Source organism: Aythya fuligula, chromosome 1 (genome assembly GCF_009819795.1).
Source record: "Aythya fuligula isolate bAytFul2 chromosome 1, bAytFul2.pri, whole genome shotgun sequence".
Lineage (NCBI taxonomy): Eukaryota > Metazoa > Chordata > Aves > Anseriformes > Anatidae > Aythya > Aythya fuligula.
This window is the reverse complement of record NC_045559.1, coordinates 14,526,864-14,598,952: the sequence shown is the minus strand read 5'-3', so window position 1 is coordinate 14,598,952 and position 72,089 is coordinate 14,526,864. Positions and strand designations below refer to the sequence as shown.

Here is a 72,089-nt window from a genome sequence, read left to right as displayed (position 1 = left end):
CAAAAAACTTGGCAAGAGATTGCCAGCTATAGGGCTGCCCTTTTTATGGGGTGGGTGCCAGCATACACTGAGGTGGCATCTGAGCAGGTGGCAGCTGACATCACAGGAGGCCCCTTCATGGCAGAGGAGGCAGATACTGAGTACGCCCAGCATCATTTTGCTCATCCTTACCACAGATCTTAGAAACAGTCTTCTCCATTTCATCTCTTTCATTTGCTCCTTACATTGCTCTTGAAGGAACTGAGCAGATTCCGAGCTGAATTTGGTTGTGCTGCTGTTGTATTTGATCTATTCTGCTCACGCCTTTCACCTTGCCTGATGGCTGCAGATGGGTCCCTCCTGTTTCAAGGGGGGGAACAGATCCTAGCCCAGGAGCTGGCAGGACTCATTGAGAGGGCTTTAAACTAGGTGTGAAGGGGGATGGGGATGAAATGAGGCTCAATAGAGATGATCCTGGAGTACGTGGAAAACAGCTTCCTGACTCAGCTGGCTTGTGAACCTACCAGAGAAGGACTGGTGGGAGATGTGGTGGTCAGGAGTCATCGTGGTCAGTGACCAGAAAATGGCCGAGTTCTCTGTTCTTGGTGAAGTCAGGAGGGGCGTCAGTTAAACTGCTACCCTGGACTTCTAGAGGGCAGACTCTGAGCTGCTCAGGACACTGGTAGGAAGGGTCCCTTGGGAGTCAGTCCTGAAGGGCAGAGGGGTCCAGAAAGGCTAGACGCTCCTCAAGAAGGAAGTCTTAAAAGCACAGGAGCAGCCTGCTCCTGTGTGCTGTAAATGAGCTGGTGGGGAAGAAGACCAGCGTGGCTGAACAGGGAACTTTTGCTGAGTGTCCAGGAGTAAAAGAGAGTTTATGTCTGGTGGAAGAAGAGACAGGCAATTCAGGGAGAGTACAAGGAATTTGCCAGCATATGCAGAGAAAAAAATCAGGAAGGCTAAAGCCTAGCATGAGCTCAACCTGGCCCATGGCTTGGATAGGTACACCCTTTTCTGGGTTAAAAACTGGCTGGATGGCCGGGCCCAGTGAGAAGTGGTGAATGGAGTGAAATCCAGCTGGCCACTGGTCATGAGTGGTGTTCCCCAGGGGTTGGTGTTGCGGCCTATCCTCTTTTATATCTTTGTTGGTGGTTTGGATGAGGGTATGTATGTTTGCAGATGACACCAATCTGGGGGGAAGTATTGATCTGCTGGAAGGGATGAAGGCCCTGAAGAGGGACCTGGACAGGTTGGATTGATGGGCAGAGGCCAGTGGGATGGGATTCAACATGGCTAAGTGCCAGGTCCTGCACTTTGGTCACAACAACCACATGCAATGCTACAGGCTTGGGGCAGAGTGGCTGGGAAGCTGTGCAGAGGAAAAGGATCTGGGGGTGTTGGTCAATGCACACCTGAACATGTGTCCAGGTGGCCAAGAAAGCCAACGACATCCTGGGTTGTGTCAGGAATAGTGTAGCCAGCAGGAGCAGTGAGGTGATCATCCCCCTGTGCTCTGCTCTGGTGAGGCCACACCTCAAGTACTGTGTTCAGTTTTGGGCCCCTCACTGCAAGAAAGACATCGAGGCCCTGGAGTGTGTCCAGAGAAGGGCCACAAAGCTGGTGAAGGGTCTGAAGCACAAGTCCTGTGAGGAGCAGCTGAGGGAACTGGGGTTGTTGTGTCTGGAGAATTGGAGGCTCAGGGCAGACCTTACTGCTCTCTACAGCTACCTGAAAGGAAGGTGTGGGGAGCTGGGGGTCAGCCTCTTCTCACAGATAACTAGTGATAGGACTAGAGGGAATGGCCTTAAGCCAGGGGAAGTTTAGGTTAGAAATTAGGAGACATTTATTCTCAGAAAGAGCAGTCAGTCATTGGAACGGGTTGCCCAAGGAGATGGTGAAATCACCATCCCTGGGGGTGTTCAAGGAGAGGCTGGACATGGTGCTTGGGGACATGGTTTACTGGGTGACACAGTGGTGGTGGGGAGGTAGTTGGACCAGGTGATCTGAATGTCTTTTCCAACCTTAATGATTCTGCGATTCTAAGCATATCTAAACCACCCCTAAAGCTGGGGGATGAAGGTCCAGGCAGAGAGCTCTGGCCCTGAGCTCCTAGAGGTCTGATGCTGGGCTAAGCGACATATTTGCAGGAGATGGAGCTTTCTCAAGGCTCCATGTGTTCAAAACCACACCAGAGCACACACAGGTGGTACAGACCATCTCCTTGTCACCTTGTCACCTTCATTTGGAAATGCAAGGTGCAGTTCTGCAGACTGGTAGTTTTGGTCCCTGCTGTCCTGGGTGCTCCCCCTCCTGTGATACCTCGCTGTCATTTTTAATTGTACAGAGTGTTTTAGTAGCCTGCTCCACAGAGCAGCTGATCACTTGTGTGCTTTCAAGGCATACACACAGACAGAAAAAGACAATACCACATTTCAAAAATGAATTCTAGCATGTGCTTGATGATGCTTGCACGCTGCTGGAGTGCTGAGAGGTTTGGCACCCTGTCCCATCTGAGTGCTTGCAGAACAGCCTCACTCCTCCAAGGAAAGCTCCGCAAGTGGCATCTGCTATGCACATGCTCTCACCCTTCAGTGCACTCCACACCATTTGTGTTTTGTACCCACAGATGCATATTCTTGGAGATTTCCAATACAAAAGCCAACTAGTCATTACTTGTAACTAATTTGTAAGTTGATCTTAACAGCAAGGTCACACATTAGTAACCACGTTAATATTAAGGCTGGCAAGCGTAGAGCTACATCAGATTTAAAAGCAGTTTACAGATAGTGGTATAAATAGAATCAGTGACACTAATTCATTGAATTTTGAGGCATCAACAACGTCATTTTCCTGTAATAAAGGAGCCTATTCTATTCATTTTAAGAGTTTATATAACCCTCAGGGACGGGCACATCAAAATTTGACAGCTGGGGATTGACTGTATTTCATCTGTGCAGTTCATCTAATGCTCACAAGCACAAATGAGAACAAAGCAGAAGCCACCAGCCAGGGAGGAGGCTGCCAGGCTGGGCAGCAGCTGTATTTGTAATGCAGCAGTGAAAGAAAAGAAGGAACCATCCTTTTCACAGCTTTAAATTTGGACTGCCTCCAGGAGCCCAAAGCAGCAGGCTGATCTCAGTACCTCTCCTGCTTGCCACACAGGAAACTGGGGTAGAAAATTCTCCTTGAACGAAGAAGCAAACTGTGTGAGAATGTCATACCCTGCTGCCAATGCCTCGCAGCAGAGCAACCCCAGGCTAGTTGAAAGCCTGACTCTTTGCTACCGTTCTCAGAAGTATTACCCAGCCTGGCAGCTTCCTATGAATTACCACCCTTGGCCAGCTTCCCACAACTTATTCACAGTAGTAACATCTGTCGCAGATTTAATTCAGGAAAGTCTAATTATTACAGTTGCTCAGCACTGGGGATCACCAAAGGTCTGTGGCATGTAGCGAGGAGGCTGTGAAGGCTAACCAGAACTGCAGGTAAAATTCTGACTGGGATTTGCAGTGCCCACTTGTCCCACAAGCTGAGACCAGCTTTCTCAGGGCATGGTACCTGCACAGCACCGCTCTACTTTTGTGTGATCCTGACAATAATTTGACTGGCAAGCCCATGGTGGAGTTTTGCCTGCTCTTCTTCCCAGGGAACTGGCAGTGCAGCAGTTCTGACTCACAGGGCACACATGTGGGAGCTCCTCTTCCTTTCACCGGAGGTTGAGGTAGCTCTGATCACCTCACATTTTCTGGAGGGTGACAGCATGCATAGTTCATGGTGAGCAGGCTGCTCAGTCTCTCATCTCTGCATATTCTTACTGGGTAGGAAGAGAAACGAACCACATTGCCTAAGACTCAGTGTGTGATGGTCTGTTCTGAGACATTAATGACTGTAATGCAAATGCAGAGCCGTACAACTAACACAGGAATATTTTTTAAGGACTCAGTGAGGAAAAGAGAGGGTTTTATTCTTTATGGTAAACAATTAAAAAGAAACAACAGCTGTTCCTATTCGGGCATGTGAAAGACCATTCAGGAGGGCACTTGGCACACAGCTACACCTATCTGAGCCTGCATATGTGCAGGCCAGGGCTGGTTCAGTAGCACCTCTCTCCAGGTGCCTCTGCAGCCCTGCTCAGCCACTGGCAGGGAAGTGTAACAGCCATGTCATATTCTGTATAGCAACCCCCAGCTGCATTTCCCTGCTGCTCCTGGTTTGCTTTGCTGCCATTTCTTTTCTACTTCATTGGATCAACAACTTCTGTGTTTGACACTTTATTTCATGAGGGAAGAAGGGTGTGTGGCACTGCAAGGATAGAAAGCAGCACAGGTGAGAAGGGGAGGGAATACAGAAACCAGGAAAGTCCATGAGAAGATTCACCACTGATGTCTGGGCTTCTGTGCATTTGTAAGGAATCAGTGGCATTTTGCTGCAATTATTATTCATAACTGAAAACTTCCTGCGCAACAAAAGCTGATGTTTTCAATATTTCTTGTCAAGATACTCAAAATGCCTGCCATCTCCTGGTGCTCGCAAAAGGGATAGAAAATGCAGGGAACAATTGAGTGAAATGGGAAAAAAAAAGAAAAAAAAAAAAACTTCCCAGCACCCAGCATCTGCAGTGGACAGTATTTTATCTATGGACAGTATTTTATGTGTTTGACTTCTCTTGCATGGGGTGAGCTGTGATGGAGGACAGTGCAGGTCAGGCCTGCCTGACTTGGAGAATCAGAGTCACTCTGGTTGGCAGGGACCTCTGGAGATCACCTCACCCAGTCCCCGGCCCTAAGCATGGCTGACTACTCTAGTAAGGTCTAATAAGATCAGTAAGTCCCAAATCCAGGTATGGCACACAGCCATGCTTGTCCTCTGGCCACCACCCATTGTTCCTAATGCATGGCTTGGCCACGAGGACGCACAGCCCCAACACCACAGCACTCAGGGCCTCACTGTGGTTTCACCAAACTTCAGCTGAGCACCCCCTCTGCCAGGATCACTGCTGTCCTATCTCACAAAATGGCCGAAACTGTTCCTTCCTGTGACTCTTCCTGCACTGCTTCCCCAAGCAGGATGCCCCACCTGGAGACAAAGGCCTCCATGGCAGCAGCAACCACCCCACACAGCTGAACTTTCCCTCTAATTCGAGGCTGATGGACCCCAGTGTGACATAACAAGGGGCAGGGCTATCCCAGTATGAGGTAATAGGGGCAGGGCCATCCCAGTATGAGGTAACTGGATGGGGCTGCCTCCAGCGTGACATAATTGGTGGGGAGGGGTGGGGTGGAGCAGGGCCACTGGCTCTAAAAGGGGGAGCCTTGGGGCAGGTGGTCCTGGTGTGGGTGTCTGTGGTTGTTGCAGGCTGCTCTGGTGTCTTCCAGGATGTTTGGCTTGCGGGTGGACATTGGCATGCTGCTGGAGCCCCTGGGCTTCATAAAGGTCCTTCAGTGGGTGAGTAGGGCTGGGAAGGCTCTGGGGGAGGCTGTGTTTCCTTCATTGGGCTGTTTCTCCTCCTGGCCTGGGCCTTGCTTTGTTCCTATGCCTCATCAGGGCAGGCCTGATTAGGAGCATGCCAACAGGCTGCTGGCTCCATGCTTTGTCTTGCTGCTGGTGGCTGATCAACGAAGCTGCTCTTCAGCCAGCTCTTTGGCTGGGAGGGGAGAAAGCAGTTCTGTAGATTAATGGGATTATGTATTAATTACAAATGTTATAGCTACTTGTGCTGCTCAGTATTTGTATCTTGTGTCCTGGGCACTGTGGGGTTGAGGTTTCCCTAGTGAACAAAGGGAAAGTAAGAGCTACAGATACTGAGTGTGGAGCAACTAACTGCTTTAATGTACAGTTATGGGTGTCTGAGACTCCTAAAAATGCTTATTAACTGAGAGCTGCTGTGCTGGCTCTTCCTGCAAGCATTCAAATTAAAAAAGGTACCTCCGCTATAAAGCTGAGAAAAATGCAAACAAAACTTTCAAATTGCCTTACTAGTTATGTTGCTCTCTTCTTGGTTATAGAAACTCAACACTTCCATTCCCTCTTGACATAAGTTTCCCATCACTAACTTCATCCTTTGCTTACTTTTTCACTAGCTATTTTTGCCAGAAGTTTAGATTTGTTTCCTTTGAGCTCTAGTGATGTATACTAATATGGCTATGTGTGAACTTCTGTAGATTTTTTCCATTTTTGCTTTTGCAACCTGTGGAGGCTTTTATGGTGAAACTACCCTTTTAGTTTCCTGCAAGGGTGTGGTGAACAAAACTGTAACAGCTGCTTTTGCATATCCATTCAGGTGAGTGTTATCTCTTCAGTTATTACTCATTATATGCTGATTATATTTTCTTTGCTTTCATCTTTTTCTTCATGATTGCTTATGCTGTTAATTCTTTTACATAAAGTAAACCACCTGACTTTCTCTGTGGTAGTTTAAAAAGTGAATATTATAACTGCTCAAAGCATTGTGATTGTAAGTGCCCTACAAAAACAAGTAGTTAGAGGGGACAATTCATTCTGTTACTGCTTTGAATTGCTCTACCTTAAACTACCTAGCAGTGTGTAAAAGCTGCAAAATTGATTTAATCAGCAAAACAGTACAATCTTAACGGCCTATTTCTCCATCAGTTTGTAGTTGTTCTGGAGGCATGACTGTGTGATGTTTCTGCTGTACAGCGAGCTCTAACCACATGAAGTATATCATCTTTTCTAGGCTGAATACTGTTGTATTTAGTGAACCAGATCCGGAACGCTGTGGTGGTACTTGGACTGACAGCTATCTTGTGGGCAACTTCTCCTCTTCTGCACAGTTTTTTGTTACGCTTGCAGTGTTGGTATTAATCTACTGCATTGCTGCCCTTGTTGTATATGTCGGATATAAGCATGTGTATCAACACAATAGCAAGTTTCCACTAACTGTAAGTAATACTAAGATTTTTAATGCCTTGCCTTTTAAAAACATAAAGATAGGAAACACTGCTAACACAACACCTGAATTTATGAAGCTTCAGTAGCTCCAAAAGATAAGTGGAGCTTGTATCAAATGTCTTGCATTAATGTCTACAGCACTTCAGCAGAAAATAGAAATCTATGCCCTTTAATATCTATGGCATGCTACCCTGTTACTGAGTCAAAGACTGGAGTGAAGTTCATTCTTATGTGAACAGTGTCTTCACACCTTCTTTATCATGTATTTGAATATAGATTTGTTCTGTAGGGGGAGCCTCTTCTGTTAGTCACTAGGAATCTCTCCTCTGTAGAGCACCTGCTGTGCAGATGTGAGTAGCAGAGGGGAAATTGCTATCTTGTGAATTCTATTCACCTTAAGTACTAAATCCATGATCCTCAGAATGAGATAATCCAGAGCATACCCAAAAAATGGATCTAGTGACCTTTCAAGCAAAGTCTTAGCATAACAGCAGTGTAGTCTTAAATCCTCTGCTTTCTTCTCCCTGCTGGTACACTAGCTTTGTGAAACTTAAATTTTTATAACAAGTGTCAGGCATCTGATCTAGATCCTAATTTCTTCCAAAGGATCAGATTGTATGCATTTTGTATCTATCAAGCATAACTACAGTTCTGTAGTTGATAATCAAAGATAATCAACTGTTGTAACTACAATATTGTTAATGTCTACATATGCTTGTGCTTATTAGTACTGATGCGGTTATTTTGATATAGCTGATGTAGTTTCTGCCTTATTTTCTTGTGTACATCCATGCAATTTTTTGAAAACCTTATAATGAATGCTCTTCTTCTGTAGGACTTAATTCTCACTGTCATAATAACCTTTCTGTGGCTAGTCAGTACTTCTGCGTGGGGAAAGGCACTTGCTGACATCAAAATATCCACGGGTGCCAATATTATTTCACAAATTGACTCTTGCAAAGCACCAGGAACAACTTGTCACTTTCTTTCTGTGACCAGAATGGGAACTCTGAATGTGTCTGTGGTATGTATTTCTTGCACCACATGGTGTACAATAAATGTGTTACAGAATTAGTCAGTAGTACCTGAGATTCCCATTCTACTGATCACACATGTTGCTTCAACTTAAGATTGCTTTATGGGATATCAGTTGTCCAGGCCTATTAATACAGTGGTAACCATTGATTAGCATTCCTTTCTTTAAAAGGAAACTTCTTCCTTCAAGGAAATGAACAGAAATGACTTGTAGGGTCTGTCTCAGAATTATTGATATGGTAGTTCCATACACTTAAGTTGCCATACTATTTCTATCTCTAGTCTAGAGCACCTTAATATGTTGCTCAGCCACCCAAATGGCTTGCTGACTTCTGTAAGTATGGAGGAAACACTATGCTTCCTGCTCTCCATTTGGTGCTGAGCCTAGCTGTTTTTAAGTGCATGAACTTTTGTGAACTTCTGCACATCAGAGGTTCCTTATAAAACAAAGATTAGTATGGGGTGCTCATATTTATAGACAGAACTCTTCCTCACAGCAGGGCAAATGAGTCTCATTGTATGATCATCCTAGTAAATTCCTCTTTTTAGAGCTCTGGTTGTTATAATTTGGCCCGATAATCAGTCATGCACTCTGCATATGCAGAGGTACTGAGGGACTGAAAAAACTTGTAGAACTCTGTCCTTTGTATGGAATAAGTTGACTATCTGATTTTTTTCAAAATCTAGTTAAAATACCCTGTAATATTTGAAAGCATGCGCCAGTTTCTCCTCCCAATTAGAGGTTCCAGAGATAGCTAGTGTTTCTGGCTTGCCTTGAAGTCATAATCTGTGTTCTTGATGTCAGTTCTTTCAAGCCTAAACTCACTTTTTTCTCTTACAGGTATTTGGCTTGCTTAATATGGTTTTGTGGGGAGGAAATATTTGGTTTGTATACAAGGACACCAACTTGCACAACCAGTCAAACAAAATTTCTCAAGTTGTAGGAATATATCCAGCTCAAAGGATATGAAAATGAGATGATAACTTGAAGTGCTTCTGCTTTCACATCACATTGCCAAGAGCATGGAACTATTAGGATTTCTTTTACTAATAACTGATAGTACAAAATGGAAGTCTATACAGAGTATTAGCTTGACATAAGGTCTTTGAAATTTCAATTGAAATATTATCTTGAAATATATTATGCCTTAACAAAAACCTGCACAACTTTGTACAATCTTTAAAGAGCAAAATGTTGAGGTTATATAAATGCTGATGCTGTGGGGAGAGTTCTTATGTTACCTTCATAGGAGGTATGGGTAAGGAGCAACTGCATTGGGGTTATTACTGCAACCTATTTAGTTCTAATAAGCCTTTAACAAAAATGAAATGTAAATGCAACTATGATGCGTGAAATTCCAATGAAAATGTAGTTCATCTGCCTCCTATGATCACTCACTTGCAGAAGCTGTATCAGTAAAACTTGAAGCTTTGACATAGTTGTAGGCATCATCCAGTGACTTGCAGATGATCCAGATTACTGTATCAAATCTGTTAACAGGTCTGACTGGAAGGGTGTTATTTCTGTGTTTAATGTGTTACTACTAAATGCCTTGGGACAAGAAGACTGAGTTTCAATAAAAGATCATTTCTCAAAGATATGATTATCTATGTGCAATAGCTGACTTAAATGTTAAAACAAAAAAAGTATGGCTTAACACTTTCACAAATACTTTGGGACACTCAAGCTAATGTATTCTAATAGCTAATGTCAGGGTTTCTATGACTTCCTTTGCTTTGTGTGGACGGTCCTCGTAGCTGGAAGGACAGGAATACAATTAGCTGAATATGACCCACTCCTTAATATCCCAGTCTTTAGTATTGTTGAGTTTATTTCCACTTATTTGGAGCACTATGAGTCATCTTCTTATAGACAGCCATGGTGTGATGGTTTTACATGGGTGGGCAGCTGAGCACCACCACAGCTCTCTATTGTCCCCCTTCTTCAGAAGGAAAGGGGGAGAAAATGCAAAGGGCTCAAGGGTTGAGATAAGGTTGGGGGACTCACCCCTCAATCCTTCTTGAGGGCAAGAGGATGGGATGATCGCCCAACAATTACCATGATGGGCAAACTAGACTCAAATTAGGGAGATTGCTTGGTAGTAATAGGCAATAAATTTTACTAAAGAAATGAGAAACAAAGGGAAGAAACCAAAATCACCTTCCCCTCCCCATCCACCCTCTTTCATCTCCTGGTGCTGCACAGAAGAATGGGGTTTGTGGTCAGTGTATAGCACTTCATCTCCGCTGCTATCTCCACTGCTCCTTCTCAGTCCCTCCCATGGGATGCCATCCTTCCTGAACCAGTCTTGCAGGGGCTACCCACAGGCAGCAGCTCTTCAAGAACTGCTCCCACATGGCTCTGTACCAGAGGGTCCATCCCCCAGGAGCAAACTGCTCCAGCATGGGTCTCCCACGGGTGGCAGCTCCCCCCAGACCCCTGCTCCTGTGTGGGCTCCTCTCCACGAGCTGCAGCTCCAGCCTGGGGCCTGCTCCTGCGGGGGCTCTCCATGGGCCGCAGCCTCCTCCAGGCCACATCCACCTGCTCCACCGGGGGCTCCTCTACGGGCTGAAGTGTGGAGATCTGCTCCATGTGGGACCCATGGGCTGCAGGGGGACAGCCTGCTCCACCAGGGGCCTCTCCACAGGCTGCAGGGGAACTGCTGCTGCCTGCCTGGAGCACTTTCTGCCCTCCTGCTGCACTCACATTGGGGTCCACAGGGCTGCTTCTCACTCCTCTCTCTCCCAGCTGCTGTTCTACAGCAGTCTTTTTTTTTTCCTTTTTTAAATCTGCTCTCACAGAGGCGCAAAAAATATCACTTATTGGCCTGGCTCTGGCCAGCAGCAGGGCCCTTATCTGACATGGGGCAGCTTCTGGATTCTTCTCATAGAAGCCACCCCTATGGCCCCCTGCTACCAAAACCTTGCCATGTAAACTACACATATGAAGATGCTTGACTTTGTGAATTGCACAGAAACAATGTTTGTTTTGATTAATAAACAGACTCCTGTCCCATCTCTCTGATTCCTTTAAACTGTATCATCAAATAAACATATGCAAGCTACGGTGTGTGTAACACAAATCTTAATTGTTCAGTGTGCTAGAGCTACAGCATTTCTGATAATGCACTTTCACGCTGAAGAGTATAGTAAAAGTAGTATGACAAAGGTACCTTCAATCCTTACTGCTGTGATAGATGCAAATGCAGTATCTTTTGGGACATGGCTTTAGCTGTTGCTGATCACGTGGAGGAGTTCTTATGCTGGTGCCTTCAGTTGTTTTTTTGGTGGGTGTGTTGTTTTGTAGACTATCTGTTAGTCCTGCAGACTAGAGCTGCCTGCTGCTGCCCGTTTTGTTACTTACTGTGGGTATTCCTTGGAACCATCCAGCACAAACTGTGCTCTGCAGACGCTTTCATCTAAAGGGCAGATGAAACCACCAAAGCCTCATTCTTTGGCAGTGATGCTTGTGTTAACTTCACACTCAAAGGTCTTCGAGCAGTTGGTGATTGGTGTTAACACACTGATTGACCAAGCTATCTCCACAGCCTTCCTTGGGCCTATTTCAGATGCAATTAGCCAGGATGTGTATGCTCTGCTTGTAGTCCTATGTTCTTGGCACTTCCTTTGCATTAAATGATCAGAAGATGACTCCTGGCTGGGTTAGTGTTCTGTCATTTTAGTAATTTTAATTGGGTCTTGAAGCTTCGCTGGAATTATTGATATTAAAAGATGAGCCTGATCGTCTCTTTAATCTCTGCTACTAGGTCATACCCAGCAGAATTGCAGTGAGCTATAAATATAGTGTGAATCTTCTGGAAAGGCTGCATATACAGTAATTACAATGCTTAGGTGTTAACTAATGCAGAACATGAAGCTTTTATCAAGATTTAAAGTACTGAGCCAGACAATTGTTTATATATACAAGGAAGCACTGTCTTGAAGTGGTCTTATATTAGCTGCTGTCCTGCCTTTCAATAACTCCTGACAAAAAATGACTTGTGATGTCCTTTCTGACCTCTTCTCTTGTATCAATTCTATGTTCCAAGTACTAACTTTAAGCCTCAAATCCTCATTCCTCCTTGAAGAGATGTCGTTTATCATCTAGCACTGCCCTGAGCTGACAGTTGTCACTGATGGCTTCTTTCGTAATAGTATGTTTATATCGCCATGTACAGCTGGGAGGAGAGAAACAAAAAAGAGCTGGTAAAAAAATAATAATAATACTTTGTTGTTGCTGTACATAGGGCTTTTATATATATATATATATATATTTGTATTTTTTTGTTTGTTTATTCTTTCTCTTTTTCTTTTTTTGTTTTTGGTTTTGTTTGTTTGTTTGTTTGTTTTTTGTGGTTAAGTCAAACCAATTGAGCCTTATCAACTGTTGTTTTCCTATCAGAATTGTAGACACCTGAGATACAAAAGCCATGTGCTGTTTCATCATGATGAACTAAGACAGCCTTATACAAGTGGCTCAATCAGGAAGATAGATAATATTTAGAAGTTTTAGTAATTCCATTGCTGTATTTTTAATTCCAAAGCTAAATCTGGAGCCCATTAGTGTTTGTCGCCTGATCAAAGTTAGCACTGCTTTGACCAAGGTTGAACCAAGTTTTTTTTCCAGAGGTCTCCTCTTTGTAACGTTCTTTTATTTTCTAACATCTGATGCATTGTTGTTTGCCTTTGTCCCTTGTTTGTTTGTTTTGTGGTGTTTGTTTTTTAAATTTTTAACCAGAGGCTCCCTGCTTGCATTATGCTTGTTTAAAGTATGAATTTCATCCTAAAGTCTAAAACTTCTATGAATTTTCTTATTGTCCAAGGAAAAAAAACACGGCTACTTATAGACTAATCAAGCTTTTCAATCTCATAATTCTTTGATATAAAATACCAAGTATATCAAATATAAATTGTTGAATGTATATAATTCATCATATGTAATTCTCCACATGATACGTATAAAACTGTTTTTTAACATTTAATATTATTTTTAACAAAAGCACGTTCCCGTCTATTTATCTACCACCTGCAGCTTCAGTGCTGTGACAAGCTGACTGTGTCCCAAACAGCGCTGCTGGAGACATTCGAGCAGCTTAGTTATAAACTGGTAATTGTGTGTACTTCTGCACATGAGAGCAGGGATGGATTAGATCGGTGTATGCCTTGTTGGCTAGGGTCAAGCCAGCAGCTGAAGCCAAACCAGAGCTGGAATGCTTTTGTTTCAACCAAAACTTAAATTTAATGCGGTCTGCTTTTACGAAGGTGTTTTATGAAGAGGCATTTCTGTCCTCAGCAGGGCTCAAACTTTCTGCTGCATTTTTTGTAGATGAAACAAGTGGGTCCCATCTCAGGAGTGCTTCCTTTAGAAGGCAGAGAGATAAAATATGGCAGGACTACAACTGGTAAAATACACACTAACAGATTCAGCGCTGTGTTGTGAAGAAATTCAAGCCGATGACTGCACGCGTGGCGTGCTCTGCACAGATAAACGTTAGCAGTGCTGAGGTGGATGTGCTGTGTAGTCCTCAGCCAGCAAGATTTCCAAAAGAAAGAACAGGCACGTGTCCCCTTCTGGTTCATTAGGATAAGGCTTGTTTTCCTTTGCACAGGGGGGGGACTGGAGCAGAACACGGCCTGCTTTGATGTCTGCTCGAGTCCTGCCGCTGGGATGAGATGGAAAGCGTCATGCAGCAGGAGCAAGCAGCTGCTCGCATTTACACCGGACACCCACAAAGGGCTGAGAAGCCTTTGCCTTTGAATTGACATCACGTTCACGCTGGCAGCGCCGAGATGCTTGGTGCCTTATTTACTCATGAGAGCGGGGAAGGAAAAAAAAAAAAAAAAAAGACTGCTGAGTGATTTACCAGCTTTATCTCGGCTGCACAAGAATCACTGCTGCTAACAGGAGCTGCAGTGTGCTTGATCCCTCTGTACCGAGGGAACAAAGGGCCTGGAAATCTGCCAGATCTCGAAAGGTGTCCTCAGCTGGCAGCAATCTCTCTTGCAGCCATCAATGGAGCAAGCTCATAAAAATCCTCTCAGACTGCCTAAATCCTTCTGGTAGCAAGCTATGGTTATGCAGCTCCGGCAGGTGAACTGAGGGGCGATACACAGTGAGACTGTGAAGCACCATGATCTGAAACCTGTGGCAGGAAGAAAGGCTGGAGGGTGGCAGTGCAGGAAAATGGAGCTGGGGGGTCAATGTGGGATACCAGAGGGAACTTCTTGGCCAAGAACAGAATCCTGCCGGCATTTGGGGATGTCTGAGGGTGGGTTCCCTCTCCTCCTGTGACATTGGTGTTCATTGCAAATAGTGGAGGTGTGTTTGGGTTGCCACTTCTCATAATTCATCCTCCGGTGAAGGAACCTAGCTCAGTGTTGCTGCTGCCAGGAGAACTGCAGCTACCTGTGCCTCATCAGCAGCGAGTGGTTTGTACTCGATGCTACATCCTGCCAAAATCTAAGCGATTCCTCATTTATTCATAAAATGCACTCTTATCTTTTCTTGGCTTATGAATTTATGTTGGTGCTGCCAGCTGCATTTTCTTCTTACCTGTCTGCTGGGCAATTTGACTTAATGCACTCATCAAGGAGGCTCTGTACTGATGCCTTCAGGCCTGATTCACAGGCTAAGTAAAAGCTGGTGCAGCACAAGCACTAACAAATTTACACATTTCATTTCAATTTGATTCAAAATTTGATGTAGTTTTATCTAGAAGTAGCACTCGCCAGTCCTCGGCTTTGCTTTCTCCCTGCGGCTCACAATCCTCAGCTGTCTGTCCCAAAGCCCCAGGGTCATTTCTTGCATTGTGAAGCAACCACAGTTCTACCTGCTGCACCTCCCCGCCTCGGCATGGTGTGCAATCAGTTGTTACACATGCCGCTGTTCCCAGCTCCTTTTTCATTTACCATGTATGCATATCATCCCCTAAATCATTTTCCTCTGCTGACTTCAAATCTAATTCTCCGCCACTTTCTGCAGATACAGCAGCTATTTTTAATTTTTGCATCCTGATCTGCTTTTGCAAGCATCTAATTTTAGCTTCGCATTTAATATGATCAGGTTCCCTTGGAGCTCTCCGTTGCTCTAGGGCGAGTCGCTGCACTACGCATGTTAATCCTTCTGCTGGAATCTGTCATTTTCTGCTTCTGCAGGTTTATTTTTCCCCTTTTCAGCACTGAAAATACCATATTTCACTATTACCTTTTCGAGCCGCTAGACGGTACTCGTTTTCAGGTTTCTTAGGATTTTCTTTTAAAACACATTTTTCAGATCAAAGCAGTCATTTTCTGCTTTTACACTGGCTCTCTCAGCACAAAATGTTGTAGTTGCTTCCCACAGCAGCCACAGCAATATGGGAATTGTGCTCTCAAGTTTCACTTCATGGTTTCCACAATAACTGGAGAACACTTACTCTGTGTCACCCCTTGTCCTAGGGGCTGAGATGGCACACACCTTTTTCCACAGAGGGGTCCCCATGGCCTGGAAGGTCTTGGGGTTTTGTTTGTTTGATTGTTTGTGTATTCTCTTACATCACTCTGATCTTCAGGTGGATCAGTTGGCATCAGTTGGGTGGCATTAGTGGCCTGCTGAGGTCTCTGCCTGCAGGGGAGGACCTAATGGTCCAGCAAAGGAAAAAAAGACTGGGCAAACCATGATGGGCACACACTGGCTAGCTGGAGAAACACATTTTTTTTTCTGGTGCTGTGCAATGCCCTATTCTGAGCACAGCACGAGGAGTCTGTAACGCCATCAGATCCAAACAGTGCTACTCTTTAACAAGACACCACAGAACAGTGCACCTCAGAAGCTGCCCCCCATTCAAGGACCCAGCGCTGCCCCCAAGCTCCTCACTGACACAGTGTGCTTGTAGCATGAACGAGCCATGTTTACACCTCAGAAACAGCCTGCAATTAAACTGAGCTTTTCACGTTGATGCTTGGTGAACTGGCCAGCAAAGAAGAGATCCCAAGTTGGAAACAGAAGAAGGAAAAAGGAAGTAATATGCTAATAATGGGTCCAAAGCAGAAAAGGAAAAAGAAAAAAAGAAAGAAAAAAAAAAAGGAGGGGGGTGGAGGGGGGGAAGTGGTGTAGTCCATTGAGCTGTAAAAGCTCAGGGCTGAACTCCTGGCTTTCAGAGGTTCCCAGCAGTGGCCCAGAAGGCATCTTCAATACAGAGTACTAGCAATGACCCCAGGCACAGCACCAGCAGTATGGGAGGTGCTGGTGCTGGGGAAGACTCAGCAGCTGCAGAAATAAGCATGGGACTGGTAGGGTCTCTTGCCAGAACATCACAAGTGCAGGTAGATCAAGCAGTTATGGTTAGAGAAGAGTATCATGCATGCCAGTGGAGGAGATAAGGGTGATTATTTTTAGCTTTAGTTTCCACAGAGACTGTGCATCAAAAGTCATGAGGAAGGACTGGCAGGCACTGGCGCCTGTGAGGCTTGCACTCACCTCCATGAAGATCCAGGATGAAGCTAGACCAGGATGTAAATCTGAGAAATGCATTGCTAAATCAAAGAAGCCAAAGGGCACATATTCTAATCTTGCCCTGAGGCCCTGAAAGCTCTTAATCAAGGAAATAATAATTTCATTTTGATCTTTCTTGACTGACTATTTTTACATGTGGCCAACGTGTGCTCTGTACAACCCTGCTAGAAATAGAGGAGGGCTGCTGGAAACCCCCCAAATTTCTGCTTTCATCTTCAAGAGACCATGAACCTGTTCTTCCAGGTGCAGCACAGTTATTCGTATGGATCTACAGCAAGTGCAGCAGGTCTTCAGCCTGGAGTGACAGAGCTTGTATCTGCCATGCATCAGTGCTGGTGCCCCCAAACGGGCAGGACTTTGAAGGATTGGGGCTTTCTGCTGCTTTATTTTGCTAAGAGGTAAGCTCAGGCTGCTTTCACTCAGTGATAAAGCTTCCAGGTCAGTGATGGGGCAGGATCTCTGCAGGAACACCTAACAGCATGACACTGATTTGGCCCTAGCTGAATTTCCATGAGGAAATCCCTGGGACCATCCACCTTTGTCCTGACTTACCTGTCAGAGCAGCACCAAAATACTGGCATGAAACATCTGTCACCTCAGTTCGTCATCGATCTTCTAAGATGTATGATACCTCACACGAAGCACAGCAGTGATGGGGAGGAGGGATGAGAAGGAACAAGGTACCAGCAGCCTTGCAGCTCCTGTGTTGTACGGGCTGAAGCAGGATTGTTCCAGAAATTATCCAGCCTGCTCCACCACAACATGATCCTGTAATGGGATCATTCCTTACTTGATAAATCTACATTGCTATGGTGTCCTACAACCCTTTTCCTCACTCCTTCCAATGTTTTTAATATTCATTTTTCTCAAATTTACTTGTGCTTTCTGCCTTTCTTCTGCAACCTCTTTCCTTTCTCCTCTCTCTTGGCTGGCAGCCCTTTGGCATCGACGCTGCACCGCACACACCTGCTATGTGTGTATATGTCTCTGTGTGGATATATTCGGAAATATATACGCAGATAAATACATTAAAGGGACAATTCCCCGCGTCGTGGCCCTGTTGCCAGCCCCGCAGGCTGCCGAGCCGCTTGGGGTCAGTGTTGCTCCGCTCAAGCTGCGCTCCCCGGCCCTGGGTCAGGGTCGGGCCCGGGCTCCAGGCAGCAGCCCCTGGGCAAAAAGCCACGGGGAGGAGGGTCCTGGGGGATCAGGAGTCGTGCCAGGCTGCAGCAGGAAGAAATATTGGGGAAAGCCTAAGGGGAAGGGGAGGGATGGAGCCAGCTCTCCGGCGGTGTGTTTCGGGGTGTTGTAGGTGCTCGGGGCCTGGTCCCGCACCGGTCACAGCGATGCTGTGGGAGCACGAAAATCAGGCTGGCACTGGGAGTACTGGGGGTACTGGGACCTCCCCAGCTCCCTGGAGCAGCCTTCATAAGCTGGGGTGTTGGTGTGTCAGCTCATTTTCACCTGGGTACGCACGGTCCCTCTGGCAAGGCCATCGGATATCATGGGGTGCCGCAGGGTGCTGCGAGGTGCCATGGGGTGCTTTGGGGTGCTGGACGCCCAGGCAGGGCTGAGCCAGGCAGATCCTGCACAAACACAGCCCTGCTGTCCTGTTGGAATATCCCCCACCAGTAACCATGGGGTGGAACTGGAGATCAGACACGACTGCAAGACTGGGCTGAGTTTGGTACCAGAGAGCTGCAACACGATGGCATCCTTGAATAACACCCAGACACTCACTGAGGCTCATGTTTGTCATCTTTGATCTCCTGGCCAGGCCCGTGCTCTTCTACCTGGCTGCACATCTCACATCTTCCAGACGCAGAATGACCCCAAAGGCAGGTCCCAGGAAGCAGCCTGCAGACCACAGAGGTGCCTGTTCTCCTCCTGGGATCTGAGCAAGCAGCAGCAGGGCTGAGCTGGCCTCCACGCGCTGCTTGCTGCTGATCTGCAGCTTCCTCAGGCCCGGGTGCAGCAGCACAGACCCGCCCCGTCTGAGCACCCTGGGCTGAGGCTCTGCTGATCTGCTGGCATTGGTATCTGATCGAGGCAGCCAGAGAGAGCTGCTCTTAGGGTGCAGCTCATCTGATCGATTCCAGACAGACGACTGATTTGCAATGAGATAAATAACCCCGAAGTGCCTTTGTCTCCCCGGTGACTACACGGGGAGCTTGCAGCAGCTAGCTCAGACCAAGCACGTCCCAGATGCTGGCACCTCTCAGCTGGAGCCTTGCAAAGGGCCTGCTCTGCTTGCAGATCTCAGGCTAGCAATAAACACAGCAGACCTGGGACACGTGCAGTGTGCAGTTGTGGTCGCTTGCGTATTTCCATTATGGTGTTGCAATCTGGGTCTCATCAGCAGCTAGATACTTTGCTCAAGAGGAGGATTGTCCCCCCTGCCTGACCACTACCTTGTCTGAGGGGGTCCCAGCCCCATCTGCTCCTAGCGAGCAGTCACGAAGTGGCAGCTGCCTGGGCAGACATTCTCCATCTCTGCAGCTGAAACTGTTCTCCTGTGTAGGTCCCTGAACAAATACAGTATCAGCACTTTTTCATTCCTTGATAAAAATGAAGTTACATGGTCAGAAGCTGAGACTTATGATGTTTACTGCAGGTGCTAATTGGTACTGCTAGCAACATGAAAGCAGAGCATTTATTCAGTAGAAGTGTATTTGCTTTGGAGAAAAGAACCAAAACCACAGCAATATGTTCACACAAACTGCGGGGGGGAACTAGGCCTAGTGAGGAAGAGTGACCTGTGCTCTTTCGTAATCCCTCTTGAAACTTCCGTAGCAACTTTAATACAAAGCTACCGTGTGGAGACACAACAATCAAACACTGCCACAGAACTCACGCTGCTTTGTGTAAACTTTGGATAAAATTAATGTGTGATGTGTGACAAGCAGCTGGAGGTCAGGAACTGGTGCCCTCAGCCACCCTGCTTGAACCATCAGACACTTTTCTCTTAAGAGTCTCAGCTCATCAGTGCCATCACTATAAAATACATGGCACCGAAATTCACACCTTGTAAACTATATGCACAGAGACTAGTAGAGCTATTGAAGACTAGAGAAATTGTTCACATCATCTAGTCTGGCCTTCTCCAGCACACAGAAGCTGGTTTTGACTTCTGAAGTCTTCAAATGATGGAAAAGTCCCACAATCTTAGCTAATTGTTCCAATAATTAAATGCTTTTATTGTTTAGAGCCTACTGTAATCCTTGCTCCCAGTCCATCTAGTGGCAGTTTTCAACACTGAATCTGTGTTCTCAAAGACACTTCTGAATGAAAAAAGAACAAAAGCTGGTTTAACAATAAGATGAGGTTTCTAATATTTAAAGCTGTACTGCAGAGCTCAGTATCTTTCACATATTCATACAAATAATAAGTGTACATCTAGGCCAGTCAGTACTATCTTCTCTGCTTTTGCTCTACAAAAGAGACTAAAATGAATTGCTGGGCTTCAGCTTGGTGAGACGTGAGGCTGTTCTTGATTCTTTCAGTGGGAGAAAAGTCAATAGCACTAGGGGCAGCTGATGGGAAAATTGTGCTGCTTTTCCATCAAGCTGATGCTCAAATAAAGCCATGTTCTTTGATTTCGTAGATTCTGAACAAGGAGTACCTGGAAGTAGTTTTGGCATGGCCAAAATGAGGTGAAGATCAGGATGAAGAATTAGACAAAGCTGGAGGTCAGCACTGCACCTATTGAACTAATTGTGAGTCAGGAAGCACGTAACAGGGTTGGCACATTGTTGCCCCATGCAGCAAATTGCATGGAATTTGCAAGGGGACGTATTTTTAAGGAACCTGTTGCCCAAAAGGCGGAATGCACCAGCTAGGCTCACCTCTGCTGGATGGAGGCATCCTGGGCAGTTCTAGCTCTTAGGTCTGGCAGCTCACAGATCAGCGCTGCCTCTTCATCGAGCTGGCTGTTGCTCAGAAGCTAGAGTATGCGAGCACCCCTTCCAGGGTATCTGCTTCTCACCCAGATGTTGGCCAGCTGTGGGAGACTGCGGCACCAGCAGTGTTGGCCGTGACCATGAGTTTGCTTACACGAATGTTCACAGCATGCTGTGGCACCATGTTACGCTGTTGTTGGCTTTTTTTTTTTTTTTTTTTCCTGAGAAGGAAGGAAGGAAGTTTGCGTAGTTCAGCAGCAGGAACAGCAGTAAACAAAGATGAGTTTTTGTCCATCTCCTTCCAAGTTTCCTGGCTGAAACTACAGCCTGTTTCTGCCTCCTCTTTGAAAAGGGGTAATTATCTCCTAATCACAAAAGTGGAATGAGAGAAATTGAGGGGGATTTCATCTAGCTTCCGTAGAGAAAAGCCAGGAAAATAAACTTTAAAAAAATTATGAAAACAATGCAGTTAACTTCTTCAGGTAACGAAGATCTAGGTGCCAGCTGTGCCTGTGGGTACCTTTATGTCGCAGTGACAAAGAGATCAGAGTTACAGCAGAGCTACCAGCTACTGCAGAACTGAGGACAAAGACTTTTGTCCTTACCAGCATGGTGAGGAGAGCTTGAAACCAGGCGAGATGGAGGAAGGGGAGAGTTGTAGTGACCTGAGATGCTTCATGGAAATTCCTCCAGCAAGTGCATGCAGCCAAGGAAATGCCTACAGCTGTGAAGAAGGACCTGGGGATCCTGGGGGACAACAAGTTGACCATGAGCCAGAAAATGCAGAATCACAGAATCAGTAAGGTTGGGAAAGACCTCCAAGATTGCCTGGTGCAACCATAACGTGCCCTTGTGGCCAAGAATGCCAATGGTGTCCTGGGGTGCATTAGGAAGAGCACTGCCAGAAGGTCTAGGAAGGTGATCCTTCCCCTCTCCTCAGCCCTGGTGAGGCCTCACCTAGATCATTGTGTCCAGCTCTGGGCTCCCCAGTACAAGAGGGACATGGAGCTCCTGGAGGGAGTCCAGAGAAGGGCTACCAAAGCGGTGAATGGACTGGAGCATCCCTCATATGAGGAAAGGCTGAGGGAGCTGGGCCTCTTCAGCCCCGAGAAGAGAAGGCTCAGGGGGATTCTGACCAATCTGTATAAGTATGTGAAGGGAGGGGGTCAAAAGGATGGGGCCAGACTCTTCTCAGTGGTGCCTAGAAATAGGATGAGAGGCAACAAGCACAAACACGGGAAGTTCTGTCTGAACATGAGGAGAAACTTCCTTACTGTGAGGGCAACTGAGCACTGGCACAGGTTTCCCAGAGAGGTTGGGGAGTCTCCTTCCCCAGAGTTGTTCAAAAGCCATCTGGACACAGCCCTGGGTAATATGCTCCGGGGGAGGCTGGACCAGATGATCTCCAGAGGTCCCTTCCCACCTCAGCCATTCCACAATTCTGCGATTCTGTGGCTTACAGCAAATGAACACAAACAATGGTGGGTTGGAGCTCTGAAAATGTGACAAGCCCTGTTGGTGCTGGAAGGTCAAACAGCGCTATAACAACCACCACAGCCACAGCAAACTGATAACGTGTTCAGAGACCATAAATCACTCTTTCCTATCTCTATCATTGTGCTCATGACACGCTGGGTTTCTGATTGCGCAATGAAATGTCATTTGACTCAAGATGTTTGGTGTTTGTAAGGAAAGCTGTTCCCGAGCCAAACCACTCCTTCAGGGTGCAGACAAGGGTTGCAGCACTGTGAAGGGTGGTTTTGTGAAGTGTAGGATCCTCAGTGAAATTACCCTGGGCCTCCCCACCCAGGTCCTCTGTTGTATGACAAAAAACAATATGCGTGACAGAATCTTAACTTACTGTCCCTGCTAAATTTAAACCAAAATTTTTCTTTTACCACCTAGCTGAGATCAGTCCCTTGTTGCCAAAACACCTTTTTCTCATCAGAAAAGAAAAGAATCCAAGACACTGAGTATTAAGTCATCATTTATAATTAATTTTCTTACAATTAAAATAATTTTCTGAAATCTTGCAGAGTTTGCTTGTTTTATATCAGGTTTTTAGACAGCACTTACATTATACATGATCACACTTGGAAAAGATTATTTCACCACATGTGTTTGCTGTAATTATTCTTTTGAGTGTGTTCCACTTGATTCTGTAAAACTCTGAATATGCCAGAGGAAATACCAAAGGTGAAGATATTGAATGCCACTAGTGTTACAAAAGATAAATAAGCTAAAAATGTTGACATGACAGCCTGAGATACCATGACAGGTTGTGGGTTGTCTCCACTCCAAAACTGCTTTCAAGCTCTGTTCTTTCCTACAGCAAGACAGGATGGGGAGGAAGGGATGAAATAAAATACTGAATGAAAAGAAAATATTTTTAGCTCTTACCAGCAAACTTTTCAACTCTAATCTGCTTTTCACCCCTTCTGCTGTTCAGACTCAGCAGGGACAGGAGAAGCAATCCAGCCTCACACTCGATGCAGCTGTGCTCCTGGCCCCCTTCAGCAGGTCCGTGTGTGTGCTGCCTGCCCTGAGAAGCACCTGGCCATGGTGGCCTGGGGACAGAGAGTTCTTCCAGGAGGGAGCTGTCAGCAGCTACAGCCCAGGGAGCAGCAGATGCTTCTGTCCATGACAGTGCTTTCGTTTTTTCTTCTTGCCCTTTCATGTCCACCCCTTCACAAGAAGTGAGCAACTCCTCTGCAACATCCAGGGTCTGCTTTTGCACTTGGAGAAGCAAGGTTTGCATTTACCCTAGCTCCTAGACCATGATCATTGCCCTGATTGTCACTGCACCTTCCCATCTCTCCCAGTCTTACCAGCACATGCCAAAATAAGTCCAGCTCATCCTGCCTTTAAGTCCACAGCAGTGGCCACCCGATGTTTTGCAGCTGAGATAGATAGAGAGCTTTCAGGCTGGTGTAACAAAAATGCAGCATTCATTGTGGAGAAGAGGTCAGCATCTGCCTTTGGGGGCTGGTGTGGGTAACCCCCTGTCTGCAGATTCCTATTTCTGCTTTTGTACTTTCACCCCATCCTGCCCTGGTGTTTGTGATGGCCCTGCTGAAGGCTTGGCAGCTGTGGTTGGTTCTTTCTTTGTCTCTGTGGTTGGCTCTTTCCTCTTCTCTGAAGTCTCTTTTTTGCTTGGTGCCTCTGCTCTGCCTGTGTCTTGGCCACCGCTGTTGCTTGGCCACCACTGCTTGGCACCTGACGTTACCTGCATGGCCGGAGTGGGCTGAAGGGGCTCACTGCTCTTCTTCCACCTCCGGGCCCCCGACCATGTATTGAATTCATAGATTTTGCCGGTGACTTGCAAGGGAGAAAAGACAAGGAATTAAAATCATGACTACTTTAGCAGATTACAACATGACAACTCTCCTCATGATGAGGCTGAAAAGGAAAACATGAAACACCTGGAAAAGCAAGCGAGTTTGGGAAGGCAGCCCTGAAATCTGCATTTCTGCAAGTGTGGTGCCCCGGAAGTCGTGGAGGCCGCTCAGTGGGGATGCTTTTCCATTAATACAAAAACTGGCTCTGCGCTTCAGAGAATAGGAATATTCAAAACAGGACCTTGTTATCATCCTAACCCTCCATCCGAATTACTGTGGGTTATTGTGGTCAGTGTAACAAACCCATACATAGCCCTTAGTTGTTATGACTTACTCTCCCCAAATTTATGCCTGTGGCTATGCTGGGAAAGGCCACCGTGTATGTGTGTGCCTATTTTTTTAAGAGGAGTTGCTTACTTGGTATAGCAAAACCTGCTAGGATCACAATACGCTGTGTATGTCTTCCAGACCACATCAGGTCATCTAGGGTGACATGAGGTTCAGAGATCTGGGATTCCCCATGGGTTTGAGCTGTACGCATTGTGTCACTGTTTTAACAAACTGATTTCCTCCTGGCCTGCTGTGAGTACAGTGAAATGAAATGCACTTTCTGTTTGTGCATGGGTATGCCTCCCTCAGATATACAAAATATTGTTAAGTTTGGTTTGTTTAGCACACGTTGCTACCTCTCCTTACTACAAAGATTTTTGGCCCTCTTCAGATTTTATGAGTAATTTCTACTTGGACACTAAAAGCAGATCTCTCCTCCCTCAGTTCATTCACTATCCAGAGAGAGGTGGAAAAATGCCCATCCATCCGGTGTGATTGCCTCATGGTCTGAATTACTGTCTCTTGCTAAACAGAGAGAATCAGGATCTGCAGTGGCACTGCTTGTAATTAAACACCATTAATATGAGACAAACAAGACTATTGAGGCCTGGAAAGAAACGGTGGTTACGTGTTACTACACGTTACAGTTTGTATCAGAATTAATGGTTTCTGACATATGAACACAATTTGAGCAATTAGAGATGAAACTGGATCCCTTCACGTGGTATTTTTTCTGAGTGCTTACCAGGCAGGCATGTTAAAGCAGCCCAGATCGGGCAGCAGTCCCTGACCAGCCCTCCTGACCGTATTCAACAGATGATATGCTGGGAATTATCAGATTTCATCTCTGAACTGCCAGCACTCAATCCTCTATGGTTTGGGACAAGTCATGGAGGGGAGAGGGAGGAGTGAGGAGCCCACAATTCTCTCCTGACCCCACAAAGCCGTGTTACATCTTAGTGCCTGTGGCATGTACAACGCAGGTGCTGTGGCTCTGGGGGGCAGTTTGGGTGGGCTCAGCTGGCCATAAGCCTGGTGTGGTTGGGTCTGCTGAGGAAGGGAACCGCCAGGTGCCCAGCTCTTGCACTGGCCTAGAGAATATCCACATTTAACATCTAAGAAACCCCGTTACACAGGCAAAAAGCAGGGACTTCTGGACGTCCCTCCAGAACCTCTTTATAAATAGCAGGTGGGCTTGGACTTGGCCCAAACCATCCTCAGGCAGCCTTGTGGATGAACTTCATTGCACAGTAGGGGCCCGTTTGTTCACCCAAATTCTACTGAAGTCCCTGCGCCTAGTGTTTCCTATTAGCTCTCAGCCTCTAAGAGCCCAGAGACAGCTAATAAGAAACACGAGGTACAAACACTTGGGTGGAAATTTGGCTAGATGAATCTAAGCCTCGAAACAAGGCCAACTTTTTTTTTTTTTTTTTTTTTTTTTTTTTTTTTTTTTTCTGGATAATTTGAGATCTATTGTTTCAGACCTATTTTCAGACATATTTGTTGAAGACCTATTTTGACCGGGTGTTTTCCACATTCTACCAACCCTTCCTCTCCATGTGGGCCCTCAGTCACCACAGCTGTATCTGAAAGCAGAATGGTCTTCTCTGTCCTTCCCAGCAAGAGATGCTCAAGCCTCAGATAAATAGCAGCGATGTGCTGTTCCTGCCTGGAGGAGGTTTGTGCAGGTGCCAGTAGCTCACCCACCCACCCTGCATCCAGGGAGAGGTTTTGGAGACAGACTCAGCACCCCTGCGGCTACATTAACCTGCTGGCCATTTCCCATGCATGGGGAGGTAAAACCACATAGCCCCAACAGCAGCAGGGCAGGAGGCTGGGAGCAAATTCCTCCTCGTCTCTCACCTCCTAATACCAGCTCCTCACACTCAGGGTTAGCAGAGCAGCAGTGAATAATCTGACCGGTGGATGTGAGTGTATTCTACCATTAGAAATGTTACTAGGGCACTGTCTTGATTTTCACTATCTGTGAAATATAGCTCCTGCTCTCCTTGGAAACAGCAAATCTGAAATACGAAAAGCAAATGTCAAGCCATATTTAAGTCAACTAATCCAGTTTGTTTCCGGCCAAATATTCATATTCACTGTTAATTGCTTTTTATTACCTGGGTCTCTGGCTTCTCCATCAAAGACAGTGTTTAGCCTTGTCATTTTCTGTGAAGGGAGACAAAACGTGGAACAAATCCTGTGAATTAGTTAAGCAAGAAGGAGGAGCAGTGACTTGGAAATGCTGACCTACATGGATGGAGGCGTATATATGACCTGTATAGTGCATTCCTGTAGGCTGAGTTTAATCAAAACTGGCAACAAAGGCCATTTGTGGTGTAGGGTGTTGCTGCTAGATGTTCAAAGGAGAATTAATAAGGTCTAACATGCAAAATACCCCCACGTGTGTAAACCACAAGAGCTTCGCCTCCACCCAGAGGAGGCTTGGGAATCCCCTCTCCAAAGAACTTGGGGAGGGAGAGAGCACACTGCAGCCTTTATGCCATTACGGCTGTGAAAAAGGAAGGAGCCCCTAGATGTGGTATCTGGAGAAAAATTACAATAATAATAATAATAATAATAGTAATAATAATAATAATAATAATAATAATAATCTATTACAATGGAAATAACTATGATCATACCACATGATGGGGGTCAAAACTAAACTTTTGTTTTGCTCTGAGGCTGGCAGTACTCACCAAAACCACTTCTTTCTTAGGTTTCCTCTTTCCTACAAGAAAGAAAATGCACATTGTAAAGAATCAGATTTTTTTGGACATTGATTATAGATATTAAAGTCAAGATTCCCCCCCAAAAATAGAGATTCTTAGTTCTCAGCTTCTCAGACATCTTAAGTGAGTCTTAATTCTTTTCAAAGGGTGATCCCTAACACTATTTGAAAGGCAAACATCTTCATAATGGTTTGGAGTGGCGATTCACAGTTGCCAATGACAAATTAAAAGTTGAGCCTTTAAAAGTCTTATTCCTTCAGTCATGAATAAATAACAATGGTTTCTTAAAACATCCTTCATAAATGATATGAACAGATGTAGAAATTCAAGTGTGTTCATTATTGAAACTTATTCACACATTTGCTCAGTGAATAATTCCTTTTATGCATGCCACTGCACTGCACACTGACACAACCAGAGTCTTCTTCAGGGGTGAGATGCCCCCACCCAGGCACCCAGCCAGCACAGGTCTGTGCACCACGTACCACTTCTTCAAGGTGTATGTTGAGGACTTGGGTGTTGTAGGGGCCTTGGACTGGCTATCTACTAGCAAACAAGTTTCACTTTGGGGGATATTTGAATTACAAATGTAGATTTTTCCCAAGAACGTTTGTACTTACTAAGCTTGTGCACTCAAACATGCATTTGGAGACAAAACAGGGAAGTGCTGCAGATCCAGTCAAGTCATATTCAGATTGAAGAACAGTTTGGTTATGTGTGAATTTACCACACTATTAACTCATCCCACATGCAAACAAACACAGCGGCAGTGCCACAGGCATCTCGACAGCATGGATTTGTGGATGATACCCAACTAGTTGCTATGATTTCTTCTTGTGCACTCCTTGCTGGTTTGTTTAATGTCCTTCCTTCAGAGGAAGCCACCAATGGGCTTTATGGCCAGACCTGCAATGCTCTGAAATGTTGCAGATGGGCCTGAACCTGAGCATCAGTGGGAACCTATTCTGTCTGACCTTTCCTGCCCATCATTTGGGAACCAGTTTTTCAGAAAGCACCAAGCAACCATTTTTTGGAAGCCGGCCAATGCTGAAAAGTCTCAGATTGGGCAACCAAGAGAACAGCTAGTTTTGTTGGGGTTTGTTAGTCACGTGTTGTTGTGGTGTTTTTTTTTTCAAGCTGGGCAATACTGATTGAGAAAAGGCACGCCATGCTTGTCAGGGGAATGTTAATGGGATTAGAAGGAAGACTGCTTAAAGAACACCTGGTTTTGTGTATGTAATTTACGCCTCTGCTAAGTTATACAAACACCTTTACAAGCACCAATACTCGAATATAAATCTTCAGGAGTGTGTGATGAAATCAGGGGAGCAAATGAAAGGGATCGGAGAACAGGGAATTACAGTGGAGAGGACTCTCGAAGGTACTTTGGAGCAGTAAGATTTTTTTTAACAGATAGCATATGAAATGCATGTGAAAAATACTGCAATTCTTTAGCATCCACACCAGAATAGTAGGCTACTCTAAACTTGGGTTTACCTAGTAGTTAATAGATCTGAGGACCAAAAGGACCATCTCATGGGCTGGCATCCCATTATCAGCCAGGGTGTTTGATCAGAGTACGTCTGTACTGGGCCAAATGTATTTGTCTAGAAATGGATTTACAAATTTTACACAGAACAGCAAACACAGTGTTGTTGAGAGGTATTAAAATATAGAAAAGAGGCACGCACCTGGATCATTTATCCTGTAATGAAAAAAAAAGAAAAAAAAAAAAAAAAAGATTAAGAAATGCACTTAGAAAACGTCATGCTTATGCCTACATAAAAGTATCATGCTTCATGCTCTTCCACTTGGCAAGAAGGATGAGTTTCCTTGAGTTCTGAGATTTGCTTGATTTGTTTGTTTTATGCTTTCCTTTCACTAAATGCCTGCATCATTTAACACTGCTCCCAAACAGGAAAACAGCCCTGAGCATTGTGCTAGCACATCTCCAGGAAGGGATGATAGTAAAAAGATACAGACTTATTGATGATAGCATTATGGATTTATGTAATCTGGAAAAATGTATTTTCAGACATTCTCATCTTGTTCCATCCTTGGAGGAAGGTCAATTTTTTTGATCTGCGGTGCTCAGATAATACTTTTTAAAACATTTGAAAGATTGTAAAGGTATTTGAAAATATAAAAATTGCTTTTTAATGGAAGAGCCTGCTCCCAATGAATCACTTGCCCTATTAATAAATAATAACAATGGCCGAGCTATATGCTTCTAGATTCATTTGTCATTTTTATCATGAATTGCTAAACTCCTTGCACACACCATTTGAATTATAATCACAGTCATATATTACTTCTTTACATTTTCTACAATTTCTAAATTTAACTTCAAATCCTGAGAATATTTACAGAAATCCTTTTTAAAGCCCAGCCCGCTGACAGAGCTGCTTATCTTTGCTTTTGTGACAATGCCAGTTTATAGGCACTTGGACTCCCAGCAGTGATCTCTCCCCACACTGAACCAGAACTGTTCCCAGGTGCTTCCATGGCTTTTGCCAAAAAAGAGTACTTAGAGGTGCCATGAGGCTTTATGGGCCAGAGCCTTGCAGCAGGCCTGGGTAACACTGCAGGGAATCTGCAGAATCTTTGCCAGAACACAGAATTTGGCATTCGCGCCAATGTTTGGAAAGATCTCAGAGCTCCTAGGCTGAGAGGGAGGAATATGCAAGTGGTACCTGCCTGGATGGCAGCGCCCTTGCAGTGGGCAGCGGGGACATTTGTGTTTTTGCTCAGCACAGTCAGGCACGGATTCCAACAGGGCCTTACAAGCTTAGCTGCTGTTAGAGGTCATGACTGTTAATTCCACTGTGACCTTTAGCTAATGCTGAAGTATTAGCAAATCCGTGAAAAAAAAAAAAAAATCCATGGACATTTTTCCTTCATTTCTTAACACCAAATATTGCTGTAGCCAGTAATTGCATTTACTACAGCAGAGGGCATACCGCCATAAAGCATTCAAAGCACAGATTTTGTTACGGCTGAAAAGGCTGAGCTCTCCCTGCCTGTGCCAGGGGCTCCCTGGCATGACACCCGGGAGGACTCACAGAGGAGCGCCGTCTGCCTTGTGCGCTGGAGGGCAGTGGGTGCGGAGCCAGGTGGCCAGCAGGAGCCCCAGGTACCCCAGCAGTCCCAGGAGCAGCAGACCGCCGAGGGTGATGATGAAGGGCACGTACCACGCCGAGTCAGAGTAGAGATTTTCCTTCCTCGTCACCAGAGTAAAGCCAGGCTTTTAAAACAAGATAGGAAACATTTCTCAACGCTGCATTCTTGTAAGGTTACCGACACCGACGGCACCGTTCATCTGGCTGAACTTCTGCACCCAGGCACCTGGCCCAAGCTTGCCCCAGGGCTCTGCAGATGATCGGCAGAGGAAGATAGCGTCTGCTGGAGAAGTGATTCACCCCACGTACCTCTCTGCTGGCTGCCGAAGCAGCTCAGATGGCTGAGATAGGCCACCGAGATCCTGGGCAACCAAAGGCAGGTGAAACGGAGCCCACCCACAATGCAAAAGCTGGTTCCAGATGGTGTTTCAATGTCTGATATTAAAATAGGCGTACCATGGTGGGGTTGAAAAGCCTCAGATTGCCTGAGAAGCTGTGAGTGCACTGTTGGAGGGTTTGGAAGTTCAGGGAATACTGCCATTACCAAGATAATGGCTTCTTGTTACCTAAGGCAAAACTGGAAGTAGGTCATCTGCACTGCAGCGATCATTCGGCCCCCTTCATAAAAGCAGTTGAACCCTGAGGAATTAGGTTATTGTATAAAATAAATGAAACTTATTTTTTTGCCCTGTGATTTTCTCCAGAAGGGAAAACCACACTTCCTGAGCAGTCGTGATCTCCCACATCTTCTGTGTGCCATGAGACACAGCTCTGAGCTGGCAGGTCACTAGCAGCTCATTCATTAGGGTCCCGTCATGAAACTGTCTTTATATGAATTAGAAATTACTTGATTGCTCTACCTGGGTCAATACATGGTGTGGTTCTATTCATTTCAATCTTCTACCAACGTTCTTATTAAATTTTCTGTAAGACATTTATCATCACATTGTGTATGAAGTTCAGTAAGGGTATCTATTTGTTTTCCACCTAGGGACACCTTTGAAGTAACTTATTTAGCCTTGCAAAAATTGACAGGTAGCTGAAGTGGGTAATATCAGTCACTATTAAAAGGAGACGTTTAAAGTGAAGAGCTGTCAGTGTCCATTGCCAGTCAGTTGTGCTGGGCACATCAAATCCTTACACAAAGGCTAAAATAATCTTAAGATCACCACCACCACTCCATCCTCATTGGGACTGAAGTCACGAGTGGCTTTTTGGAATGGGGCTTCCTGTCAGTGCACTACCAGCATGACAGCATCCCAGTCGTCAGGTTGCTACACTGAACCCAAGTAATGAGCAGCGATGGGAGAAGGTGCTGAAATGGAAGTGCTCTTCTGGAAAACAGTCTGAAAATGGGAGGCTGATATCTCTGGGCAGGCCGATTGAACACTGAGGTATGTGGTCTGTACTGTCTGTGGTTGTAGTAAAGCATGGGAAAAGAAACATGGAATAAGTCTCGTTATTCAGCTTAACTTTTCATTCCTTCATCAAGCAGGGGGGAGGAGAAGGCTGCGAAAAAGCCATTTATTCCTTCCAAACAGAGCATTAGATGATAATTGGGTTATTAATCAGTCTGCAAGTCTGGATTTAAGCACTTTCATAGCAAAGCTTCTGGACTTGCACGTGCTGTTTGGAAGATCCCCTGACTCTGGCTCAGTTACTAGCCTACCCTGGCACATTTGGGCAGTTTTACAATAAACAACTATTTTACCCCTTGAATATCCTAATATTTTCCTTCCTGCATGCAATGGAAAAAAGCTAATGCCATCTGCAGGCAGGAAGAAAATGCATGGACTCTGGATGATGAAGATATGATGAGACAAGGGATGAAGGCAGCGATCAGCACAAGGATGGAGGCAGGCTGCTCTGCACCCACCAGGCTGTGCTGCTCCAGCAGGGAGGAGGAAAGCAAGCTCTGCTTGTGTCCTGCAGCACCCTGAGGGAAATTGGCTCCAGAGCAAAACCATTGAGCCAGAGCTTGCCTGGGATGGATGTGCCAAGGAGCTGGCTATGTCAGTGGGATGCAGGTGCACAGCTCCACAGGCTGATCAGGGTGAGAGGCCAGGTCCCAGACTGGCTGCCAAAAGCTTTGCAGGCTTCCCCCGCTCAGCTATGGACCACCATGCGGACAGGGAGCTCTGGAAATACCCATCCCACCCATCTGGCTTTGCCTGTCTGAAACCTGCTGAGAACTTGGGATGTGCACAACTGCTTCAGTTCCTGACAGGCAGCTTGAACTTTTACATGAGGGTGACTGAGGGATGGAAAAATGGCCCTTGCAAATGATAACGATTTCTTGTTGTCATCGTTGTTGCCTATTTTGACTTTGGTAGGCACAAAGTAATTCATCCCACTGCTAAAGAAGCAAACAGAAGTGCAAGGACATCGGAGTAGTGAAAAGCAAAAATAAATAAATAAATGAAAGAAAAAGGAGGCTGAGCAAAATGCATGAGGTAATTTTAAGGTTCCAGGCAAAGGTTAACCCCTACACTTTCCTTATTAATAAAGCTGCCAAAATCCTTAACTTTCCAGTTACATGGTAATGGCAGAGTGCCTGGTGCTTGGATACTCACCCTTTTTGTTTTAGAAACTAAAATACAAAACAGATGTTACAAATCTTTACCAAGAATCTTTCCTGACCCCGAGCATATCTACAACCAGTGGCTTCAATGTAAGAACACAAGGCTCAACACTTCCCAAATGTGGACCCCCTGTTGTTTTTTGCTTTCCTTTTGCATACATCTACCCTCTTTTCTTCATTCCCATGGCAATTAGCCCATAAAAGAACTGCAGAATTGAGCATAAATTTGAGTGAACTTACCGTGGTGGTAATGGCAGTTGTTGGGTTTGGGATAACCCTGATGCTTAAGGACACTGTACCAGTTTTAACTAGGTGTGTAGCTTTGTCCCTGGCAGATAGTAAATTGTCATCTGTTATATAGACACGCAGCCTGTAAATCCAGCTTTTATCAAGTCCACTGTCATAGTCAAACCTAGATGCAAGAATCAGCTGAGATGTGTTGGAGCCAGCACTTGGTGAAAAGGTGAAATGATTGTTCACATTGCCTGCAAGTGATAACAGTGAATAAATAAATAAATGAAAACAACAAAAAAAAAGGAAGAAAAGTGAAAAACAATCCCACATTAAAATAAATTCACGAAGCAAACAAAAAGAGCAGTTTCTGTTGATGAGTTTTTATGGATCATTTTACACCTGTGTGGTGTAAAAGCACCAGATGTACTTTGGTTTTGCTTTTGTTGCCCTGTAGAGCTCCAGAGTTGAGGTGACATTGAAGGCCATGTCCACCATCCAACATACAATAGACCATGGGCTCTGTCTCAAAGGCCCACTGCAAGGCACAGAGCACATCTGTGTAGCCAAACCTTTGAACCTTCACTCCATAGGGCCCATACACAGTGCACTGGGCAAGGTCTTAGGTTCCTCAGCAATGCCCAGATCTCTCTGTAAATGTACTGCTTGGCACAGACCAAAATCATGCCAGCAACCACACTTAAAGTTTCAGCAGTGTGTGTCAATAACCTCAGCAACAACAACAAATGAAATTTCCCCAAGAGAGAGTGTTTCCTTCTTTATGAAGCCAAATGTCAGTCCACACTGTAACAGTTCTCCAGATGCAGTTGATTATTAGGTTCAAGCCTAATATATTTTTATAATGTGGTTTTAATGCATAGGGCATGGAATTAGGACATGCAGGTTTGCTCAGTTACTTACCATAATCTGATTATCATCACCTAAGGGTGAGGTATGCAGAGTAACAAAAGCCACCACAGTTTCTCAAGATTCACTCAACTATAATTGGAAGTTAAATTTGACCATGAAGATCTTTCTAGCTCATTCTACTAAAGTCCTTCTCAATTATGCAGTCCGTTGCCAATTAATTAATGTGGTAGGCAATCCAAACTTGCAAGGGCATCATTCTAGGTGGCAGCATCCGTAGCCAACTTATAGAAACATCTCTTTTGGTAATCAGCAAAATAATGACGTGAAACTTGGGGATCACAATTAGCTCTCCGTGAGAAGTAGCACTTAAACTGTGCTAGACTTCTATTTACAAATAAAACTGAACCATGTGTTTAAGAATTTGTGCGCTGCTCCCAGCTCACATGCTATGACACAGTACCTTCTTTAATGAAGTAACGGAAAGACCTGGGATCAGAATCGCGATCTTGACATTGAATCCTGAAGCCATTTACATTGGTCCCAGCTGATAAACTGACTGGGATTTGAGATGCATAGAAATTGGGTGAACAAACTGGTTCTTCATCATTTACATCTAAAACATTCACAGTTACCTGAAAGAAAAGAGTAATAGCTAGCTGAATTTCCTCTACTGTGCTGAAGCAGAATTTTATTAACTTCAGAAGCTATTTCACTTTGCCCCTTTTGCTCTTCTGGTCAACCGCAGTTGAAGGGCAATGACCCTCCTTTCCACACTGGATTCTACCAGAAAATGTCTGTGATCATTTGACCTTCACTTCTTGTGATTGGCAATCTTTTGTTACAGTTTTCTTAACTTGAAGCATGTTCCAAAACCACAGGGATTTCAATCTGATGTGGCTGATCATTTGAATTACCTGAAGTGTGTCATAGTAAGAATGAGAATTAATAATAGTACCAGACATTCATTAAACTTCCTTTCAAATGTCTCAAATTGCTTCACAGACATTAGCTAGGCTTCTTAGCATAGTTAATAATAATTCAGAATATGATCCATGAAAGGAAGGAAGACTCCTTATAGACTGACCATGCCAGTATGAGAGAAATGCTGGTAATGGCCTTTCTAAACCCCCTCTGACTCACCCCATAAAAACACAACTCTGATGGACTGCAACACAATTCTTATGTTACACTGAGCATTTTGCAGTGAAAAAAGGTCACATATAAAATCATAAGTATGTCTGAGCGCCATAGGGGCACTACATGAAGTCCAAAAAAGACTCAGTACTAGGCATGGATACAGTTAGGCTCTGCTACTTGGCCTCAAGACTCTTTCTTTTTTCTGTTTTCTGGTACATATGTAGCCATAAGGAATACCTTAAATTGGGTAGGGCACAGAAAACAATTTTATTTATCTGGAAGACAAGGAAGAAAGACTGAAAGAAAAAAAAAAAAAAAGAATTAAAAATATAAGAATATTACTTTAATCCATTTTGTAAGAAACGAATCAAGACAGTAAGCACCATCTCTTTCACCTGACCAATTTACAGTCCTGTGCAGGACTTGCCTTTTACAGACCAAAAGTGGTTTGCCCAACGTCTTACTGCTCTTGTCAAGGAGAGAAAAACATAGATAAAGGGGGAGAAGTAGACTGGATTTACTCACAGATGCTGTTGCAGTCTTCTCCTGGTCTGAGGCCTGCACTGTGAAAAGGTGTTTCTGAGTTGTTTCATAGTCTAATCTAGCCAAAATCTTCACATCTCCATTAGTTGGGCTGATCCAGAATATATTTGTGTAATCTCTGGTGCCTCCTCCAGCTACAATGGAATAAGTGATGACACTGGGTGGCCAGTCTGCATCACTGGCATGCACTTCTCCAATTCTGGATCCAACTAAGAGGAAGAAAATCCATATTTCACTAACATTTTAAACATAGAGTAAAAGGAAGTACAGATTGCTTGTTCCTACAGAAGCTTGATGAAACTGTAACTACACATTTGTTTTAGAGTATTTTTCGCCCCAAAGAAGTAAAGCATAATTGTAAGAAATACCAGTTTACCGTGTTGTGTTATGGCTCCCCCACGTATAGGCTTGCCTACTAGCAATAAATACTGGAATGCAAGGAGTCTGTAAAGAAACACAGCAAAAGTGCTCTGGTGGCAAGAGCCACCCCAGAGCCATGCACTGACACAAAAATTACTGCCTTGCAGCAGCCCAAGCACTAGACTCTTTGTCCTCCCTCAGAAATAATCGCTGCTCCTCCTTCTGGGGTGTTTAAAGGGTGGTTTGAATCACCTCTGCATGGAGCATTTATGAAGCAAGCTACAAATGACAGTGCTGTAAACTGTGGGAACTACATTGGGACTGTGCACACCCATCTCTGCAGACTTGATTCAGCCTTGATTCAGCTAGGCTCAGGTCTTGCCAGCTCAGCCCAATTGCTGAGCGACCATTGTGTGTCTCCTGCTCCTTCCGTAGCCCTCCTTGTTTTCCTGTTTTACAGGAGCCAGTGCTGTCAGTGTCCCTCTGCCAGGCAGACCTCCCCTGGGAGCTGGTCACCCTCAGCCTCCCCGGTGTCCCCAGCTCTGTCCCAGGCTGCACATTCCCACACCAGATGCATTTCCACCACATTCTTCAGCGACCAACGACGGCTTCTCCAGAGGGCATGCAGGAGTGATTTGTGCAGGCCTGCAGACCCTTAGCAGGATCCCCCTGACCAGGGGAGGAAGAAAACAGAGCTAAGGGCTAGGGCTGGAGATTCGGGCCTGCTCCTTGGCCCATGACAAGGGAGAGGAGGTTGTGGACAGGACAGCAGGGCTGTTTGAAATATGCTTTTTTCCTGTCCCCCCAGGGCATTAAAGCACCACAGAGACCCACAGGTCTGCTGACCACAGGCACAGCCACCTTCACCCGTGCTTTGAGCCTGTGCTGGCCATAATCATTTGGTGTGTTTAAGCAGGTACTAGGTTATCTGCCTGCTGTGTGATGCAGTTGCACACCTTCCTTGTTGGTTGGCCATTGGGACAGGTTTCTGAGTAATACCAGCCCGGGGCAGTGGTGGACGTGCTGCTGTTCAGAAGGGCCTGGCAGGCTGGAGCAATAGGTCAACAGGCCTTAAGGAGCTCAGCACAGACAAATGTAGATCCTACCCCTGGACCAAAACAAACCCGTGCACCAACACAGGGTGGGACTGACCGAGCAGGACCCCAGGCCCTGGTGGACAAGTTATTCATGAGCCACCACATGCTGGGCTGCATTAATGAGTGTGTTACCAAGATGTGGTGAAAAGTGACCACTCCCTTCTCCTCAGCACTCATAAAGTCACAGCTGGAGACCTGAGACCAGTTTGGGGCCCCAGGTAGAAGAGACACTAACAAACTGGAGTAAAGCCAGGGGGGATTAAGACAGCATGGAGCAGAGCCCAGGAGGCAGGAGGAGAGGCTGGTGGCACTGGGGTTGTGCAGGCCAGAGGAGGAACGGTGAAAATGGAATTTAGTTACTTTACCCCATTACCTAAAAGTCAGGCACAGGGAAGATAGAGATTCACCATTCTCAGGAGGGAACCATGAAAGAACAGGGAATGGACACAGGTGGTAACATGGGAAATTCCAACTGTGTACAAAGAAAAATTATCTGGAATGAAAGTTGGTCAGCTGAAGCAAGGGCTTAGAGAGGCTGTGATGTCTCCACTGGTGGAAATTTTCAAAATTCGACTGGATCCTCATCCCCTGAGCAACACGGCCTAATTGTGAAACTGGTCCCACTTTGAGCAGGAGTTGGACTTAAGACCTCCAGAGGTCCTTTCCAACTTCAGTTTTTCTGTTACTGTGGAAAGTCCAGAATGAGGATCAAGATTTATCCAGCTTATATCCAACAGATGTCAGATTTTATTCTCAGCCTACAGAAGGAAGCCAATGCATCAGGTCATATGAGGGAGAAGATGAAGCTGGGGAAGATGCCATTCCTGTTCCGACCCCTCTGCATGCCAAGCAGTACAGCACAGAGTAGGCTGGTGGTCACATCTGGCATATGAGGACTACCAAGAAGGAAAGATGCTGCCCCACAAACTTAAAATGCAGGGCTCATCGAGGAACAGGAAGGGCACTGAGGTGGGAGTCAAGCACATGAACCTTTTCAAATTCAGTTGCAACAGATTTAAGGCCACGTTTGCAGCAGTTGGTCCTGGGTTGTTGTAGGAATGGACAGGACCTTGTCTCCAGTATGAGAAGCTGCACTGGCTGGTGGAGCACGTGCTCCTCATCTAAGCATCCCTATCCCACCCCACCTCCAGGACGCCTGCTGCACCTGAGGTGAGCCAGGTCTGAAGGGACAGTGGAGTGACAGTCTCACACCATCTCTGGGACAAGGCTCTCTCATCTGTGCCATGGTCTACAGTGTTGTTTTTTTATACCATCATGATCCCTCCAAAAGGCTAATTTAGCAAGAGCAGAAAGACGGTCTAAAACAAGAAATCTGAGTTCAGTTCCTGGCTCTGTCACAGATTTCTTGTGCAATTGCTGAATTTGTCTGTGTCTCAGTTTCCATCTGTACAATTGGAGTTCTTGCCAGTTTTATCTATTTAGGGTTACTAGGTGGTATACTGTGAGACCCCAGTCAAAGTGGAACTTTGAGGTGTTCTCCTTATTCAAAGAAATGAAAATACATTTGGAGCAAAAATATATTTGTCAGCATGACAACACTATTTCTATCATGTAGGTGCTATTTACTGTACCTTTAGTAGTTTCTCGAACATTAAATTCATATGATAAACTATCGAAGACTGGGAAAAAATCATTCACTGGCTTTATCCTGATGTAAATGTAAATGATGTCTGGAAATATAACAGAAGATTAAATCATAGATAAGTATGGCTGTGAAATTTTCTCATGCATATATTCAAAATACATATGGTATTCCTCTCTCCATGCTGTTACAGCACAGGAAAATATCAAAAAAGTGTAAAAGGGATACTTGCTTGAGTAGTGAGGAGAGGCAATATCTTGCACTCTGACAGTTAAAGAATAAACTTCAACTCCTAGATTAGCTGGGTTTTCTAAATCAATACTTCCAGTCATCTAAATTAAAAAGAAACACAATTGTATTTACACTTTACACATAAAGTCACAATACACATGATGGCAATTAGTTTTTTCAGCATTCTGTAAGTGTGGTCTCCCTCTTGACTATGTAGAATTGCCCTGCAGGAGTAATATAGGCTATAAATCAATTACAGGATTGAATTTCAAGCTTTTTCTTTACGTTCACGCTTTGGTGTCTCTTGGCAATTCAAAACTCTTTCCTTCTGCCAACAAAATATCTTCCTCTTAAGTGCAGGAAGTTATATCATTTGAAGGATAAAGTCTTGGCCTCTTACCTAGTTAGTTCAAAGTGTATCTAATGAGCTGGCTATTTGCTGTGCCCTTTGTTGGCTCAGTAAGAATCTGTGATTGCTAAATAGCAATAGTTACTCCTTGAGCTCATGCCTGCAGACCTGTATTATAGGTATCAGGTTCGGCTACAACTGTTTGTCCAGGAACCAAGTAGCTACCAAGTGGTGGCTCACACAGAGATTTAAATCCTCATCTCCTGAGCTCTGTCTCTCTGCAGGAGCCTCATAAACTCTGGGGCAGAAGCACTAAAGCACAGGCATCCACTGTTTATTGTCTGTAGGGAAACTCCTGGAGGGATGGGACACTTCAGATAACCTGTTACATTACACAAACATGGTAATCGAAAGGCTGACAACAATCATGTCCTGTGCAGCAAAGTAAACTCTCTTTTTTTTTGTGTTGGTAGATGAAGCAGATAAGGACAATGGTCATCAACATTTATACTTCAGATGAGAAATCAAAGTAAACCATACAAAATTATTTTACTGCTCCTGTAGCACCCTTGTCCCTTAGGCAGAATGCCTTTGTATTCACTAATTTTTGTGATGCCTCCTTTTTTCTGTACTTGTCTGTGGTTCTTTTTAAATTAACAAAGCAACCACCACTGCACTTGTCCAGCAGCTGGTGGGGGTTCTGGCAAATGCAAATATTGCAGCAGCTATTAGCATAAGGAAGCCATGTTTTGACACGCAAAATCACACACGTGCAAATCCCACCACACTTTGGTGAATTTTTATCACACAAAGTGGTTTTACAATTCTGACCAATGAAGCTGGGAAGCAGTTCCTATGTTTGGGATTTCTCAAGTATTTTGCTTCTTCTTGCTGAAGACCAAGGATCTTCCATGGTCTGTCATGAATAAATGGGTATGAAGCAACATCAGATTTCTCTGCTTATTTATCTCAAAGCTGGTGTCTCATACCACCACTACCCCCAAATCTTTTTTTTTTTTTTTTTTTCAGTCATATCTAGCACTTTGATTTAAAATGGGAGAAGACAGTTTACTGTTCACCAAATTCTGTAGAATCCATAGAAATCATCCTACCAAATGGTACGTAGCTCACATCTAGTCAAAACAGCCATTCTCCCCATCTCACTCCACTGTGACATGAATTACAGTAATTCTGTTTTCGTTTTCAGACAACAAAGTAAGAAATGACTTAGTGATATTTCATAAGTTGCTTTCCTAATGAGACAATCTAGCATAAAGCCACAAATGACTGACCACAAGTCTTCCGGACCCAGTAGACTCCAGAGCAAAGTTATTGCTTCCAAAACCAGATAATCCGGTGAAATTAAATAGATTGTTTGGTACATCAACATCAATATCTTTACAGTAATTTCTGAGATCAAGAAGAAATGTTCCAGCAGTTGTATTTTCATTTATCTCTTTCCTGTTTAAAAGAAACATGTTTCCCATCAGAGCTCCTTATATTTCTCCCCTTGAACTCTTCATATATTACATGCCAAAACATTGACTTCCATTTATTTTCTAAGTGAAATCCTAGATCTAAATAGACAACAGCTGATGAAGCAACCTAGAATCTGAACCATATGCTGTGGTGGATAACAGCCCTGTGTGATGGGCAGGACACAAACATTTAGCCAGACCCAAACCAAAAACTTGGAACTCCGCTTCACTTCAGAAGCTGCCACGAGATCTTAACGTTCAAGATTACTAATTAGTAATTAGTTCAATTACTAATTAGTATTTTAAAATGTCTTTACAACACTCATTTCTTCAGTGTGTTATGTTTTTCTGAAGAGAACCTCATTCTTTTCTCCTTAACTAATACCTGGACTGCTTGGTACTTTGTGAAGCTAGCGTTTCTGTCCCTGCTGTTGGCAGTGAGGGTCCCCGTGATGCACATGATGGAATTGGGAACAGAAGGTGTTGATTTCATTTTTTTTAATCAAGAGGATTAAGTACAAAAAACAAACAAAAAAAAAAAAAAAAAAAAAAAAAAAAAACGGAAGAACTAACTAAATGTCATAATGTCATTAAGACCTGCTGTTTTTTTTTTTTCCTTGTGCAGAACTGTAGTTCTTTAGTTGATCTCATTTTCTCCCCAGAAAACTTTTGCTTCATTTAGATCAAAGTTTGAGCTCACTGGATAACAATGAGACTGTTCTGTTATTGTCATGGATGTTGTAACCAAGCAGTGCTCTAAAGAATTCATTTCTCTTCCTGCCAGTCCACAAAACTACGTGATTTAAATGCAAGACATTTATATTAGTTAGTGAACAAGCAGTTTAAACAGATACCCACTAACCAGGAATCCCTCACTGCAGAGGGTCTTGGCTTGAGGCACTGGATTTTTAGCTGCAGAACAGACTACCACGTGTGCAGTTGAACTCTTTGAGAACTGCACTATGCAGCGCTGTGTACCCTGAAAGATTGCAGCACAGGCACATCAGACACTTCAGATGGACAATTTCTGTTGCTCAGTTTTGACCTCAGTATTTCTATAAAATGAAGATAATGTCATATCCTCATCTACAAACGTAAACCAGCTGATCATCACAAGGGTCTCAGAGAGTTCAGAGCCACTGCAAAAGTCCATGGCTAAATTACCATGTACAGAGGATACAGGACAAGAGGTGATCTGGACTCTGAAGACCTTACAGATTTCATGAGACAAACACCACGGAGGCCACTAGAAACAGATTCAGAAGAGAAGCTTAGAAATTTCAAAATAAAACTCCAGAACTGCCTGGCAAGCTTACCCTGGTGAGTGATTCCCCACAGTTTAACATAAAGTAAAAAGGGAAGAGCCTGGATCTGTATGGGTCAGAAAAGTAATTCTGTAAATCATATGGTTCTGATACCCTAATGAATTTGGTATCTGAGAGAAAGATAAATACCGTATCTGACCATACAGAGATATTTTTAGCCCAAATTTCAGTTTGCACAAGTCAGAAAAGTGAACTTTCTGTCCTAAAGTACTTAGAGTGAACACTAACCTTCAAAGGCTAATGCTAAATATCCACTTGAACATCTAGCTGTAGGTCTGAGGACCCTAAATGATGTGCCCTAGATGTGTCACTGGGCTGGGACAACAAGGTGGCACTCAGGCAACAAGAGCCTCAATACCTGAAGGTAGAGGGGATGCATTCTGGTGGGTTGTCATTGATATCTTCAATAGTGATGATGATCTCCATTTCACTGGCGTGGCCACCACTGGGACTGTCCTCCACCCGCACTATCACTGAGATGTTAGGGTGGAGCTTCAGGGGAGGGACATCCCTGTCGAGTCTCCTGGTCACCTGCAGCACTCCAGTTGCTGGGCAGAAAGCAGCCAGAAGTTAGATACTCACCCTCAGGGAGACAGCAAAACTCATGGTGTACATGCGGAAGGATGGGAGAGCTCAGCAGACAAGTGGCGGACAAAAAATTATTCTGTTCTGTGGAAGTCATGGCTGGTTTAGTTATTTTTAAAAACAATACACGATGGCCTTGAAAATTCTGTGTAAGACTTTCATGGATAAATAACCATTGCTCAAAAATATACCAGTGGTGGCCTCAGCAGAGGCCTCAGATTTCCCTTACACTCTCAAAGAGGTAGGGCAAGTCAGAGTTGAGTGCACTTGCAGACCATCAAGGACAGTGAGCTGCTAATGCCTTTTTCTCTATCTAGTAAAATGGCTTCACTTTCTGGTGCTGTCATTCAAGCATCCTTCAGCACCTCTAAATCTACTCATACATCAACAGATCTGCTCTCAGCTTCTGCCAAGTGTTCTGGTCAGCCATGCAATTAATTTATTGTTGTTTTTTTTTTCACTTCTGTTAGCCTCTGTCCAAAAAAGAGAAGATTGTTCTGGCAGAGCACAATACTATTCCTAGAGTACTGAGGAGGTGAAGAACAGTTTGTATATCCTCTGCCTTTTGGGGTGCAATTAAGGGGGACAGTAGCAACATATGGCCAAAGGGCATAGGGAATCCAAAGCATAGAAAGATCATCTTGATCCCCCATAGCACTGTGCTGCATGGCATCTCTTACAGCTGTGATCAGCAGCTCTAAAACAATAGCAGGTGAGGGACAGAGCAGTCACTGAATGCCAGCCCTAGAAGGAAAATCTTCAGGTCAGTGGCATGTGCACCCCAGAGAACATAGAAACAGCACAAGAGAGGTAACTCTTTTTAATGGCCTTGCCTGGGGAAGGGCATAAATAGAGCCATGAAGCTGAGGTGTAGATTTGCTGTGCATCTCAGTGCTAGAGCAGATTTCAGGTAGGAGAGAGCCAATTGTGGTCTAACTACTTGCAGCTGTTGCAAGAGCCCCAGAAGGACCGCAGAGATTAAAATCCTCAGAGATTAAAAAGAAGGCAGCTGATCTTACTTCCATGCAAGGGATCATCAACCTCCAGCCATACTGACTCCAGTCAGTATTTGTCAATAAGTCACCTTTGGTCTACTTTCTTTAAGATATCTTATTTAACCCTGTTCAGCTGATGGAAGAACTTGACCCTAAAAACCTACCGAGAAACTCAGGCAAAATCATTTTTTGCTGTGTGGTGGGGGGTGTATTAGAAGATATGATTTTTTTTGTCTTACATGGATTTATGGAGAAATATGGGACAGAAGACTGGATGCTGTAGAAAAGTCTGCTAGGAGAGTCTTCATCATCAGGATCTTTAGCTGTTATATTGGCAACCACAGTCCCTGGGCTTTGTTCCTCTGGAATCTTGTAGATTCTTTGTTTTCTACAAGAGAAAGCAAAATTCAGCAAAGGGCATGTCTGTGTTTGCAGGAGCAGCTGATCACAGACTTAGCCAAGCAGCCAGTTGTAGCAGCAGAGCCATGGCCACACTGGGCTGGGAGATGTCAGGGTAAATATCCCAGTCACTGGTTCTGCCAGCTGGACCTGTAGCAGTAGCTGAACTGGAATGTGGGCATAAAGCATGACAAAACCACACAACCAAGTGTCCTTCCCTTCCCCTGCAACTTGTCACAGGAAAAGCAATTTGACTTTCACAGAACTGTGGAAGCTGAAAATGGAAGGGGCTGTTAAGTCATGCAGTTTGTCTCCCTGTAAAGCCACCAGCCTGTAAAGCCACTTGCTCTCATGCTGTCATTCTGCAAGACAAAAACAAAAATAGAAGCACTAATGCAATTAATTGTATTTTGGAATGAATGCTGGAGGCATCTGGGAGACAACAGTATTACTGAAAAGCTTGAGCTGGCCCTGCAGTAGGCAGAGGCAAGAGAGAGCCCTGCTGTGGGTGTCCCCCAGATGTCCTCATGATGTTGCTCCAAATTCTCTGCAACATCTGTCTGATTCATTTTACATGGAGAAAACGGTTCTTTAGTGCTGCTGTTTGATATGCCAGTGCTCCCAGATTTCCCATGAAGTTAGTGAATTTTACGGCCCAGGTACGGTCTGGCAGGCAATCGTGCAGGATTGCTTGTAATGGTTGCAGTTGCATGTTCACATGGGTACTCAGGTATGCAATTATGGTACTTGAACCACATGTAAAAGCAGGCGTAGGCAAGCACGCAAAAACTCTGCAAGGACTTTATGAGGGCTGATTTATTCCACTGAAACACACAAACACACAAAACATCTGCTAACAAAAGTCAAAGGGAGTTGAAAGTGTTCAACAGTTCAGAAAAGCATTAGGAGCATGTTTCAAGACCGAACCATTTTTGTGCACTTTAAACTTTCCAAGCCACCACGTAGCTAATTGACTAGTCTATAGTTCCTACGATAGGAAAACATGAGCCCTTTGTTTTCCTCTGAAACCCAGCATTATGGGGCATTTAGCAACTGGAGCGGAGAATTGCAGACGCAGAGTAGAAGATCTGATGCCTCCAGGTCTTCACTTGCAATTTGAAGAATGGCTAAGAAGACACAGTACTTCAGCTGTTCTGTCAGCTGATGTTAAAAGAGGAAAGCATACAGCAGGCAAATCTCATAGAGTTTTCTCAGTAAAAACACCATTCAGCCAACAACAAACAAAAAGGTGTTTGTGAAGGCCATGGAGTCTGTGTACTTACTAAGGCTCTGTCCCACTCTTGGTGTTGGATCGCTTCCTTGTTCTCCTGTTGCTCAGGAGTTACTCAGAAAGAAAACAAACAGCAACAAATCTCCATCACTGCTACCAAAAATGCCTCCTGAAAACTCCTCTCTGATCACTGGAGATACGGGAGGGACAGCTCTCGCTGGTTTTGGTGAGACAGCCAAAATTACCAGCCCTGCATGGACCCATTGCACAGAGTGCTTGTGGAGCTGGGGCCTCCTCTACACAGCTACATCTGGGCTGTGTCCTGCTGTTGACCTACCTGCCGCCTGCCCGTGGTATTTTACAGTATGGTTCAAGCAGACCTTTTGGACGCCGCAGTATAATTGTGAAGGAAGCATATGTTTGTTTTCTTGTCTCCTCCTTTGTTTTCCTCGCTCCATGAGTTTTCCATTGATTTTAACATCCAGAATTTCAAAAGGCTGAAATGCCGATGGAGTGTTGTGAACACCAAAAACAGATGTGCCTACATATACTGTGAGAACAATTAAAAAGACCCTTTGAAACTCTGTTCTTGACAGCTTTGATCAGGAGAAAATAAAGAAGGTTTTCTAACTTGTCAAGTTTCCCCAGCTTCCATCCCAGCACTAATTATTATAGTGTCAGAAAATATATAGTCCCAGCATGTAGCTCACATTTTAGCAGGGGAGAGGGCATGCATGTGCACAGTGAGGACAGCTCATGAAGTGCAATTTAATTTCAAGCTCTTTACAAACCGAGCTTCTATTTTTGGTCTCTAGTGTCAATCTAAAGCGGAAAAGATTCAAACAAATACCAAGCTTTATTTGTGCCATACGACATCCGAGCCTTAGACGTAAGGTGTTATGGATACTCCAGTCACTGAAGCTTTTGTTATCTTGAACAAATAGATAAATATTTAAAAGAGCTCCTTCAGCATTCCAGACATAAGGATAAATAAACAGAAAGGGCAACATTTGAAGAAAATAGTCTAGAACAGACCATGCAGGCTTTGGGCCTGGGAGGTGGATTCCTCCTTTTTATATCAGTATAGTAATATGGAGAGAGCTGTTAACCCTACTGCTTACTGCATGCATGAAATTCAAGTTATAAATAAGTAGCAACAACAATAAAAAATCCGTATCTGTTTCTAATATTTTATTCTTCCACTTCTTCAGATTCTCCACCCCTTTACCCAGCACTGTCCAGCTCCTTGGCCTCAGCCCAGGAGCTGTGCATTGCTCAGGTCCCACAAGGCAGCCAGAAGACTGCTCCAAACAAGTGGCTGGAGACCTCTTGGCGTGCCCAGGTGCTGCACTGTCTTCTCCCTCTTTGCATAGATATCAGGAGAGAACCCACCATAAATATTCTTGGCAGGGACCTTGTAAAGCCTCAGTATCAAGAGAGGTAAAGAGAGTGTCCAGAATCCAGTCAGTGTCTCATGCAAAGTGACGAAGATAAATCAAGAATGTAATCAGACTAACCCTCTAAGAACTGCATTTGTCAGGCTCCAACTTCAGAAACAACCACCCATTGCACTTTCCACCACACAATAGCCTTCTAGTAGCATATGGATATTCTCTCCCGTTTTGCAAATTTTCAACAATACTCCTGCTTCCAGCTAGAGCTCCATTAATTTTCAAAAGCTATTTCTGACTTGTGTGTTATGACACAACAATTTCCTGCTTATGACACAGTAAGAGATGGCAATGTTTCAAACAGCACTGGGATCATTTACAAGTGTAAGTGTCTGGGAAGAAGAGGAAAAGACAGATCAAAAGTGAGACCTTTTTATGTCTAGACATTTCTGCATGAATAAACATCATTATGGTGAAATGCACATCTGCATGAAGGGTAAACTCTGTATGATTGTATTCACACAGAGTAAAACTCATGTCTTTGTCTGAACTTGTCCACAGGTCTTTGCGTAGCTTTAACCTCTCTAAACGCTTACAAGCACAACAAGCTTGTTTGGTTGCTTTTAGCACGAGGGCAGAACCTGGAAAACTTAAAACTGTTAAAAATATAAATAAGAATAAAAAAGGGAAACGAGAGCAAATCTTCTCAGAAAAACAACAGGATTCATGACAAAATGAAAATACAGTTTTCAGTAGTACTGTGTTGTTACATTAGCTTGCCCTGTGTTACGCCCTCCCATTGGTGCCAAGGCAGTAAAGCTGGGAAAACATCTACATTTTCATTACAATGGAAGTTTTTCACTCACGTGGTAAAGTAAGGTCTTTCATCATCGATGTTAATTATATTTATATTCACTGTTTTAGTAGAGTTGAGTCCTTCTGGATCTGTCACTGTTATATTTAAAAAGTACCTGTTAAATAAGAAAACAAAACAAGAATCACTCTATGGCTACATAGGAAAACATTGCCTACTGTAAGCTAATAAAAAGAGCACATGAATTAAATAAATTCTCACCAATGTGGATCTTTCTCATAATCAAATACTTTTTTGGAAAAAATGCTTCCACTTTCCAAGACCAGGAATGGCACTGATGCAGGAAGCGAGGAATACTAAAATGAAGAGCACAATGCATTAGTTTTTGTATCCTTTTGTTAAAGCATCTCTCTGTTCTTGCCTTGCCTTGTAGAAGGGGCCAAGGTACAGTATCTCCTACTATCCCAGACCTGCAATGGGAATTTAACATAGAGGTCAGAGTCACAACACAGCTGGCAAAATCATTTTTGGGGTAGCAGCAGAGTACTCCATGCAAGAGGAGAGAGAAGAAGGGCTGGGGCTGGATTTGGGAGACTAAAGAAGAGCTGTGCAGGAGGCAATGAAGTCTGGAGGACCAGGCAAAGAGAGAGGCTGGGGTGGGATGAGTGGACTTTCATGAGGTGCTTGAGGGAGTGGAAGCTCAGTGTTCACACAGTGGTCAGCACCTGCACGTAGCTGCAGATGCTTTGTGCATTGCACAACACAAATGGGTACCGTAACCGTACCAGTGCACGAGATACATCCTCTCGCCTCTGCTTCCCTCCTCACCAGCCCACCGGGGCTTGGTGGTTTGGTTGGGTAAAGCCTGAGGATGGATGTCAGGGTAATTGCTCTCCTGAATAATGCTACACGTGGAATTAACATCTTCAGGTTCTGTTCTTGTACATGCTGTCTGTTATAACACAAAAGTCAACAAAGCAAAGCTACAAAATGGTTCTTAGGTTAGTGCAGTTACTTTTCTCCTTTCTGCAAACAAAGTTATCACTTTCCAGGAATGTTGCTGATATCAAGAGTATTTTCAGATCTGCTAATCCATTTTCTTAACTGGGGGTCACAGTTTGCCCTAAGATTGTCACAAAAATGAGATTCAGTTGCCTTGCAAGCAGTTTCCTTACCGTCTCATTTGAAAGAATTTACACCGTGACACAATATTAAAAACTTTACTTACATTTAATCACTCTCATCTACTAAAAATGTTTTGCAAGCTATTTTTTTTTAAAAAAGAGACATGATTTCTACTGTATCTCTGATTAACTATATCAAATTCTGCCTTCAATACCCCTTAATTTTGGAGTGCTGAGAAATCAAAATACAATTTGAGCCCAAGTGTTGAGGCTGGGTTTTCTCAATTTATTATTGAAAATGGTTCTTTTTTCCTGACAAAACCTTTTCCTGTGTTCCTGACGATGAAGTGCATTGTTGAAAGATGCTAGCAATAAGCATTTCAGAAACAGTCAATAATATCATCTCTGGTTGTTTTTTTTTCAGCTTACTTTGAGTCCACCATTTTCAGGATCAGCTGCATCAACTTGGTAAATGCGTTCAGGCCGTGTACCTTCCAAGATGTAGATAGTTACAGCTGCACAGATATAAGTGTACTAAGTGTTAATTGGATAAGAATAAAGGACACAACAGCAAACATACTGATAAATTAAAGCTGTCCAGGCATATTACTGACTGATATGTGTTCTCAGTTCACCAGTGTAATTCCAAAATCATCACAGGAAAGAAACACTCAAAAGATTAAAAGGAAAAGTGCTTATCTGTAAACAGAAAACCATCACTGATAGATGCAATATGAATTATGCCTTAGGGAGGCTGATCTATACATCAGGTCTCCCTTGAGCTGCTCAGTGGGGTATGGAGTACACATGTGTCTGCCTTTACCATGCAGATAGGGAGAACATAGCTCCATGCTAGGTTCCCATCCCCTCTACAACCACCCTTGTCCCCTGCCAGGAGACCTCAGAGCTTTTCTTCATCTTTTATGCTTTTTTTTTTTTTACATCTGTGAGGTAAATAAATCGTGGATGGTCTGCGCTTGAACTTTTGCCTTATTATGGGTGTTAATTCTGTGCAAGGAGTGTTGTGATAGCTCCTTTCTGTATCAGGAGCTCTCCCAACTGGGCTATCCCATACTGGGCCACAGGCAACAGGCTTAGCTCTCCTTGGCCAGAGTGATTAGCAAAACAACAGATCTTTAGATCCCATTATTTGCTTTCTGCCCTTTTGTGTCTGCTGGACCTGGCATTTCTGGACTATTAATTTCCACTGTGACCCCTGCTGACTGCTGCTTCTCATCAGAGCAGTGGGAATCCCAGAGCAGTGTAATGAGTTGTTCCCAGAGGACAACAATATGAATATAAAGTTTAATGAGAGGGAGATGCTTTTTAATAACCAACGAATGTGCAATTAGCGTCTAATTGTGGCTGGTACTGTTAACTAAAGCCACGCAGTTAGACAGATCAGACATCTGTGCTCACCAATTTATGGCAGCTCTAGCTGAGAGTTAAGCTGATGCACTGATTTGTAACAAGCTCCCACGTAGAGTGTGCTTCATGCTGTGCCGATCCCTGAAGTGTCACGTTTAATTATTATTAGATTCCAGCAGCACCCATGATATGCAAGACACCCTTGACACCGAGAAGATGACGCGGCCTTTTCCCTCAGGGAAGCTAATTTGCTTTACAAACTAAGTATTGTATGGAAGTGGGAACGTCAACGTGCTCAGGAGGCATTAGTGAGCGGGCTGATTTGAGCACGGCTGCGCTAAATCCATCCCTACAGCAAGCCCTGCCCTCTGCAGCACTGGATGGCCAGGCTGCAGCCACACTGCTCTGCTGACCATTCCAGGAGCTGCAAGCCACCAGCCTAAATAATAGCACTGCTTTCCAGATCTACAGGGTTCAGCAGCCGCTTACAAATACCTACCACGAACAGACCACAGCTTGCTATTCTCAGATGAAAGAAAAAAAAAATGTTGGGTGTTGAATTACTGAAAGTTCTTGCCTAGGTGCTGTTATGAGTTCAGACACCCCAGCCTCGTTGCTAATGCTATTGCAGACTTCTCTGTTGCACCTTGCATGTGGTCTGAAAGAAAACCTGGTTTCAGGTAAGCCTGAAAGGTAGCCAGGTTTACTGCCATCTGCCACAGGCAGGAGACATTTCTTTGCCTTTTTCCATTTACACCACCATAAATCACAATCTAGGAGATCTCATTCTTCAGAATGATTTTCCACTTAATTTTCACATGCAGGTGCAAATGTGATACACAGGTATCAAACACTGGCAGATTGCTGTCTTTGTTCTTCTCCCCAAGAAACTCTTGCATACACACAATATACATTTATTTAAATTTATCTTGCTTCTCCAAATCAGTCCAGTTTCAACAAACTACTGAAACATGGACCCACAGTATACTGGTTACATCCCCACCAAACTTCATGTTTCCAATATATACCTTGATGTCACTTCACATCAAAAATAGTATATATATCTACCGATATAAATAAGTCTGCTTTTATATATGTGTGTGTGTATGTATGTTTATATATATATATATATTCTTCAAACATTTTTAAGTGGTTCCATCACTTTTAGTCAAAACTTTAAGAAAACAGAAGGGCATCTCCAGAGATTAACTATACCAAATATTTGTATAAAATAAAGCTTTGATAAAAACATCACCCTGTTCCTCCCGTTTTTCTAAAGGAAAACTCTTAGACCACTTTAACCACTGTCACTGTATGCAGTTCTGTTTTGTAAGTGATGTCAGCTTTTTCAGTATTGTTCTTTTCAAATGCCTCTACCACCTTACTTTGAATTGCCATATTTCCTCGAAACACAGGAGGTTCATTTTTATCTACTACTTGGACAGTCAGTGTACTAAGGTCAGTTCTCCCAGTTGTATCTTCAACAAAAATCTGTAAATCAAAGCGCTTTGGCATTGTTTCATAATCTAGGACAGGGTTTCCACTGGTAACAACCTGAAAAGAGAAAAAAAAAATATGATTAGCACATTATGAAAGAGATGTAATTTATAATCTATAGGAGAGAATACCAGTAACAGGACATTTTCCATCAGTAAGCAGTGAGTATTTTAGATTATATGCTGATTGCTGTCACAACCCTTGCCACTGGCTGAAATGTGAGTAAAAAGAAAATGGAAAGACCAAAATGTTGTGGCCTCCCAGAGCAACTCAAGGACCTCTTGTATAAGGGACAGTTTGGGGCGGAGAAAGCCTGGAAGGAGCTACCCTGCCTTGCGTCAATCCATGAGCTGCAGACACCCGGGTTCATGGTCTTACTCCCCCTACATTTTCTCCCAGAAACATCAGCAAAGAGAAATAGAAAAGGGCCGTTGTATCAATTCTGTGAAAACCTGAATTTCCTTGGAAACTTCCAGAAAAGTGGATTCAAAGGTGCTCTTGAGTGTCGTTCAGGCGCAGGCATACAAGTGAGTTGCAACGGGATGACAAGTTATCATGCATCTGAACACTCACTGCCAGTGACAAATGTGAGGTAATACTTGCTAATTTATCCAGCAAGAAAAACTAGCCTGAAACAACCAAAATTACTTTGCATTTTCCACAGGACAAGAGTACGCAATAGATGGAAATAGATCACAGATGTGTGGAAGTGTGATAACTTTATACCTCAAGGTAACTTCCTCATATGTCACAGCCCTCATTCCGAGTTAAACTTGGCTTTGATCTGACTCAGCTTACTTTGTTTTGGAAGTGAGTCAAATTCATTTTAATTCGAGGTGAGAGTGTCCAAGTAAGAGCTGCATGTGGTTTAAATAATCCACTTTAAATTCACAGTGACTTCATATTAATTAAGTTGAAAAACTATGGATAAAACCTCAAAACAGAATCGGCTCCTACATGTCCTTCTTTACCTCAGATTTTCTAGAAAATCATGTTTTCTATCCCAGAATAAACAGAATTATTGTGATAAGCAGTTTTTGCCTAGATGCAATTAAAATCATAATCACTATTGCTACTCATTTGTCATATCTATTACAGCATGTCCAAATAGTACGGTGGTCTGCATTTGCAACTCTTCTCTGATTAAAAGATGAGTCACTGTGCTCTGTCAGTTCTCAGTAATCCAGGAACCATCAGCCTCCAGGACGGAGCATTGCTCAAGCTAAATGTAAAACTCACCCTGTATACAAGATCTCCTGTGGATTCAATATCAAATGCTTCTGTAAGTGGATTTGAATTTAGTATGGTAGGATGTATTGCAACACCTTCAGAAGACAGTGGAGAAAGGGTGACATTAAAGGTGTGAACGGAAACACCAGCTGGAGAATTTTCTTCAACAGTGCCTGTTGCAGGTAAGCCCCTAAGCAACTGGATTCTTCTTCCTGCAAGATGAAAATGAATGAGAAATTACTTCGGGGAGTTTTAGGCTAGCAGGAGCACACAGCTGGTGCCAGGAGATGCCATTAATGAGCACAAAACGGCCTGATTCTCTTTTTGCTTATGAATGGTGGCATTGCACTGTAGTAAATCCAGCACTAATGGCAGAAGAAGGAATCTCTAATTCAGCACTATACTACTGTCACTTAGGGTGCTGATGTTTAAGTAGTATTGTTGCTGTGTTGTTTGCCACCTTGAACCACACAGGCCGGGATGTTAAAGAAGCAATCTTCACCGTGAGCCACGCTGCCTGCAGCGCCCACTTCCTCCGTTTTCTCTTTCCTTAATCTCTCTGGCATGCTGTGTGCAGGCCCGGCTGACAAGTTGTGTAAGCAGCATCTCTGGGGGCTGTGCTGGTTTCTCTTCTGCTCCGAGCACGGACGGGCAGCCGTCCATTCCCCAGGGCCCACAAAGGCACCCCGTGGTTCACAGCCTCCGGGCTGCAGCCAGGCTGTGGCATCCCGTGGCCTCGTGTGAACTCCCTGCTACTCCGTCAGGCCTCCCCACTCCCCGAGACAAAATCTGTGCTCGCTCTGATGTTTATCAAGGGTATTTTTGTGTTATTTTAACAGGGGCCTGTGGTGCTTTATCTCCTGAAGAGTGTGTAGGAAATATAAATGAGGTCAGCTTTTAGGGCATGCCCTGAAACAACATCTTAGTACCCTCATATCCCTAAACTGGCCTCAACAGGAGACCACGGCTGGACTGGATGTTGCTTGGGGGGCTTTGCTGTCTTGTCCAAACCACATGCCAAGGGAGCTAGCTGCCTTCGGTAAAACTTTCCACACAGCCTGTGCCAAGACAGCGGGAGATACTCTTCACTTGAGGGCCAGGCTGTTCATACCACAGCATTTACTGTAGCAAAGCTTCACAAAGCCTGTATTTTTGTTGGGCAGCTGCGAGGTAAAGCGCTGCAGAGGAACTATTCTGAGGCCATTAGGGCTGCAGCATAGCCACACTTGGATGCTCAGGTTCAGTTTGGAGCTCGAGGACGCCAAAGGGAAATGGGCTCCTGTGCACTACACTACTTGCCTCCTAAACTGGTAGGATGGAACCACTTCCCTCTTTCCCCTATGGCTAGGGAAGGATAGTTCACACCAGTTCCCAAAGAGGCATTAAAATTGCCACTGCTCCAAGATCATCAGGATCTTTAATCTGGAAGGGGAGAGTTCAGCTCCAGTGCTTTCAATGACTTTAGAAGAAGCCTTGGTGATTTTTGCCCCAAACCATCCCAAATCTTGTTTCTTTGATTCGCTAGCAACATTTTGGAGCATTTTAGGGACAGATCACATATGATCTGTTTTGTGTGTCAGCCACTGCTCCTCTTACTGGACACTCAAATAATGTTCCCCATAGGATCAAAGACAGGATATTAGTGTCTTTGCTTAATAAGAAGCAAAAGTAATAACAGTAGATGAGTCCCTGAGACAAAGCATGGAGTCCTATTTCCCCTTCTTTACAAGTCCCAGAGAAGGACTAAGCGTTTATCAATGTTCTTAAAGATTCTGGAAAACATCATCAACAGAAATCGACCATGCAAATGAGACTGAGCTGAGAGGGCCTTCTGGGGATACATTTCCACAAGTGGAGCTGAACATTGAACTTGCTACTGACAGCAAGCCAGAGTTCATTAATGGAAACCATTTATAAAATCAATGAAATCATTTACAACATTTAGAAATGAAGAAAGAAAAGAGTTGCTATTTTCATATTATCTCTGAAGATTTTCTTGGCAGTTTATTCAGGATTTGTCTTTCTAAATCATAAGCTCTCACTTTTTGTTCTTTTTTTTTTTTTTTTTTTTAACTGAAATTTTCCACCCTGTGTCTAAATGGCGTCTTCTTCTTCCAATTGATTTTACAAAAGCCTTCCTTTTGTATTCACAAGTCCTTGGTTACCACTTTACTTCAGAGGATGAACTATGCCTGAAGAAATTTAATAAATTATATATCTGAATTACCAGCCCCAAACGTTAACAATTTCTGAGCCCAAAACAAAGCGATCATGAAGTTGGCTTTGAGATGTATATGTATGTTCAAGTCTTATTTATGTGTGATTTGTTAGCCTGAGTCATGTCATCAAGCTTTTTTTCTCTGCAACCATGCACATCAAAAAAACACCATTCTTCAAGAAACATTGAGATTCACATGCAGCGTCCTGATTACAGTTTGGGGGTCATAAAGGTAAAACACCAAATACTGACACGTTTCTGAGGACTGGAAGAATTCATTTCCTTGAAAGCAAAGTGATCCTACCTGGGTAGATAGCTTGCTACAAGCAACTCCATCAGCCACACAGATTGATGTTTGAAGATCTACTTTAAGTTGCTAACACGTACGTATTCATATTGGCAAAACTTCCATGTTTTTATCCTGGGCAAAAATACTGACACGCTCCTAATAACCTCTACCAGTGTTTTCTCTGTTTGGTTGCTTATTTTACTTCATCAGATAGAAATGTTATCAATATTTGAAAGGAGGATACTGCAGTATTGTTAATAGATACTGTCTCTTGCAGAACTGATCTCCTTTCCTGTTCCAACACTTTCTTACTGAGCAGTGGCTATTACACACTGAAGTGCCTCTTCCAGCCAAGTGTCTTACTGAGAGGTCATATTCTCTTCATTATACTGCTGTAACCACAGAGCTCAATCTATTTCAGTAGAAAAATAATTGTTACTTGATTTTTTTCCATCCGTGTCTGATCCTTAAATATGTATTATAAAGCTCCCAAGAGAAAGTACAACAGCCAACAGTGTTCTAATTTTAGCAGCGTAATGAAATCATGTTCTTACCAGATACTACTCCCAGCAAAATGAAGAGAAGGACTGTGCTCTTCATCGTCTTTATGACCCTGTCCTTCATGTCCCCAGGATGCCAACTGAAGGAAGATTATGATATGTTTTCCCTCCTTTATAATCAGCTCCACCTAAATTCTTCCTCTTTGTCATGTTGTGGAGTGAGAAATTAAACAAAGGACCCGTGTCTCTAAGGGAGTTTCTAAACACCGCCAGCATGTTTGCTTGTCGGAGAACTGCTCCTTGCTGACACTCCATCCACAGACCTGGGCCACACTTGAGAAAACAGACGTGAATAATCCTTTCACTGCAATCATCTTGTTTATTGAAGCATTATGTAAAGAAACTAGTAAGTTCTAAACGTGGAAGTACTGTGCTGCTTTTGTATCTCTGGCAAATGAGGTGCTCTTTTCACAGACCAGGATCAAATACTCATGCTCTCTTACTTACACCAAGAACCTGAATTTTTCTCGTTTCTCTGAGTATCAGAGAATTACTCAGACCATGCACACTGCATACCTGTAGGAAAAATTGTAGCATATGTACATGACAAAGTCAGTTTTGCTGTAGCTGTTTCAGGAACAGCATAAACCACCACTGACTCCCTTGGATTTAGAGAGCTAGCCCACAATACACCCATGCAATTTTTTCTCTTTGATCTAAGGGCAGTCCTAGCGCTTTTTGGAGGAGTGTATTATAGAGGTGGCACTATTACTGGGACTGGATGCAATATATGTGCATTGGCATGAACTCATCCAATAATTTAGGTTGGAAGGGACCTCTGGAGGTCACCTGGTCAAACGCCCAGCTCAAAGGAGGCCTAATTAGATCAGGTTACTTAGGGATTTGTCCAGTTAATTCTTAAACACCTCCATACAAACTTATCAGCTCTGCCATGAGGCAGGACTTAGTGATTCATGTTTAACACCACTCTGGAGAAACCACACTGAGTTGTGAGCTAAGCTAGTATCTCTAGATGGTTCTGCATGACACTCTGTGGCTGTCCCAGTGAAAGCTGACACTAGATCAGGTAGCTCTATCCTGTGCTCCTGTGTTTTGTATAGTACAAGAATATTAATTGGACATGCTGAACACGAACAGCTAGCATAACACTGCGAGGGGCATTGGCTGTGCTTGCATGCACACCTTAAGCTACAGGATGGTTGTAGCTGGGAGGAATCTGCTGCTATGACCCTGGAAAAGATGCATCAGTAAAACTACTGATCGGAGCTGACCCATACCCACATATCTGATCCTGCTTTGGGGAATTACAAGAAATGTTCATTTGATGGTTGATCTGCATCTGTTTTAAAGTGCTTCTAGTTCTTGCCAAGTCCAGATGCAGCCTTGGTCTACAAGTAAATGTGGCCACACTGTATCATCCTGTGAGCACACACTGCATCGGTCTGTAGTACTGAGGAAACTAATCTTCCATTGCTCCAGGGAATGTGTGCCTAGGTATTATGTTAGGAAAAAAAATATATGGAAAACTTTACCCTCAGATGACTTAGTTATGATGATATGATATTAATGTAAATGTCTTTATATTGGAAAAAAATCTAGCCTGTCCCTTTACGTACCAGGTCATTGCCCATCCCTTCACATGCATTTTCTGGATCCACAAAGAAGCTTATGGTCTGAACGGATACCTCACAAAGATGAGGCCTGTGTGCGCTGACATGAACCAGGCCTGGACAATAAGCTCGTGATCTTTTAATAATTACCAGCACAGTGTAAACCTGTTGGTAGCTTTTTTACCTCCTTTCAGTCGCAGTGTCTAATCTATCCCATTCTACTGCTGTTTCTTGTACTCTTGAAGAAACTAGAGAAATATCGGGGCTAAGTTTTAAAGTATTTCAGATACATGTTTACACTTGTTTAATATCTAGCTTGATGGACTGTTCCCATCTGATGCTCTGAATAGCCAAGCTTTTCCCAGAACTCAGAGGTCACCATTTTTTTATCCTTTATTTTATTTTCTTATTTCTTAGGCTGTTTTTATTTTATTTTATTTTATTTTATTTTATTTTATTTTATTTTATTTTATTTTATTGTGTTGTTTGTTTGTTTGTTTGTTTGTTTTTCCCCTATAAATACATCCTTGTTTTGTCCTTCCTTCATATGAGAACCCACACAGACCTACTTTCAGCAGGAGTTCAGTGTCCATATACATAAATCAGACTTTCCTCTGTACATCTTGTGCTAAAGACACCACAGAGGGATATGGGAGACATGGATAGTGAAGGCATTTGGAAAACATATGTGCTTAAAATGCCAGCCTTTCACCAGCTTTCCCTGGAAGTGCAATGGTTTTCAGGTGCTATGTGAAGACCTATGGAGCAGTTAATATCTGTTTTCTCTCTAAATATGTCTCCAGGGCTTTCAAGTAGTCACTGATAAGCCTCATGGTTCAAGCATGTTGTGAGAATAGACTGTAAAGGTGACCAGGGAGACGGGGGGAGAGCCCAGCCCAGTGCAGCACACAGCGAGGGAGGAGAGAGCAGATAAAGGGCAGCTCACACAGGAGGAGCGCCTGTGAGCAGAAAGGGGTCTGGCTTTTTCGTCTTGCAGTCACTGCCAATATCTCTCAGTACCTTCCTTGATCCCTCTTTTTTTATACTCTTCTGCTGAGAAGATTTCTGTGGTTGTCTGGTCCGTCCTGCCAGGTTCTGAGGAATTAGGTGAGAAAGACACCAAAGTCAAAAGAGAGCCCTGAAAAGGGAGAAAATCAAGTAGTAATAAGTATATTCAGATCGGTAAATACAGAGCTGGTTAGGAAAAGGTGAGCAAGGTAGAAGGAGTTCGCTGGTGATGCTGGCAACACCTCTGCCACTGCAGGAATGGCAGGAATGAGATTTCTGGGGATGTAAAGCAGTTAGACAAAAAGAGGTCAAGGCAGTGCAAGCAAGAATATAACCAGGGAGTTTGTAGGCAAAACAGAGGGAGGAAAATATTAATTGGAGAATGTGAAAAGGTCAAGGAACAAGCTGGGTTTTTAATCATTCCTTGTTTTTCAAGATGATTTGAAACCTGGGCAATTTAGAACATTGTTAAAATAAATGAATTTCTGAAAAAAATGTCTTCTACGGGGTCAGGTAAGATAGACAGTGCAAGAGGAAGGTGCTACACCTTTCAAGAAATTAAGGGGGAAAGATTCAAGAAATTTCAAGAAATTTCAAGATATTTCAAGAAATTTCAAGAAATTCCAGGGGAAAGACCAACAGACTGGAGTGTGAGAGACTGTTCCAGTGTTAGGCTGGGATGTAGAAATAAAGCATATTGAAAGTGAGGGATATCAAGGGGAAAAGAACAGAATTAGATGTGCAAAATTTCAATTGCTTGTCCTCAGGAAAGCTGGGGATTTTAACAGAGGTCATCATCAGAGACATAGTCTACTTGCATAACAACATGTGCAGGTTCAGGACATTAATCTTTTTTCCTGCACATTTAATTCTCAACTGACTTCCAGTCTGTCAACGGGAAGGAAAAGTTCTCTCGCTTTTCAAATGCATCAGAGGTTCAAGACATAATTTTCTCATTAATGGCTACTTCAGCCAGAGTAGTGGCTCTCTTTTGCTTAGCCAACTCACAGGAAGAGACATTTTGCTCTTACTGTGATAAATACCCACCAAAAATGGAGCAGCCTGACGAGAATTTTCCCACACCTGATCCAACTTCAGTTCAAGAGTATTTATTGTTATTTCCCCAATTAAATTGCCCAGACTGCCAGTTTTATTTTCATCTCCTTTCTCTTTAAACAGTACAGCTACTCCATCTGCTGCCTTGGTAACCTTTCCTAAAATATTAAAACAGTACCTCGGCATCCTACACCAAAAACTTATGCACCATTTCATTTGATTTCTCAGCTAAAAGCTTCCTCTGTACCATTTGTGAGTAACAAGAGCAAACTAAAAGCCATGAGTAGTATCCAGGCTACCTTAATCTCACCTAAAGCGATCCCAGCTTAGTAAATTTAGTAACTAACCCCACACAATTATGTAAAAACATCCCAGACAGATATCCAGGCCATCTATTTTCTAGCATTTACTTGTCAACACATAAACTTGCTAGTCATAATTAACTTGAGGTGTCTGCAAGTACTTCCATCATGTCAAGAGCTTTTTGGGGATCCAGATTTAAGTAAAAGAAAGCCTAAAATCTGGGCAAGTACACACCAAAACCTGAAAACGTAGCTGTTTTCAAGAGTGAAAACAAGTTCTCCCATTGCTCCAGCAGTTACATGTATACACCCTACGGATGAGAGCATTCACAAAAGAAAAATGAATCCCAGGAGTCTGGCTTTTGCCACTTATTTCGTAACTTGAGAATTTGAGCACTCACTTTAGGAGGACCGGGGGCACTAAGGCATTAAGATTGTTCTGATCCTTCCCATTCCCTCTGCTCCATCTTGCCCGATCAGCCTCTGTCTTCCTTTGTGTTGCTGTAATGACAAATGTGGACAGACAATTACAAGGACAGTTTAGGAAAGCCCTAGACATACTTGAGTCTTCCTTACAGAAAGGTCAAGTGACTTCTGCAGGGCCACACAGGAAGACCCAAAGAGCTGAAGTTCTTCCACTGAAGCTCAGTGGTGCCAATTGAAAAGTACCATGACTTTAAACAGTGTATTATTGCCAAATGTTTTTCCCTTTAAGTTCTTGCACTGCTTAAAAATACTATTATTTCTGCATCAACGTAACATTAAAGTTGGTAAAACACATTATTCATTCACCTGAGCAAAAGTAGATGTTACCAGCAACAACTTTGTGTCATGAGCTTCAAGATCAAAAATGTGTGGTGGTGTAGAGCATTCAATACCTGCAAGAATTGCTGTCTTTTGTCCATGCCAGCCATGTACATCACTTGAATTTTAATTGAGTGATTTGTCTTTAAATTCCAGTGAAAGTAAAGAATCGGTGAAAAATGTGTTGAGGCCGATGAAGTCTCCTGAGCACTGGATATTGGATCAGGGCCTGAGCCCATGTGGCAATACCTCGTACCTCATAATACAGTATTTACTGCACATTACAAGTTTGTCTGTTACTGTAATTGCCTGGCCACCTAAGCTGATCAGTAAATAAATGAGCAAAGACTTGAAGTAGCAAATAATGCAAATGCAACAAGAAAGAATGCTCTGGGCAAATATGGGTACAGAAACTCTGGGGTTTCTATGTACACAATGTGATGCACTTAGCTTAGTCATATACTTCAATATACCACCGAGAATTCCTTAAACAGGCCTTTGCATCACAAAACACGCTGTATATTGTCTATTTTATTCAACAAAAGGGATTGGATGATATTTAGCAAAAGTGACTTTACATTTTAGCACAAATAAAACATTTTTATGATCCCTATTTTAAAAAAGAATAGGGAATGAATAGAAATATGGCTTGGCACAGGGCTGGGGCTCAGGTGGTGGAGTTTCACTCGGAGTTGGACAGGTTTTTACACTTAAGTTCCTCCAACCCTTTAACAGGAGGACTGAGAACAATTCACTGCTTCATAACAAACTTTGTTTGTTTATTGTTTCGGGAACTTCGAGATCTTCAGCTGGGCTCTGCAGCTCTCCGGGGGAGCAGCGGAGGAACGTGTGATGAGAGAAGGGCATGCAGCCCTGGAGACATCCCGGTTTCGCTTGGGCTGCCATGGCCGCGGTGGGGATGGGCCTGTGCCAGGGCCCTGAGGTACCACAGAGAACCGGCCATCTTTGTTCACTTCCTGCCACTCTCGGTGGCTGTTTCGACAGACTGCAGACTGGCTTTTGGGCAGAAGTATCTGGAAGAGGACAGTTCTCTTTTATGACGGGCCTTGAAGCAACTACAGGGTGACTTATTCAGGGCTCTGTGCTTCTGGTGCTCCTGCCAGCTTCTCTCCCCCTCAGACTACTGCACATCAGCTGGCCAAAAGTCACTGCAGAGTCATTGCCATGGTCAGAAGACATGCAGCAGCATCATACCACCTGAGGATCTGGTATACACTTTTGTTTCTGCTCCATTCTCTTGCTCGGCAATACCAACACAGTAGCACCATTATTTTCTCAGCTATGTGACATGAGGACAGAAACTTATGAGGCAGAGTTTGAAGCTGGGTTTCTCACTGACGTGATGGTGAAGGGAAATGGTGGAGAAAATTCAGTCTCTGCTGGGGAAGTTGAGGAGTGGAAGAAAGAAGAAGATTGGATGTGTGAAGCTGTGTCCTGATCTGAGGGCATGGGGATGTGCCGTAAGAGGACAAGGGAGGCAGTGAACATGGTTTGAGGAACTTGGCTCTAAAAAGTATGTAGCAGAACAGCTGTGGCAGCATGACAGTGGGTTTATGAGGTGAGAAAAAGGTTGTATGGTGGTTGGGACGTGAAAAGCCATTTCAATAGATCTGGGTCTGAATAAAATACCCTGAAGGCAAACACAATCTTAACGACACAAAGGAGATAGATGCAGTATTCTTAACTGGCTCTGTTCCTTGCTACCTGTAGTTTCAGTGATCAGAAAAAAAAAAAACTTAAGAAATATCACACAGAGATAGATCCAAATTCATCTGGGTACAGATACAGGAGCACTTTTTTACAGTTATGAGTGTAGATTACACTTATTTTATCTGACAGTAAATGTGAGTAAAAAAATGAGCCACCTGTGAGTGACATGAGGCAACACTGCATCTGAGTAATGACGTGACTCAGTCTACCACCACATCAATAGGCGAAAGGCAGCAGGAAAGCAGTGCACTACTCTGGATGTAGACACTTCTTGCCTGTGGATTTGAGCACAAACATCATGGAACAGCCTGAGACCACAAAACCTTTCTTAATGAAACAGAAGACCGCATGCAGTAAACATACTTGTCCAACAAATGTTTTGACAGAGAACCGTGAAGCTGTAAAGGTAGGTGGGTGAATATAGAGAGAGAAAAATATGTCTGCAGCTCAGACTGTCCTCAGTCATGTAAAACTGAGCTCTTATAAGCTATGTGGGTGATAACAAGGAAACAAGGTCAGAATATGTCCCTTTGCTGTGCACTGCTACCCTGACCGTTGCTGGAGCTGAGGGAATATTGCCATCTAGTGCCACACAGAAATCCAGCTGTCTAAACAGAAAGTCATTTAGTTTGTGTGGGCAATGGTTACAAAGCATATTAAAAACATTCCAGGGACATCATCTTGGTCAGTGCCTTTGCCAAGCTTCTTATTGAAAATGGTACATTCCCTCCTTTAAACAAATGAGTGTGTTGTGGGAACTGACTCATAATGCTTTGGAGGAGAGACTAGGATCTGCAGTTCAGAGGTTGTGAAAAACTGCAAAAGTTCTCACACAATGTTTTAGAAACTAGCAGTCAGAATGGTGAGATGCCATTTAGGATGGGCGTTACCTCACCTACCTTGAGCTAACTAAACCATAGGCTTGTATATGTTAATGCTATATAGTCACCCTAGGCTTCTTTTGGAAACAGAGGCACTACCAGGGCACAACTATGTGACCATCTCTAGCTCTCTCCTTTAGGATGGGATGTGCTCTATTTCCCCATTGACTGCAGTGAAAACAAGCACTGGCCTGTCCCATATTGCATTCCCTGACAGGCAGACATGCTGGACTAGTGTATATTTTGCAAACACCACTGTGGGCAGCAGTAATAGAAACTTCCTCCCATTGTCATGCCAGAAAGAGCCCTGAGGGGTGAAAGGCCAGTGCAGCTCCCCTCAGCCAAGCTCCTGCTGAGCCAGTGATGAGAGTTTTTTAATCAGTGCATATGTCTGAGGTACTTTTAATGAGGCCATCAACTCACTTATCTATGCTACCAAATACATGCCAGATTATAACAATTTCCAGTCATTGCCCATCTGGAGCAGATTCAAACCAGTGGTTGATTTTCAAAAGCAATTCGAAAATCAAAATCAATTAAGCAATCAAATCTTCCAGCTGCAAACAATGTCCAGATTTTCAAGCCAGCGATGTAATGTTTATGTGTGTTGACTTAAAATTACTTAAATGTCCCATCAGTACCTCGGAGTTAATTGGTATGTTATTGCTTGTAGCTGTGACTTTCCCACTATGTCTACCCACTAAGCATGTAAAGAAAAGGATTAAATCACAGAGGTAATCAGAGTCAATAGTGTAAAAGAATAATACTTTTCAGCCTGAGAAGAGCTAGAAATTTGAGACAGCCGCAACTCCATTTTCTTTTAAGTAGCACAAATCACAATTAAGGAAGAGGCTGCTAACTTCATTTGCTTATATTTCATAAATTCATTATTTCCCACTGTAAAGTAAAAATCCTTATGGGGGATTTTTTCCTCTTACATTCTGATGTTTTATATGCTGAAAAAAAATGTGTATCACAGATTGCCCCAAATGAAGTATTATTTAGGTACTAAAATGCCTCCCAATAATACTACCATATGGAGTTACTGATGTCAAACCCTGCCAGGATTTTTAGGAGTATCTTCTTTGCTTTAGAGAGAAGGCCATTCAGTAGAGTCCTTACATGTGGTATTAGAGAAGTAGAATATCAGGCCTGCCCTGAGTGTCCATAAAAACTGTTGAGTTAAAATTCCATCTAAAAAAGAACTTAAAAAGCAAGAATGGCAGATTTATAAATATATTTTAAAACACATATAAATGTGATGTTCTAAAAACCCTCACTCTTATCATCTCACTTCTCCATGACCAAGATTAGCTAAAATATCTAAGCTAACAGCTTCCAGAAATAAATACCAAGAAGCTGGCCACAGATTCTGGAATTCCCCCATACCTCTTGGTCCATGGGGACACAGAGCGACCTTTCAGATGCAACACAAAACCAGCTGATTTCCTTTGGCTTTTGTGTGAGATGAAAGCTAGCTCAAACAACTTGGGTGTTGTAAGTAGGCAGGGAAGGACTACTAATATTAGCCCAATATCTTAATTGCTCTACTTAAGTGGCTGTGAACATGCCCAGAGCTGGCTACAGCACAGTGAGAAAGTTCTCACTGACTTCTTTGGGACCTGGATCAACCTTTTAGCTTTGAAGGAGCTGGGAAAGTGGCAGGAAGATTGGACATCTTCCTTGCTGCTGTCGTGGCTTTACTGACATTTACACCAGCTGAGCCTTTGCCCTGGGATATGCACAGCTTTATGAAATCTATGACAGAAAATAAAATCACAACATATTTTCCCATCCAAAGGGGTAGCAGCGAGATGAAATGCCAAATCTCTGTTAGAATCAAGAAATTGATACCCCAAAATGTTCATATACCAGTCAGTCCAGTTGGCCTAATACTCTTGGTATTAGGTAGGTCACTAATGGTAGACTTTTTTTATCCATTCAGCTATTGTCCAGGGAGCTGGATTTATGACTTAATTCTGGAAAAGAACTGAGAACGACATGGCCAGGAATGAATGGCAGGACATAGGGTGCCTGGGCAAGAAAATGCCTGTGGAATCACAGCCTAAAACTCTTCATTCGCGTCCAGAGGATGCGAATTAATGCTGGTCCAATTTGTGGGATAACACTATAAATGGGTTTCACCAGACCTTGAAACCCCTAACATTGTTGCTGATTTGTGAATACAGAAATTTAGCCTTGCTTCTGTTAAAAAAAAAAAAAAAAAAAAAAAAAAAAGTGCTAAACATTATAGTTTTACTTGTTTTCTGTTGAAATGAATTAAATGCTCTGTGAAGTATCAGAGGGGCAGCCACCATGTCCCAGCTAAATGGCTTGTTTTTAGCAAATTACTTTCAATTCCTAAGCAAAAAAGAATTTAATCAAGTGTCAGAAATGAACTACATCTTGACAGATTAGCAGGGTTGCTGCTGTTAAAACAAATTTGTTGCCAGATTTGTTTACAAAACTTCTCTTTCAGGGATGGGTGAACTTCCTGGAATTTGCCAATCTTTTGAATAAATATTGTGGAAGATTTGTAAAATAAGAATTAATTAAATTTTTCCTGTGAGTGTAAATCAGGTTTTTCACTCCATGTAAAAAAAAAAAAATTGCTTTTAAGCAAAGAGAAGTCTTTGCTTAAAATTCTCTCTTAAGCAAAGAGAAGCCTTTTTTGGGGTGTGTGGAGGTGCAAAGAAATCTGAGTGCTTACTTTTCCCTTCCAAATAAAAATCAGGGTCTAGTGACTATTACTAATTCAAGAATTGCAATTTATTCATTAGACTTGATATATCCCTCTAAGTTTCTTTGTAATTATGAAATGAGCTCAACACATTTGACTTCAGCTTTCCAATCCCTCAGAGGTTTGTGCATTTTTTAAATGAGTCTTTTTGTTTTGGTTGCTTCTGTGCAATATATGGCAGTATATTCATTTCTGGAAGTAGGGCTTTTAAATACTGACTTCTGTATATGACGTGTTGCTCTACTGAAGACTTTTGAGTGTTAGTTTCGATGGGTGGTGTCACCACCTCAGACAAAGAGATAAGCATATTGGCATCATCCTTTCATTCTGCTGGGATATCTGAAAGGATCAGATGGTGAAATGCTCATTCTAGGGAGGGAGCAAACAAGGATAAGCATTCGCATTCCGCCTTTTCCTTCGCTGCAAGTTGGTTTTTGCTTGATTTGTTTTTGTTGTTGTTGTTTGTTTTGTTTAAGTGATCAATAGGAAAATGTGCTTCATTTGTGAAACAGCAAACCTGTCCTTTCATGTATAAAGTCAAGCAAGAGTCACTAATTATCCAGTCTGTGAGAATGATTTTGTTACAGCTCCATAGTTCCTTGGAGAGGATAACTCTTTTCTAATAAACAGACAAGCAAGTTTTTTTGTTTGTTTGTTTTGTTTTTTTTGTCTGTCTGTGTCAAATGTCACTAACCTGAGATATTAATCCTTGACAGAAATCTTCCACTGCTACCATTCAGAAGACACTGTTTCTGGCAAAGCCAGTAGTAGACATCAGTCTGGCAACTGACTGTCTGCCAACATCAGCAACAACCTGAGGGACACCAACATCACTGTCCAGGTAAACTAACCATACCTGCTGTCAGCAGGCCCTATAGATAACTTACCAAAAAGTTCCTGTGTGACTTCACAGAAGACACAGGTTTGAAAATGAAGCATGATGCATTCAGGCACATAGTCTTTCTTTGATTCTTCAGGTGTCAAATCAGGACGGAGGACTGATTCTTCCCAGTTACCTTTCCAAAAAAAAAAAAAAAAAAAAGTCCAGCTTTTGAAACTATCAAGACTGTCTCTTCTTAAAGGTTTGATCAGTTAGAGCTACCACATGCTGCTGCTGTCCTAATTAAATTAAATTCTGCTGGGGCCATCCTTCCAAAGCCTTGCTGGGTGCATGTGAGCAGTGTTTCCCACAGTCTTATGTATGAAGCTGCACGTTGGCAGGACGGATAAGCATCTCCATTTTAAAGACAGCCTCAAGCTTTTGCTTAAAGAGGCTAACACTGCCACTAACAACTAGGAAATCCTGGCAGATAGTCCACAGGAATATCTCTTTCTATATTTGCACAATGTCAAACACACTATCAGCACTGAATAAATAATAATCAGAGAAACCTGGAGTCAGCCAGGAAATAGCTGTGAATGAGACATTCATATTTTAAAACCTGAAACTGCAAAATTATCTTCTCATGATTCTGGGAAAACTGTTCTTTTCCTTTTTCTCCATTGTTTTCTTTTTCTAAATAAGAAGCGATGATGATGATGATGATGATGATGATACCAAAAAAAACCACGCCTTTATTTGGTCCTGTATTACATAATTTAAGACAACATCTACATCTGAAGTGTCTTGCCTGCATAATACATAAAATCCCTTCAAGGAGCAAAATGAAGAACGCTTCTGTTTTTATCCAAAGAATACGTTTCTAACTTCAGAAAAAAAAAAATAATAATATTACAAGTGAAATATAAATATACTATATCGGAGAAAGACGGAGAGCCATTGAAAAGCAATTTCACCAGACAATCTTGCTCCTAATAATGTCTGGACAAAGTCAACTTTTTTTCTAAATATGGCTAAATCTCCACATGACACAGATTTATATGAGCCATAAATCTATAAAACAATGAACAAAATTCATGGGGAATTGAGTCTTCAGCTCTATAGAAATAATAGTAAAGGGCAATTCCCTTTAGTAAAACAAGTTCAATTTGGTAACTCTCATTCAATTCAGACTCTTGACAAACATTCAGGGTGGCTCTTTCTTCACAAAAGAATCAATTACGTCTCCTTGTCTGTTGATGTGTAGAGCTCTGATAGAATACATGGGGTATTTCAATACTGTATTTTTTAAGGTTACAGATAAGAAGAAACAGATTCTTAAAGTTCTTTAAAATCTGCTTTTATAATTGCTGCCAAGGATACATGTACAAACATATTTTTTCTCATTTATCGGTCATCTTTAATGGAAATAGAAAAGATCCAAGAAATCGCTCGGTATAATCAAATCGCAATTAAGTTAGTCCAGGAGCGTTTTCCAAAAGATATAATGGCAAGGATTATAAAGGAGAAGAATAAACTGAAAACGCAGAATGCCAAAAATCACCATCTGCTGAGATGATGGAGTATCATGCTCAAAGCTGTTAAGGTGTTACTAGAGCTGTTGTATGTTACAACATTAAACAGTTAATTGCAGTTCATGGGTTTGAAGTAAAAGGACTGGGGCCTGCTTTTTACCATAGCAACCACGAAAAAGGAAATTTCTTAAAGCATGTATTCAATGTACACCAGAAAAAAAAAATAATTATATATATATATATATTTGAGATTCAGCATTTAAACTGTAATTATTTGGAGAAATTCTTTACATTCAGAGTATCCTGGAGAGAATGAGACATTTATTCAGAAATTACCAATGGTCTTTTCTGAGGGACAAGAAGATATATTCGATTCTGTATCTTATCTCACTACCAACTGTTAAGATGACTCCTGCTGCTTAGGTAAACAGAGCAGGGAAGTGAATGGATAGAAAAGAAAGGAAAACTTCTCTCATTGACGTGTGGCCAATTGTGCTGCAGGCAGGATACGGGTACAAATGAATCAGTCAAGATCACGTGTACTGTTGTTCACCTCTTGCTACTCCAACCATTTCTTGTGTTCGCTGAGGTCAGCCTATTAGTGCAAGAGAAGTAAGTTATGAGGACAATGTTTAATCCCAGGTCAGCTCAAGTTTGAAAGGACAAGAGAAAAGGAAAGTAAAACAACAGTGACATCATGAGGGTTTGATATTGATGGAACTTCTTACCCATGTGCCCTTTTGAAATAAAATGCTGGTGAGTTCAACCATCTTGCAAGAAGCGGTCCAGTTTTAATGGATACACCGAGGGCTGGAGACAATAGGAGGGACTGCATTTCACCAGCCCTGAACTAATTGAAGGTTTGAATAAGGAAATGTTTTTAAAACATCTGTTCTAACTGCTGAAAACAATTATGTCTGTGGTATCTGCCAACTCTCATAATCTTCTGCTGTTGTTTTAGAAGTGTGCTTGGGAAATTTTACAAAATCTAGGACCAATAATCCTGTGGCCAACACAGCATGCTCTTAGGCTCTTACACCACAAATGCAGCATAAGAACTGCACAGAACAGTTGGCTATGTTAAGATTCAGATTGACAAGGACAGACTGAGGTTTTTTTGTCAACTGATGTATAAATTTCCATAGGCAAAATTACTAAACCCCGAATAAATGGAGGAATTCATCCACATATGAGCCCCTTCACAACCTAGAGATGCCTTTCAAGTTTTCCCTCTGCAAATCCAGGGGACATGTAGTCGTGGCACAGCACATCTGTTAAGTCCTCCAAAAAGACCACTTCTAACCCCTCCAAACTTATTTATCCATTTCTAGGAATTCGTATTGTATTCCTATTAAATGTTGTGTTAATCAAGGGACTGTTGTGAGGTCTGTTCACCACCATAATTCACTCTGTTTACATACAACCTCCAACATCCTATTTGTATTTGTTTATAACAGCATGACACAAGTTTTGCTTCACTGGTTAAGAACAGCTCAAGAAATATTTAAAAGTGCCCAGCTATACTATGACAGGAACACAGAATTCAGTAAAATTCCACTGCTTATGCTACTAACAGATTTGACAGAGTTGTAGCAATTGTGCTAATTTTGATGATGTGTGAGGGCACAGAAAGAAAGGCTCCATTGTTCTCCTAACCAGAAGAGTAGACACCTCTTGCCACAGAGGGCTGACAGTCCATTTATGCTTAGACAGATAATATTCTGCACGAGTTTTCAGCCCAGTATACATCAAGCCTTCTAATTTTGGTAGCCTTTCCTATATCACAGGCTACAATTCCAATAGTATTTCAAATGAATTAGCTGCCGCGATGCCAAGAGAAAAATAATGTTCTTAATGCAGCAGGAAAAACTGGCATTCTATTATCAGCTTATTACAGGGCCCTTGAATGTAAATATGAATGCAAGTAAAAATGTAAGAGCTCAAATTTGGTATATACAGAATAAGACTTCAATTCCCCATAAGGAAGAGGAGTTTGTGTTTAAGAACTGCTTTGAATTTGAATATTTTTAATTGATCTTATATAATAATAATTCAGCAGAATTAAGTACAGAGGGAATCTACAGATGTCCACTGTCCCTTAAAGGAAAAGCATTTTTTTTAATCTGTCAATGAAAATGTTCAGAAAACAAAAGCCAGTTCTAGCTACAATCTCACGTCAAATAAATGGGTATCTAAGCTACAAAATATCCAAATACGAATTTTATAATGATTTTTAATTAACTTTTTTTTTTTTCCCTAGAATAGTATTGCTCACTTTTTATTAGTCTTGTAACTTTTGTATGTATGAGATGCCTCATGCTAAAGTACCTAGAAATCAAGACATAATTCAATGCCCAGAACTGCACCACTGGAGGTTATTAGCTAGTTAAATATTTGATAGCTATAGATCTACAACGATTTTCTTAATCTGAGCCTGGAAATTTGGCTAACAATCTTGGCCCCTATGTGTTTCAGAACTGTGCAACCTTCAGAGGCAAGGCTGAATATTTTTATTAATGTATTTGCTTTTGCCTTCTTGACTGCCTATGTTGTATTTAACTCCACGTATCATTAGATCTGTTTGCTTACACTTTGTCTGCTTGAAGGAAATAGTGGCTACTCATCAGACCATGGTTTTCCAATAAACAGACCATCAACGGATGACCTATTTTTATCATTATGAGGAGGATTTAATTACAACATTCATTAGATCTGTGAGACCGTAACGGAGGTCCATCCAAATCTGGTCTCAGCAACCTCAGTGTCTGTGCACAATGTCTGCTGAAGAACTTCACAGAAGTGCGGGCTGGCCTGTGAGACATTTTGAAGAATGAGACTATAAAAAAAAAAAAAAAAAAAAAAAAGTGTAAAAAAAAATGCATGTAAGCTGCTCTTTAAATATAAAATATATTTTTTACTTCTGTTGTCTTTAGTTGCCAGGCATGTCACTCACTGTACCCAAATTCCTGCTACGGCCTTTGGGATCCATTTGGACTGTAACGAATTTCCAGATGCTGTACATGAAGATGCTATCTTTGACTCTGCTAGCTCATGGCTGGAATCTCGTAAGGACAAAGATCCTTGAACAGTCAGCGTGTCAACGCAAGGAGCTACGGGAGACTTTTCCTGTACAATAGATCAGATACAATTGATTTCTGGCACTCCACTTCCAGCCTCAGCCAGAAATACAAGAAGAACAGGCTTGCGTTCTTCTGTGATTCCAACGTCTGCTTCCTGTACAAGCTGGAAATAGGACATACCATAACAACTGCCAAAACATTTCAGAACCTCAAGCAAGGTCTGATTTGAGCTGGCTCCCTTTGAGCAAGGGACCAGGGAGCCAATGTGAGCAGGTTTGGCCTCCTCTGCTATCAACTGATTTAGGGCCCAAACGTGACCACCACCAAAGGCCTCACCACTTGGCCCCCACTGAAACCTCTCATCTGGCTGGCCTCAAACTTTCAGAGCTGGGCTGAAGGAAACTCAAACGGCTTCTGAATGCCAAGGGACAGCCTGCACAGGCTACAATTTGGGTGCCTGTACCTTAAGCCCCCTGCCTGGCCCTGTTGGCCTCCCCACCCTGCTGGCCGCTGCCCTGGGGTGGCTGGGGCTCCGTTCTGCCTGGGAGGGCTGAGGATGAGCCCCCATTTGCAGTGGACATCAGCAAGCTGCTGGAGGGTGGGACAGCCCAGAATTTGTGGAAAATAGTAGATGGGGGAGAAGGCCCCTGCACCAGGGGACAGAGGCCTCTGGCCAGAGGCAGCACAAGGCCGTGGAGGGCTTCTAGCTTCCCAAGGAGAGGCAGAGCTGGCTTTCAGAGCTGCCTGCTGAAAGGAAGGAAGAAGAAAAGGTGGTTTCTCCACAGGTGAGGAAGCATTTCAATAGAAGAAACTCCAAACAGTTTTCTGAAGAGAGAGGCAGCTTACTGGCAGGAGGTGGAGAGAGTCATCATGGCTGGGAGAGACATACGGGAGAGACCAGTCTTCTGGTGAGGGAGGCAGGAGGAAGGCAGGCTCTGAACTGCAAGGAAGGGATAAAAAGCAGGGCAGGAAGTATTAACAGACGTGGTGGTGTTTGGCGAGGCAGCTGGGCCCATGTGGGAGGCGATCAGTGAGAGCCTGGGGGCAAGAAACAAACCCCAGGACAGCGCTTCACAGGAGTGACCTGGTGGGAGATGAAAACCCACCCTGCAGTGCTTTGGCTAAAAGTGACAGAGAAAAAGGTACAGAATTCAGCAAATGTAAGTCGGAGAGAAAGAGGGATACAAACAGGAGCAATACGGCCTCTATGCTGAGAAGGA

General features: G+C 43.2%; 2 protein-coding genes across 2 annotated transcripts; one reads left to right on the top strand and one right to left on the bottom strand.

The window, feature by feature from the left end:
- The first annotated feature begins 5,352 nt into the window (after positions 1-5,352).
- Positions 5,353-8,890, top strand: SYPL1 (synaptophysin like 1). The gene is made up of 5 exons (XM_032180883.1): positions 5,353-5,421; positions 6,138-6,256; positions 6,671-6,875; positions 7,721-7,909; positions 8,762-8,890. The coding sequence occupies exons 1-5, from the start codon at positions 5,353-5,355 to the stop codon at positions 8,888-8,890; spliced, it is 711 nt and encodes a 236-aa protein (XP_032036774.1).
- A 14,385-nt stretch (positions 8,891-23,275) lies between these two features.
- On the bottom strand, positions 23,276-59,162 carry CDHR3 (cadherin related family member 3). The gene is given in 20 exon segments (XM_032200261.1): positions 23,276-23,628; positions 26,102-26,150; positions 26,684-26,715; positions 28,408-28,421; positions 29,779-29,960; positions 32,657-32,901; positions 33,978-34,149; positions 35,180-35,406; positions 38,247-38,345; positions 38,490-38,589; positions 40,130-40,298; positions 41,999-42,188; positions 43,460-43,608; positions 47,108-47,212; positions 47,317-47,411; positions 48,609-48,694; positions 50,933-51,101; positions 52,284-52,486; positions 57,933-58,050; positions 58,968-59,162. Coding segments are annotated over 20 exon segments (2,952 nt in total).
- Between the last annotated feature and the right edge of the window lie 12,927 nt (positions 59,163-72,089).

Coding starts and splice junctions, on each gene's coding strand:
- SYPL1 (XM_032180883.1), top strand. CDS start 5,353: ATGTTTGGCTTGCGGGTGGACATTGGCATGCTGCTGGAGCCCCTGGGC. Junction 6,257..6,670: donor GCTTTTGCATATCCATTCAG/GTGAGTGTTATC, acceptor CATCTTTTCTAG/GCTGAATACTGTTGTATTTA. Junction 7,910..8,761: donor GAACTCTGAATGTGTCTGTG/GTATGTATTTCT, acceptor TTTCTCTTACAG/GTATTTGGCTTGCTTAATAT.